The sequence below is a fragment of the Protopterus annectens genome, chromosome 16.part0 (genome assembly GCF_019279795.1).
Source record: "Protopterus annectens isolate FY-2018-M chromosome 16.part0, PAN1.0, whole genome shotgun sequence".
In the NCBI taxonomy this organism is placed as follows: Eukaryota; Metazoa; Chordata; order Ceratodontiformes; family Protopteridae; genus Protopterus; species Protopterus annectens.
In genome coordinates this window covers 292648781-292720869 of record NC_056750.1, presented here as the reverse complement: position 1 = coordinate 292720869, position 72089 = coordinate 292648781, and positions in this window count along the sequence as shown.

Here is a 72089-nt window from a genome sequence, read left to right as displayed (position 1 = left end):
ATTGGAGAGACCCCAAAAGTTCCTCACCAAAAGGATAAAGGGACTCCAAAATCTGTCATAAGCTGCCAGATTGAAGAAACTCCAGCTCTATTCAGTCGCATACAGTCTGCTCAGAGGTGACATGTGCCTGACATACAAGGCCATGTCCAACCCGGAATTAATGGACATGCTCCACCTCAAAAAATCCAAATCCACCAAAACCACTAGAGCAAGTGACTTAAACCTAAGCACGGATGTAAATAGGATGTGCTGGAGGGATAGATTTATCACTCAGAGACTCCCTTTGCTGTGGAATAAAATCCCGGTCCATGTGAGGCAGAGCACCTCGCTGGCTCTGATCAAGAGAAATCTTGACCTGTGGATGGGAGATCGTAGGTTTACCCCGGGAATCATCTCTGTGTCACTGCTGACAGAGGCACAACAAACTAATGGGTACAGTATTTTTTCATATAAGGGGTGGCGTAAGCCACAAAACTTTGGGGTAGGCTTATAAATGCCTTAGGGCAGATAGCCTAGTATAAACCTATGAACCTATGACATACACGTGTGTATATATATATATATATATATATATATATATATATTTATATATATATATATATTTATATATTTATATATATATATATATATATATATTTATATATATATATATATATATATATATATATATATATAAAAATGTATGTATACAATGTATAAAAATATATTTTTACTGTGTGTGTATATATATATATATATATATATATATATATACATATATATATAGTATGGGAAACGGTGTAGGTGACAGCTTTCCTTTCAACTCAATTTGGTCATTGGGGAAGGCTGATTGACATTTGTGTGAGAGTGCTGTAATAAATGGGTCAGGGGATAAGCCCTTTCCCCAGTATTGTGCAGTCTCATTGTTAGAATGTGTAATTTGCAGGGGCAGAGGGGGGAGCGTCCTCCACTTGAGGTTGCAGGGTGGTTTGCTCATGCAAAAACATTTGTTTTTTAGGTGCATGCTCAGAGGTTCTGTCTCGGAGCATACACTTTGTGCCGTTAATTTGTTTGATTATTTTGTTCTTGAATTTTAATCTTGGCCATTACGTGTGTGTGCGTGTGTGTGTGTGTGTGTTTAGGTCATATATGCATATTAGTGTGCCAGACTGTCTGGATGTTCTTCATGTTTCACTGTTGCAGTCATTACATTTGGGTTATCCGCTTGCAGATAGCCCTCAGTTGGCCTGATTAACAAAGTCTTGGGTCCTGTGTCGGTTGCTATCCCTTCTTCCATGACTTCAGGTCGTCAGGGTTATAAAACATGCAGCCGACACCATTACATCAGTCTTTCTTGCCGTGCGGTGCCCGAAGCAGAAGCAGTTCGCAAGTGCCGGTCGGCCGACTCCTGAAATTTTCGTTTTCCAGTTTCAGAACCAAAAGCACCCCCCGCACCCCTCCACACCAACTCTAAATTACATATACCAACTCCAAGATCGCACTACAGTGAGAAAAGGGTAAATTTCCTGATTCTCACTGTACCGTGATCTTCATTTAAAACTGCTGATGCAGATTGGTGTAGGTTGTAGTTAAAGGGAAATGTGTTCCTTTAAGTGAAGACCAGACTTCTGGTAAGGTTTACCGTTTGATGTTCCGGGTTTCGTTATTGTGAGGGTTCGATTAAACAGTTTCGAAGTTATGGTCTCCATGTTTTGGGATTCGAGTATCTGGGTCTCCTACCTTTTCGGGTAGGACCTCATATATGTGTGTATGTATATGTATGATATATGTGTGTGTGTGTGTGTGTGTGTGTATATATATATATATATATATATATATATATATATATATATATATATATATATATATATATATATATAAAACTAGCAAACACATGAGGAGTGCATGGACTAAACAAAAGGTGCACATTTTAAGAGTAAATTCCTCCAACAAAATCGACTACTACTCGAAGTTATAATTTAATGCAGTTTAATCACCATTCTTCCATAAACACAGCAACAAGCTAACAGTTTAATCACAAACCGCTTTCACCCATTGGTGTCATCATATTATTTAATATATTACCAAGGTTAATAATGGCATCAGTGAGTAAATGACCTTAATAAGATAATTTAATGGCATGTGACATCCTTTTTTAAATGTATACAAGAGCTGTTTTTTGGATGGTGGGTTAGATCACACTGATGACGCCAATGAGAGAAACCAGCTTGTGATCAGGGAGCTATGCTTATTGCTGTGCAACTGTATTAAATTATAACTTTGAGTTCTGGTCATTTTTGTTGGTGTGTGTGTGTGTGTGTGTGTGTGTGTGTATAATATATATTGCATTTTATTTTAGCGAAGCTCAGCTTATAGTAACACCTTTTATCTAAAGCAGAAAAACTTAAAAAAATAAAAATCAAATGTGTTTGCATCCCCCATGTTCCCCCTACTTCCCTTAACTTATATAAAATACCAAGGTCACGCTACAGTGGAAGAAAGGGGGTAAACACTAGAAGTGCAAAACCAGCTCTCACAGTCCAGCATGCTGTAATAAAGAAAACTGAAATATTACTTATAAATCTTTATTAAAACTCATTCTAGTGATCAACAATTTATTTTACAGTTTACAAAACCATTTGATATGTTTGTTTTGCTGGTTTAAATTGTTTCAATAAAATGACATACACGTGTATATATCTATCTATATATACATATATATATATATATATATATATATATATATATATATATATATATATATATATAAAAATGTATGTATACAATGTATAAAAATATATTTTTACTGTGTGTGTGTGTGTGTGTGTGTGTGTGTATATATATATATATATATATATATATATATATATATATATATATATATATATATATATATATATAGTATGGGAAACGGTGTAGGTGACAGCTTCCCTGTCAACTCAATTTGGTCATTGGGGAAGACTGATTGACATTTGTGTGAGAGTGCTGTAATAAATGAGTCGGGGGATAAGCCCTTTCCCCAGTATTGTGCAGTCTCATTGTTAGAATGTTTAATTTGCAGGGGCAGAGGGGGGAGCGTCCTCCACTTGAGGGTGCAGGGGGGTTTGCTCATGCAAAAACATTTGTTTTTTAGGTGCATGCTCTGAGGTTCTGTCTCAGAGCATACACTGTGTGCCGTTAATTTGTTTGATTATTTTGTTCTTGAATTTTAATCTTGGCCATTACGTGTGTGTGTGTGTGTGTGTGTGTGTGTGTGTGTGTTTAGGTCATATATGCATATTAGTGTGCCAGACTGTCTGGATGTTCTTCATGTTTCACTGTTGCAGTCATTACATTTGGGTTATCTGCTTGCAGATATCCCTCAGTTGGCCTAATTAACAAAGTCTTGGGTCCTGTGTTGGTTGCTATCCCTTCTTCCATGACTTCAGGTCGTCAGAGTTCTAAAACATGCAGCCGACACCATTACATCAGTCTTTCTTGCCGTGCGGTGCCCGAAGCAGAAGCAGTTCGCAAGTGCCGGTCGGCCGACTCCTGAAATTTTCATTTTCCAGTTTCAGAACCAAAGTTTTCAACTAAAGCCAAGTACCCTGTTGGGGAAACTTTTTCTTGCTCCTTACCGATGTCACTAAACGTTAATAATTGCATTACTTGTGGAAAACAAATACCTCGTAAAGATTTTCATTCGTACTGTATTCCTTGCCTAGGCCCTGACCACGATGTACCTTGCTGTCAGTTTTGTGCTTTATTTAATCAGCGCACTATCCGTCATCCGTTTATTTTCGCCTCTAAGCATTTCGGTTCTTGGTTTAATTATCCAGAAATGTTGTCGGTTAGCCATCCGACTACCGGGATTCAAAAAAAAATGCAAAGATAAAGACAGAGACAGGCCGCCAAGGTCCAAAACTGTTGACACTTCTCCTAAGCCAGTCGCCAGTTCGCTGGTACTCAGTGAGGCGCTTTCGCAGCCCCTGATACCTGCTACTTCTGATTCGCAGGCCTCTACTGAGACCCATTCAGAGTCCGGTATGCCATGATATGCTTCAACTATGTAACCCGCAAATGTCTCTACCTTGGATGGGTCCGGAGCTGCTGTTCAGGCACCGGCTTCTGAGGGTGTATTCAGGCCTACGGACTTGCATATTAAACCAACGCCTCCTTCTTTACTTAGACATAAATCTCGATCCACGCCTAAAAAACTGACGCCCAGGCCACATGCTCAGGTCTCTATGCCTAAAAAATAAATGATAAGAATGGCTGAAGATCTAATAATTCTAATCAGGGGTAGCCAACCCCCCCCCCCCCCTTCTAAAAGGCCTAGGACTGAAGTTGATTATGAATCTTCTGATCAGGATTCTGTTTGTTTTGATTATTCTGATGATCTGGATTTGCCCTTATCTACTTACGAAGATTCTGATGCAGAGGACTCCATTCCCTCTGCTTCCCCTCCTGAGGATTTTTCTTTTGGGGAAACCTTACATACTCTAAGGGAGCATTTCTACTGGGAAAGCCAGGATTTTTCTGATTCAAAAAAGAGGCTTTGGGATTTCCTTCTCCTACTTCAACATAGGCCTTTAGCTATTCCTCCTGTACTAGGCATTGTTGATGCTTTTTCGGAATCTAGTTTGGCCCCTGATTCCCTGCCTTTTCCTCCCAGAAAACCTGACAGATACTACAGGGTCCCTGAGTCCCACAAGTTCCTTTTTAAAAATCCTATTGCAGATCCAGAGACTATTTCACAGGGGCTCATGGGCATTAAGGATTATACTGCTAAACATCCTACCGCTTCTGATAGAGACTCCAGAGTGCTGGATAGATGGGGTAAGAAGGTTTACACTTCTGCAACCTTGGCCATTAGGGCTTTAAACTGACAGTTTCATATGTTAAAGTATCAGCAACATGTTATTGGACTGCTTAAACAGAAAATGATGTTGATTCCTGACTGTGTGGAAAATTTAAGAATTACAGGATTTAATGCATTCTGCTGAACAAGTTGGTAAACATACTTTGCAGTGTGGTTTTGATTCATTAGAGGCCTGTTGCAGGGCTGTTGTTACTGGGTCTGTGCTCAGATGGCATGCTTGGCTTAAGGAGCAGTCTTTGTGTGATCATGTTAAAGCTAAATTGTTGGATGCTTCTTTAAGTCAGGACCGCCTGTTTGGCAACAAGGCTGAGGACGTTCTTAAAAATATGGAAGATAAAGCTAAATCTATGCAAACTGTTAAAAGATTTTTTACAAGTTCAGCCTCCTAGGATTTAGTAGGCACTGGCCCTCTAAGAATTGGTCCTTTCCAGCCCCTTCCAGGTCTTCTCAAGCCAAACCCAATCACAACAAAAACCCCATATTTCAGTCCCAGGGGACACACAGAACTAAGCAGTGGGAGGCCTCCAATTCCATATCTGGGAATAATAAGACTCCCCCTATGGTAAACTGTCTCAGTGACTTCCTTTTAAAATTTTCAAGCACTTATCAACTGACTGCCCCTTTGGGGGGAAAGATTGCTCTTCATGCAAAGAATTGGGAACTCATTACCCAGGACAAATGGGTTTTAAATATAGTGTCCCAGAGATGCAGATTTCACTTCCACATGTTGCCAACACCAAGCTGGTGGCCGGACCTACCCCCAAATCAGTGGGCAGAGGCCCAAAAACAAGTACTTTCTCTCTTAAGCATGGGGGCTATTCATTTGGTACCAGAAGAGGAAAAGGGACAAGGTTTCTACTCAAGACTTTTCCTGATACCCAGAAAAGACAGTTTATGGCGTTCTGTTCTGGACCTGTCTACTCTAAACACTTTTTTGAAGATTCCAAAATTCAAGATGCTGACTCTTCACCAATTAATTCCTATGCTAGGCAAAGATGCATGGTTGGCAACACTAGATTTAAAAAAAGCATACCTGCACATCCCTATCAGGAAATCTTGTAGATGATACCTATGCTTCAAAGCAGGCTACACGCACTACCAGTTCTCTGCACTGCACTTTGGCTTATCTACTGCGCCCAGGGTATTCACAAAGTGTTTAGCTCCAGTTATTGCATTTTGCAGGCAAAGAAATATTCAAATATACCCATACCTGGACGATTGTGTAATTCAGACAGAAAGCCAGGACATACTTTTGAATCATCTGGCCTTTGTACAAAGGGTTCTAACTTGTCTGGGGTACACCATAAACAAAAAGAAATCACACCTGTTGCCCTGTCAACAAATTATATTCTTGGGAGGAAGCTTGAATATAACTTCCCAGATGGTTTACCTCACACCAGAGAAACAAATTCATTTGACAACCTACTTCAAACAAGTGTACACAAAAACCCTTCTGTCTGCAAGACAAATTCTGCAAGCCTTGGGGTTCATGGCCTCCTGCATTCTTCTAATTCCATATGCAAGACTGCATATGCGGAAACTACAGTGGTATCTAAAAAGCCTATGGTGTCAACATTCTCAGGACCTAGAAACAATGATTCCGATCATACCTTGCCTACGCCTAGAGTTCCTTTGGTGGGCAGAAGCCTGCCACCAAAACAAGGGACTACCTTTCACACCACCCCCTGCCACCCAAACCCTAACAACAGATGCATCAGACTATGCATGGGGGGCTCACCTGGCAGGGAAGTGCATTCAGGGCAAATGGAACCCAAGTCAAATGCACCTGCATATCAATCAAAAATAAATGTTAGCTGTACAGAATGCTCTGACAGCCTTCAAGGACCACATTCTTCCAGGACAACTAATGGTAAAGACGGACAACACCACTGTTATGTGGCACACGTTCTTACCCCCTCTGAAGACTAGCTATGCATTGTGGAACACAGCCTTGAGCTACCAAGTGCACCTACAAGCTCAATTCCTGCCAGGAAAATTAAATACACTGGCAGATGGACTAAGCAGAAACCTCATGGACTCACACGAGTGGAAACTGGAACCAAGGATTTTCAACATGTTGACAAACAAATGGGGGAGCCCAGATATAGACCTGTTTGCCTCTCCCCAGAACTACCAATAGGACAAATTTTGCACAAGGACTGCCCACAAACAAGCCTGGAAAGTGGATGCTCTGTTCTTCATCTGGAAAAACCTATCAGTCTATGCCCCCCCTTCTGCCTCTGCTCTCCAAAGTACTACTAAAAATCAAACAGGACAAACCAATGATGATTTTGATTGCTCCAGACTGGCCGCGCCAACACTGGTACCCCCTCCTGCGCAGTGTGCCATGGTTTTCTTCATGGCACTATCCTCAGACTCCTTCCCTGTTGTCTCAGCAGGAGAACCAGATTCTGCACCCTCAGCTTCTAACACTGAACCTTGCAGCCTGGCTAATTACTTAATCTCTCCTTTACCATCCCTCAGTAAACCTGTGATGGATATCATTTTAGAGGCAAGGAGGCCTAGTACTAGAAAATCTAAGCTGAAAAATGGAAAAGATTCTGTGCCTGGAACCAATCTCAAGGGATGAGCACAGCAGCGCCCAATTTACCTCAGATTTTACACTTAACTGAGATGCTTCACAATGGCCTGTCTTTTTTTCTCCATTAAAATCCACGCCTCAGCCATTTCAGCTCATTATAACACAGAACCTCCCCTCTTCTCTCATCAACTGCTCAAGCAGTTCCTCAGAGGGGCCAAAAATTTGAGACCACCCAGGAGAGCTCCAACCCCAGCCTGGGACCTTAACTTTATCTTGGGAAAACTCACTCTACCTCCTTTCGAGCCAGCTGCTACTGCAGACTTAAATTTTCTTTCTTGGAAAACCGCTTTCCTTTTAGCAATCACTTCAGCTGGAAGGGTATCTGAATTACAGGCCCTTATGGCAGTGGAGCCTTTCATCATCTTTCTTGCGGACAGGGTGTCCCTCATAACCATTCCATTCTTCATGCCCAAGGTGGTATCCAGTGTGTCTCTTAATCAGTCCATTCATTTTCCAACCTTCTTTCCCAATCCACAGAATAAAGGGGAACAGATACTGCATTCCTTAGATGTGCACAGACAATTTAGATTCTACTTGGACAGGACTAAACCTCAATGGAAATCTGAACAACTGCTGGTGGCATTTGCTGCAGGGCAAGAGGGGAATGCTATTTCAAAGCAAGCCATTTCTAAATAGATAAGCCATTGCATTCATTTCTGCAATAAGCACCATGGAAAACCTATCCCCCAGGGGATCAGACCTCACTCTACCAGGGCTGCATCTACCTCTACAGCCTTTCTCAGAGGCATCCCTACCAGGGACATCCTAGAAGCTGCTACCTGGAGTTCTGTACATACTTTCACCAAGCATTATCATTTGCCAATTTTCTCTAACTCCAGAGCTGGCTTCTCCACTGCAGTCTTGCAGGGCCTTATAGCTGGCCCTAATGCTATCTAAATTCCTCCTCCCAACCACAGCTTTGGGAATCTATCCAAATGTAATGACTGCAACAGTGAAGCACGAAGAACATAGTACAGTTGTGTACACTTACCATAAATGTAGATGTTCGAGTGTATTCACTGTTGCAGTCCTGGTTACCCTCCCTCCAGCCCCCTAACTTCTTTTGGCTGTACCTCTACTTTCCTTTACTATGCTTAAAAGCCTTTTTGGTGTATTTGCTTTTTTGTTGGAGGTATATCATTGTACTTTTATATTCAATTGCTTCCCATTAGGGGGGCACCTGACATCTGGGACAAGAAAAGCTGATGTAATGGTGCTGGCTGCATGTTTTATACCAATGACGGCCTGACATCATGGAAGAAGGGACAGCAACTGACGCAGGACCCAAGACTTTGTTAATCAGGCCGACTGAGGGCTACCTGCAAGCAGATAACCCAAATGTAATGACTGCAACAGTGAATACACTCAAACATCTACATTTATGGTAAGTGTACACAACTGTACTTTTCTGATCTTACATTTGCTTGTATACCTCTGCTTCCTGGAAATCATGCATGAGTTCAAAGGACTCTGAACAGATAAGCCTTCAGTTCTTCATGCATGCACACACACAAGCACACCTGAAACTGCAGGACATTTGTAGAGCATCAAAGATTCTGCCCATATGCTTCAAGTCTAGGATAGATGTAGTACATGTGAGCAGTAGGCTTCCATTGAACCTGCAAGACATTTAATTGTGTAAAGTAGTTTTTGTAGGGGACATCATCCCCTGCCTCTGCATAAACTACCTTTTGAGGTTGGTGATCCAAAGGGTATGGGGGAAAGTATATAAAAAAGTGCCACTTTTCTGCTTTTGATAAGTGGCAGTTATATGACTTAGATTTTTCTGCAGGACTGTGAGCAATAACTGAATGAAGCCTGTTCTGATCAAATGGAGCTGTCAGCATCTGGTTTTGAAAATTTTCTTTTGGGCTTTGACCTCCATGCTCCTGATGCAGTGGGGTTCTTCTGCACCATCTCTTTCCAACTAAGATTACCAAACGGTAGGGTAAGGTATAAGTATATAATTATAAAAACAGAATGGGTAAACACCCAACACTAGATTTTAAAAACAAGAAAAAAATCCAAAGTCCACTGTGCACACCTCTCAACTGTCCCCGATTTTGACACAAATATTAGCTATGTCCCTCTTAGTCCCTCCTAAAACTGGTGAATTGGAGACGTGGTGAGTTGCACTTAATAAATAATGACAGTAATTAGAGTTACAGGCTTCTTTTACTTTAGAAAATGTATATTAATTTGCATTTCCTTATTTTGTTAACAACTCAAGTTAGCAGCAGTGCTATTTTAAAAAGTGTCCCTGATTATTTCTAGATTTGTCCCTGATTCTGTTGAGATTTGTCCCTATTTAGTTCAGAGCTATGCCAATGTGTTGTTTCTTAAAACCAACACTTTTTATTACACGTACAAATCTCTACTCCTAAAATAATAAACAAAAATCATGACATCATCTAAAACGCATCTAGTAAAGTTCCTTCTTTAAAATTAGTTCCTTTACTTGATCTTCTGAGTTTTATCTTGTAGTTAGAGGCTGAGGAAGTCTGAATGTGAGCAGATGAAAGCACTCACTCTGTGTTTAACAGAGTTTAAGTGTTGGTTTGAAGGAACGACACAGTGGATTTCAAGTTTTCTATAATTCTAGAATTGTTGAAAGCACCACCATAGTCTTGCATGCTTTGATGTACTGAAATAGGCTGCCTATTGAAATGCAGAACTACTGGCGAAAAACACCAAATGTGCAGGAGAAAAGCCAATATCAAACACCAAATGCCTCCATTAAATTTTCTTTCTCCCCCTACAAAAAAAAAAAAAAAAAAAAAGAAAGCACTCCTGCAACCCCCAACTTTATTCTAACTCACAGATTGCATACCTCTGAGAAAAGGGAATAGTCCAAGGAATGGCCTTGTCAGACTTAATATAATTCAGTCCTGTTTTTGTTCATTCAATCTCAGAATTATGTGACTCACTAAAGCAGGTGCCAACATTTCAAAATGGTTTCCACTGAAATACACTCTGTAAACACTGGAGTAAAACATTTGGTTGAGAGGAGTATCATAGATCGTAACTTAATGCTCAGATGAAATAAGAGCATTGCCAGCAGCATCTAAGGATACTCACCAATAGGTGATGCACTAAATAATGCTTGCAGCTTGTTATAGTTTTGTCCTTAATGTTGGTTAGGAAAAGCATTCACACATTGTTTTGCTTTAGAAGATAAATGAATTGCCTAATATGGAGCTGGTTGCACTGCATATATTGGTAGGGAAATGGTTCCCTTTAAGAGAAGTACAGAGTTTTCCCCTGGATATGTGGTAGATCTGAGACCTAGTTAGAGAATGGGCATTCTCATTTTGAGACTTGTAAAAACAATATGTTAATTAAGATCTATGTCACAAGTGAACACCTCAGTAAGTAAAAGTTAACCAACTAGACCACTCCCTTGTCAGTGGTGCCTCCCTCTAACTGATATTTTTCACGGCTCTTTGCTGGGGCCAGTACTATTTTTGGTGGTCAGTAATTTTGTTACCAGCCTTATCAGGTTGCAGGCTGCATTCTGTGTTAATGACCTGGGTATATTGCGTATTAATACCTCTTGTACTAATTATATAAGCTTGAAATACAGTTATGAACAGTCACTATATCTTTTTAAATATGATATACTGACTGCAGAGCATCATTTTTTTTGTCCTCATCACAGTATCTTCATTACACTATATATGTTTACTGATAAAATTTATAACAAAATAGATAGAGGTCTGATGACTGGTGCAGTATTTCTTGATCTTAAAAGAGCCTTTGAAATGGTCAATCACAAGTAATTACCACATAAGCTTATGGACTGCAGCTTCTCTCCAGAGGTGGTACAGTGGTTTCACAACTACCTGTCCAGTTAGCCTACAGTATATATGGAGCTTGCAATTCCTCAGTAAACAGAAAACAATTGTACAAATCCCACAACAGTCCATTCTCAGACCACTTCTATTCTCATAATTTATTAATATCCATTGAGAACTCCCAACAGTTGACTATAGAATGTATGCAGATGATGTAGTGTTCACATGGCATGATAACTCAACTCATGAATCTCTCCAAAACTGCAGTTTCATTTTTGAAGTACTTTGGAAGTGGTTACTAACAAGAAACTTAGAAATACCAGCAAGACTGCTGTTATGCTGTTTGGCACAGCTCAAAAGATTAAATGTGCCCCTTGCTTGTTGTCACTTATCCCTCTTTTTTAACATTTTGCCTATAACCATCTCTCAAAGATACTTAGAAATTGTTAGATGCTTCTCTCTGTTTTACTCTTCATGTAGAAACCCAGGTTAACAAAGTACTTGGACAACTTAAAGCAACCTATGCATTACATACCCATTAATGTTCTCATTCCGTGGATCAAATATGGATTGCCTGTTATTGTTGCAAACACCACTGCTAATGCCAAATTATTATAAATCACTGAGAATAAAATACTGCTTTATCAACCTAGCTAACAATAGAAAGCACCACTGCATTACAATAAAGAATGTTAGATGGATTACAGATTCAGCAATAAATGAGTTGCTGCTTAATGCCCTTATGTACAAGTTCCTTAATACCGAATACTCCATCTTTAAAGGCCAGACTCTTTAATAGGTATTTTAGTTATACAGATGGGAACTCAGTTAGGCAGACCCTATTATAAATTAGATACCACTGAAAAAGTCTTGTCTAAAAATGAAAAAGCCCAGAAGAAATAAAATAACTGAATGAACTTAATAGCTTCAAACTACAACTAAACAAAAAATATATATCTGATAAACAACATGCCTGTTCATTTCTTCAAAGATGTGGGCTAGAAAGCACCTGCAAGCAAGGATCTATTTTGTCTTCCATCTGCTGGCCTAGTACTGATTTGGCTCTTACCATATTCATTGAAATGCTTATTTGGAATTGAACTGTAAGGTAATTTGCTCTGTCGGTAATAAATTCTACCTGCCTGTAAATTCAAAGTGGTCTGTTCCTAAATGAAAGTTTAGTACTATGCTATATCTACCACTTTGTCACTGTCAATGCCTATGTAAATTTTTGTGTAAATAGTTCTACATCTGTTGCTTGATTAGTTGTATTTTCTGTCATTTGGCCTGGGTTGAGACTGAAAAAGGTCCTTGGACCAGTTCATCTACCTGGTTAATCAATGTTAAATAAATAAAATAAAAAGAATGTTTTAAGCTGCAAGTCCTCGTATTGTTTGAGAGAAATGATAAGTTATGGAATTTTAGCTGTTTGTGTATAAGTGAAGGCAGTAGTTTAAACAGACTGAATTTGGAGAAATTTTTACTCTAATGAACTAGTTGTCTTTATGGTAAAACATGAACAACAATCATCATAATGAAAACGCTGCAAAACAAACAGAATCCAAGCAAGTGTTTTATTCAAGAGGCAAGTCCCAAACCATGAAGGGGCTCTGCCTCCGTCCCACGTCTCTGACGCTTATTTTAAGATAGCATAAACTTGGGAGAAACACTTGGTTTTTCATCAAAACTGAAAATTTCCATTTCCTCAAACATTATCTCTATTCATAGTTAGAGGTGGAGTTGCTTATCTGCACAAATATGGGGCCCAAGTCCAAAAGATTTACTCTTGGTGTAACTGTGATAAGTGACTTACTGCAGTGTAAGTGTGCTTTATAGATAGGCCTTAAACTGGAGTACACCCTTACACCCAGGGCAAGACGTTTGGAATCTGGCTTTTGATTAAGTTACTTTTTATTTAGTTAAGAAATTTTAGAGTTAACTTCATGTACACTTTGTAAGCATTTATATTTATCATTCCGCAGTTCATTAGTATGCTGATTTGCAGTGCTTTCATTTGTCTTTTTGCATTCAGTAAAATTTTGGTACAGTGAAGCATATTTGTTTTTTCTTTGCATGAGTTGAATAATTTCTGATCAAAATCTCTTTGACTGGTTGTAGTGACGATTTCTGTTTTATCCAGGAGAAATTATAATTTACCTTTTTTCCTCAGTTATGCTGTCTTTTTTTGAGAAATGCAAATTGTTCGTACCTAAATAAAGCTGATAACTTTCCATAAATGCTGTTTTCTGCCATGTGGCTTGTCTAGCTTTTGAGAGGGTTATATATCCAAAACATTTATCACATTGATTTTCTGTGTTACGTCAATGGAAAGTACTTTTTCTGTAACTGCACCAATTAAACTGCTTCAAAAGGGAAACGGTGATGACTGTGCTGTGTATTAATGGATTTCAGTCCGACAGATCTTTTATAAAAGGAAGCAGCTTACATCATTAGACAAAAAACGTTTTATTATAATAGGAGGAGGTTTGGCCAAGCTGCTGACTATAAAGACATAATGGGGCAGAGTTCGACATAGAATTAGTGAGAACCTGTCCTGTTTAAGAAGCATAATATGACCCGCCTGTTCATACACGAACATGGACAATTGGGGAATGTCATTTAGTTGGGGCCAACTGTATGTATGAGGGATTTTGATATGGTATACTGCATTGCTTGTCCGAGCTGAATTAAAATTTCCAGTCAGAATGAAGTATGTTAATGTTGCTTTGTCTAGGGTAGTCAACAGTGTAAAATTTCTGTCTAGATGTTGTCTTCTGATTGCAGGTTACATACTCATAAGGGACTAAGACTGATTGCCAAGTTCTCAGGTGAAGCTTGGACATCATATTTCCGCAACAGGAGTAAGCCACCTCTGTTTCTTTACCTGACTTAGTCCTTCTGAAGTAGCAGTAGTTTCCTGTTGGAGAGTAGGGGGTGAGAATGAATGATTTGAGCCAGGTTGGCAGTTGCTGTGATGTATAGGTGACACTGAATAATTTAAGCATTTGTTTCGTTACTCTTATTATTTGTGCTGCCTATATTCATGTGAGTAGTAGAGAAGTCATGTGGCATGAGTGTGTATAGTAGGCTTGTTGAGGTTAAGGCACAATGAGGTTTGAGTTACTGTTAGGTTTTTCAAGTAAGAGCTAGTAAATGGAGCAAGGGGGGATATTAAGTATCAGGAAGCCGAACTACCTTTTGAGCAGGCTGAACTGCAGCAGTGTTGTGCTCTATAAAACCATGCTGACTGGCAAGTGATATATGAACTGATAGTGGTTAATGATGTGTAAGTCCTAGAAGGAAGTTCATGCAGTGATGAAATACTTTGTCCAAATTGAGAAAGATAAAGGTAATAAAGGATATAAGGTGGAAACCACTGTAGGGGCAGTTGTTTCATGACTGCTTTACCAAGTCAGGAAAGGAAAGGGCTAGGTTGAGACTGCTTGTAATGTCAGATATGGGGAGGCAGGGAGGATGGTAAAAAGCAGAACAATGTTAAACGTATAGATGTGATATAAGATAGGTTGGTGTGAGGAGCAGAGGTTTGAAGGAAAGTACCAGATAGATTTTTAGTATGTGATGGTAATAAGCTGAAAAGAATGGAAATAGGATGGAAGTGATTTCATACAGGATCTTATTAAAAGTGATGATCTTCTTCTTTCAGCATTTCCCAGTTAGGGGTCTCCACAGAGGATCACCTGTCCGCTTATGATTGGCAGTGGAGTTTTACGGTGTCGAGTTGCCAGCCCGGCACCCAACCTTCCACAGAAGGAACACACTCACACCTAGGGCCAATTTAGAGTGTCCAATCCACCTATAGCACGTCTTTGGGATGTGGGGGGAAACCAGAGCACCAGGAGGAAACCCACGCGACCACAGGGAGGATCTGCAGACTCCGCACAGAAGGTACCCCAGCTGAGGATTGAACCGGAGAACCTCTTGCTGTGAGGCGGCAACACTAATCGCTGTACCACCGCGGCCACCCTATCTTACTAAAAGTGATACTGGAAGTTTATTAAGTAGGCTGAGAGGGGTCTGAGATAATAAGGGAAGCAATATCAGAAAGGAATGTACTGTAGGAGAAGATCGTGGTTAGGGATGTGGCAATGCAAGGCACCATAATTTTGTGTTGCACAGTCAGGAAAGACAAAGTAAACATACCTGTTGGAGGCACCGCTTTTACCAGGCTTTGAGCTGACTTAAAGGTTTAAAATGTAAGAGAAATTTCCTTAGTAGTTTCAGAGTACCCCTTCCCACTCCTTTTTATGTGACCTCTCACTCTGACCTCCTGACAGCAGATAGATTCAGTAGCACAGTACAGTGGGTACATTAGGCCGTCTTTTTTTATGCTTTAGTGAAAGCTACCAAGTGCTTAAGCAGAGATTTCCTTGCTCCATTTCTTAGTAATATTTATTGTGAGTCACAAATCCTCATTGCTAGTGTTTTTTTGTCGGCCTGTATATTGCTTAATATGTACACCTACCTTCAGACTGCCTCAGAGACAAATGATTGATGAAACAAGCTTGGCAACTTCCAGAAAACATAGCAATATGCATCTTACAACTCAATTCACAGAAATATACCTGTGGAACATAAAATTTAGGTGACATACTGGACATCATAGGGATGGTGTCTAATCATAGGATGTATATTTTTAAGGGTGATGAGCTAGCTACAATAATTTGTGTCTCATGTGGTGCACTCTTCTAGAAGCTTCAGTCTGAATACATACCTCCTTTTGGTTAAACCACATTTTCCCTGTATCGGTCTCATTTATTGGCCATCCAGGCAGTACATGGCATCAAACGAAAAGAAGCATTTGGAGAAGTAATAGATATGTCTGCAGAACTAAAGAAGCATGATTTTCATTTTTGTAAAACATAACTGATGATCTGTTATTGCAGGTTGAAACTGAAGTGCTTGATAAGACTGATGCAACTGCTAAATAGATTGATTCAGGAATATTTCCAAAGTTAAATTAGTGCGAAATGTAAAATGAGTGGCAAGTGTGAAGACTCATTGTGCCTGTTCTTCAAGTGCCTTAGTTCTCATTTAAGCGCTTGAGCTTCAGGCCAGTTATTTTGCATTAAGAAGGTTTGTGGTCTATACTCTTGTAGGGTGGCCATGGTGGTGCAGTGGTTAGCGTTGCCGCCTCACAGCAAGAGGTTCTCTGGTTCGATCCTTGACTGGGGTGCCTTCTGTGCAGAGTCTGCATGTCCTCCCTGTGGTTGTGTGGGTTTCCTCCGGGTGCTCCGGTTTCCTCCCACATCCCAAAGACATGCTGCAGGTGGATTGGACACTGCAAATTGGCCCTAGGTGTGTGTGTGCGTGAGTGTGCGTGAGTGTGCGTGAGTGTGTGTGCGTGAGTGTGTGTGCGTGAGTGTGTGTGCGTGAGTGTGTGTGCGTGAGTGTGTGTGCGCGTGCGTGCGTGAGTGCGTGTGCGTGAGTGCGTGTGCATGAGTGCGTGTGCGTGAGTGCGTGTGCGTGAGTGTGTGTGCGTGTGTGTGTGCATGAGTGAGTGTGTGCTTGAGTGTGTGCGTGAGTGAGTGTGTGCTTGAGTGTGTGCGTGAGTGAGTGTGCTTGAGTGTGTGTGCGAGAGTGCGTGAGTGTGTGTGCGAGAGTGCGTGAGTGTGTGTGTGCGAGAGTGCGTGAGTGTGTGTGTGCGAGAGTGCGTGAGTGTGTGCGAGAGTGCGCGAGTGTGTGCGAGAGTGCGCGAGTGTGTGCGAGAGTGCGTGAGTGTGCGCGTGCGTGAGTGTGTGCGTGAGTGAGTGTGTGTGCGCGCGTGAGTGTGTGTGCGCGTGTGTGTCTTCTGTGGAAGATTGGGTGCTGGGCTGGCACCTTGGCACTCCACTGCCAATCATGAGTGGACAGGTAATCCACTGTGGTGACCCCTAACTGGGTAAAAGCCGAAAGAAGAAGTGGTCTATACTCTTGTGGGTGGAGAGGGTATCTTCTGCCCTTCGGAGCTAGGAATTGCTGGTCAAGGCTTATTGTGGCTGTTATTCTAAGTGTCTTAGTTCTGGTTTAAGCACTTTGGCACCAAACCAATTATTTTACATTAGGAAGATTTATGGTCTACACAGTTTACCAGACAGAGCTGCTCAGAGTTTGGTGTTCTTCGCCAGAGGTCTGGAGTGCATCTGATTAGAAATCCACTGAAATCTTCTGAAAATAAGCATAATTTAAGCCTGTATTGCACTTCGTGAACTGTATTTTATTGAACTGCTGCTTCATTATTACTGTTTTTTGCTAATGTGACTACTTCATTGTGCACTTTGTATAATTGCTACTTCTGCCTTAAATAGCATAGGCTAGATTCAGACTTGCTGAATGTAGACTATTTGGTATCACTTGAGCACTAAAACTAGCCATCTTACATTGAGGGCCTTCCTGCACCATTTTGACAGAAGTGTGTAGCTCAGGACTCACCTGAGTTGAGGATTGCTGGAATAAGGCTCTATGTGGGGCTTTCCTATTGGTAGTTTGTTTAAAACTGTTTAAATTCGCACGTATTTAAGCCTCGTGTTTGCATGGAGTTGCTTACTGTGCAAGGGGGGGGGGGGTTACCATTGCCTGTATAGATGCAAATGCCTAGATTCAACTATTTCCCCAGAGAACAGTCAGTGGAACCGTCCCAGGCTTCCCCGCTGCACTGCAGACAACTCAGCTGAGCACTGAGCAGCATTGCCACACTTTTCTATCCCTGATCCTTAATAGAATAAGTCCTTTTGCTAACCACTGAGCAAAAGCTGATCTAACTTGCCCACCCACTAACAGTACTTATGGTTTAACCTGCTACAGAGGACAGCGAGTTCTCAACATTTCTCCAACCAACCTGATTGACATGGGCATCCTGAGGCAATGTAGTAATTTCCTCATGTATACTGACAACCATTTGCTTCTACAGCAAAGTATGTGACAGATGTAACTATACTATAAAACTAGAATCAATTCCCACACGTCACAATAAACGACATCAGACACGTTGTCAGCACATACCTCTCCTCTCGCACAAGATAGACACTGCACATAAATCCACATAATGCAGAGGTATTCACTTAAGAACCTACCAAAAGACTGGAGACCTCCCATGCGCAAACAACTCACACATACTAGAGCACAATCAAAATCTACTGTACATAACAACACACATACCATTGTTTCAGCGAATAACCCCCTAAGGCAGAACACCTCAAAACCATATGTCCTGGTCATAGGAGATTCCCTAGTGAGACACATACATGTCCCCCTCACCAGGCTGGACCAGGAGAAGTTCACAGTAAGCTGCCTGTCAGATGCCAGGATTCATCAGATCACACACACACACACACACACACACACACACACACACACACACACACACACACTGAAGTCGCTCAACAACAATTATCGTTATGACTCTGTCATAGTGCATGTTGGGGTGAATGACTTGAGACGTACCTCCCTGGACTTTATGAAGAGAGACATGATTGAACTCTGAGATTGTGTCCCAGTCCTAAGCAGCATTCTACCTTCACCCAGGATGATGCCACAATATAAACAAAAAAAATGATTGACTTCAACAGTTGTCTTATCGTCTGGTGTCAATCCAGGGGGATCCAGTATCTTTCAGCCTGGGAAGACTTAGTCTACAGACTACATTGCTTTGCCAGAGATGGTCTTCACCTGTCTTCTGTAGGCTTTCGAATACTGGCAAAGATGATTGCCTCCCTGATGGTACCTTTTTTAGGCAATACCAAAACAAACAAAACTTTCGATGTAAAAAAATCCACTGTAGACAGACTGAAGCATCTGAAGTAGTTAACTTTATTTATCTGCAACCTGTGGGTATTTGGATCCATATCGGATCTGAGCCAGCAACTTTTCCAAGCATCTGCTCTAAGCTCTTCCCCTTACCCATAATCCCTCACATTTCCTACCTTCCCCCAGATCTCGTTTGCTACTTCATGCATAAGCATCGTGATCTCTTTACCTCCAAGTTGGATATAGTAAGTGATAGTTTTTTCTTGTATTTAGTGAGTGTGTATGATCGTTAGTTAACCCTTTCCTCCCCTTCATTGTTCGTCGTTTTTTTTTGTGTAAAAAAAAAAAATAAAAGTTAAAGTTAGTAAGGTAGTGTAGTAGGCCTACCCGACTTTAGTTTGTGTGTGGTAGTTTTGGCTTAAGTTGTGGCTGAGTGGGTTTTTACTATGGCTAGGCAGCCAAAACCTACTTTTAAAAAATGCACAGTGTGTGGCCACAAGCTTTCACCAGCTGATGGCCACACACTATGTGTTATTTGTCTGGGTGTTCCCCATCTTTTTTTGCCATGTAGTATGTGTGCGGGGGTTCAACCCTAGGGCCCTAAAAGAAAGGAAGGCAAAGCTGGTAGCTAAGGGCCTTCTACCAGTTTCTGCCTTGGACACGGCGACCTCGACCTCGGCTCTTCCTGTAGCTGATCAACCCCCCCCCCCCCAGGCTGGGACTCAACCTCCCACTAAGCCTACTGAAGTGGGAACTAAAGGAAAAGAGAAGTAAGACAAGGACAAGAGAGGGGATAGGCACTGCAAGCGGTCTCCAGAACAGGAGCCCTTCCATAGCCCGCCTTCCAAAGTGACTAGGACTACTAACTCTCCTCGGTTCCACTCCTCGAGGTTCTCCCCGGAGCCGACAGAGCCCTCAGACCCGAGGCCTTCATCGAGGTCGTCACACCGACCAGCTAGATCCGAGTTGGTTGCCTCCTCATGCTCGACTCGGTGTCTGTCAGAGCTAGATATTGACAGGATGATGAGGAGGTTCATTCGGACCCAAATCCAAATGGGAGTCTTGCCAGGCCCCTCCCCAGCCGGAGAGGGGACCTCCATGCCCTGCTTACATCCAATTTCTCCTTCTCTGATCTGACCTACGGTTTTGGGGTTTATGGATCCGAGGATCCTCTGAGCTGGGGGTTCAGTGCCAACGGTTCTTCCAGCCTCGACGCCGGAGATTACCTTGAGTTCCTTGGATCAGACCTGTTCGGATCCGAGCAACTCTTGGGCCTGAGAATGGGGAGTCAGATCCGAGGGAATGGAGGTGTCTTTGGCTCCAACATTGTCAGATCTGTGCCATTCCTTCGGAACCCAGGCTACCTCGGCCTCTGCCCCGATCCTCATGGCGGAGCCGGGGAGAGCTTCCTCCTTGTTGGTTGCTAAGGAGGTGTGCTCTCCATCGACATTCGACATGGTGGAGAGGGTTCTCTCCCAAGGATCGAGACCCCAGCATATTTCCTAGGACTCCACCCAGACTCCCCTGGATTTGGTCATGACTCCCTTCAGCTTGTCCCAGGGACAGCCTGTGCTAGAGGACCTCCAGGTGGATCCCATTGTGGAACCTCCTGTGACTCACGAGCCCTCTTCAGACAGTCCCACTGAAGAGGGTCCCCGTAAGCACTCATGTAAAAGGAAGCACACGGACTCCCCTGAGTCCCTCACAGAAGATACTGACTTAGATTAAGGTGAAGGTTCCCCCAGGTCACCTCCTGAGGATGTCTCCTTTGGAGAGATCATGGAGGTCCTCCGCCAGAGGGGAGGTTGGTCAGCCCCAAAACCCTCTACGGATGAGCCAGTATTCCCGGAGGCCTTTGGCATGGGCCCGTCTACATCCTGGTTGTCCCCTCCTGCAGATCCCTTAGTGGATCTTATTACCACGTGGGCATTGAAGGAGCCTGACACCATACAGCCAATACCTAAACACCCGGACAGGATCCTCTCTCCTCCCTCAGACAGGCCTGGTACAAGGGATCCCCGTGGATGCTATGGTGTTTGCAGATGCCACCAAGAGGGAACTGGCACAGGACAAGGAGTCTAGGTTGGTGGATCGGTTTGGGAAGCAAGTTTTTTCTTCAGCGCCATTTTCTATTTGAGCGCTGAATTGTTTGGCACACGTCATATGACTTCAGTGAAACCTAGTCATAGAGTTCGCTGTGTCGCCCCCAGAATCTGTCGCCTGAGGACAAGTGATTGTTCTCCACGAAAATGTCGACTCTCAAATCTGTATCGAACACGTCCATGCGTCTTCTTTCCCATGCCACGGAAGGAGTGGCTAGGGTGGCTGGGACCAACGTAGCTATGAGGCAACATGCTTGGCTCATACTGTGTCAATTCACAGACCCCTTCAAGGCGTCATTCACAAATGCTCCCTTTGATGGTTCTTCCCTGTTAGGGAAGACAGTACATGACACTCTGGTCCAGAGAGATAAGGATGGGAAGACTCTGTCTGCCATCGGAGTCTGCTTCTCTAGCCCTCAAAGATCCTTTTCTAGGAATCAGAGAGGGCAAAAGAAAATGTGGTTCAAAAATCTCAGTTTTCCTGGGACTCTCAGGACAACTCATCCCCTAGAGGCAGAGGGGGACAAGACAGACACTGCCCTAGAGGCAGAGGGGGGCCAAGGAACTTTTGGTCTAGGGAGACCTTCTCGGACAGACCCACACAGCAGCCCTGAGGGGTTGCCTGACTGTCCTACTCTGGAAACAGTCTGGGGAAGATTATCATTGCACCTGATGGCTTGGGAGTCCATTACTGCTAACCATTGGGTGTTTCAAATAATATCCAGAGGATACTGCATCCCGTTCGTTGCCCCACCCGTCCAACCAAAGTGCCTCCCGGATGTTCCACCTGCTCAAAGGGAGGCGGCAGCACAAGAGATTTCAATTTTGCTTCGCAATCGAGCCATCGAACTGGTCCCCCCAGATCAGTCTGGATTAGGAGTTTACTCCAGGTTCTTTTTAGTGCCAAAACAGACAGGGGACCTCAGGCTCATATTGGACCTGTTAACTCTGAACCTGACCATTTCCAAGCAGAAATTCCGGATGGTCACCATGCAGTCCATTCTACCTTACCTCCGAGAATGCGACTGGATGTGCTCGATTGACCTCCAGGACGCGTACTACCATATCAAGATTCCTTCGCTTCAGGTTGGGAGCCAATCATTTCCAGTTCAGAGCCCTACCCTTCAGTCTTACCACAGCCCCCAGGGTGTTCAAGGTTATGGCAGTCGTAGCAGCTCACCTGAGGCTTCAGAGAATTCAGGTGTTTCCATACCTAGACGATTGGCTCCTTGCTGCTGCCACCAAGCATCTTCTTTTCATGGCCAGAGACTCCTTCCTGCATCTTGCAGTCAACCTAGGGATTACCATCAATGTCTCCAAGTCCCGCTTGAACCCGGTACAGACCTTGGAATTTATAGGGGCATTGCTGGACACCATGCAATTGAAAGTCTTTGTAACTCGAGACAGGGTCCAGAGCCTACAGGCCCACGTATCAATGATCCTTGGCCCCAGGCTGCCAATGGCGAGAGATGTTCTCCAAGCCCTAGGCTCCATGGCCGCAGCAATCTCAGTCCTTCCCTATGCATGCCTTCACATGCGGGTGCTTCAGTGGACCCTTGCAGTACAGTGGTCTTGGCTAGACCTCCTCATGGACTATCCAATTCGAATCAGCAGAGCCTGCAAGGTGTCTCTTCTCTGGTGGCACCAATCTCTGGAAATCTTGGCAGGACGACCCTTCATAGCACCCACAGCCCAAGCCACAGTGACCATGGATATCTCCCAGCTTGGGTGAGGGGGCACTATTTGGGGAGGATGGTCCAAGGCACATGGTCCCAGACTGAGACCGGATTACATATCAGTGTTCTGGAGATGAGGGCATTGCTTTTAGCGTTGCAAGCCTTTCACGCTGTTCTTCCCTAGAGGACGATTGCAGTTCAGTCAAACATGTCTGTTGTCTGGTACATCAACAAACAAGGGGGAACCAGATCTTACCCTCTCTGTCGTGAGGCTATGAGAGTGTGGGAGTGGCGAGCTCCACCAGTCTGTTTCTGATTACAACACACATCCCGGGACGCTCCAACATTTTAGCGGACAGATTGAGTCAGGCTATTCTAATGCCATACGAGTGGTCTCTGAAACAGTCGATAGCGGAGATCTTCCTTGCGTGTAGTCAGCCTTGCTGTGATCTCTTCACATCTCCTTCCAACGCAAAGTGCAGCGAGTTCTTCTCTCTGATCCCCTCACCAGGGGAATTCCCTAGAGATGCTCTCATCCATGCTTGGCCTCCCGGGTTACTGTATGCTTTCCCCCCATTACCTCTCATTCCGAAGTTTCTTCAGAAAGCTTGTTAACTGGGGTGCAAAGTGATCCTCATTGCCCCTTTCTGGCCTCGTCAGGTGTGGTTCCCCTTCCTCTGATCTCATGTTCTAACTCCTCCTCAAATTCTGGATCCTTGCCCGGATCTCATCTCTCATCCCTTGGGCATCTGTCTGCCTGACGTGGACAGCCTTAAGCTGATGGCTTGGTTGCTCCAGTTCCTCTGATTGCTAGGATTCCCGGTCTGTCCTCTTTGGTAAAGACTATTCTGGTGGCATCCCACAAAGCTTCCACTAGGAAGATTTATTGCAGCAAATGGAAACGCTTCTCTATTTGGACTTCTCAGAGGAACCTAGATCCCTTTACAGCCCCAATTCCTGCAGTGTTGGAGTTTTTGGCCAATATTTTCCAACAAGGGGCTAGTTCCTCCATGGTAAAAGTGCAACTGGCGGCCATCTCTAATTTTCATGTTGGCGAAAATATGAATGCTCTGGCCTCTTTGAGACTGTGTAAAGCTTTTCTGAAAGGCACCTTTCTTTTATGCCCTTTGTTCAAGGACTCAGTCCCTCCTTGGGGCCTTACCCTAGTTCTGCAGGCGTTAGTTGCTCCCCCCCTTCGAACCTGCAGCATCAGTAGATTTTAACTTCTTATCCTGGAAGACAGCTTTCCTAGTGGCTATTACTTCGGCCAGGAGAGTTTCTGAGATTCAAGCTTTGTTTGCCGTGCCCCCTTACTTGATCTTTCATAAAGACAGGGTCTTGTTTCACATGAACCCCTCCTTCTTACCGAAAGTTGCCTCTGAATCAAATATTAATCAGACAATTAACCTGCCTGTTTTCTTTCCAAATTTTCAGAACAAGGGTGAATATAAACTGCATTTGCTAGATGTTTATAGACAACTTTGTTTCTATTTACATAGAACTAAACCCTTTTGTAAGTCTGACCAGTTATTCGTGTCCTTTTCTAGACCCTTTTTGGGCAAAGCCATATATCCAGGGTCTCCTTAGCTAGATGGATTAATGCAAGTCTGTAAGGACAAAGGTCTGTCCCCACCTGGTCCTGTTAAAGCTCATTCTACCAGATCTATGACAACTTCTGCTGCTTTTTGGTCTAGGGTTTCACCGGATGATATCTGTGCAGCAGCAACCTGGGCAAGGTCACATACATTCATTTCTCATTATAAGTTGGATTTGATCTCTAGAGGGAGAGCATCCTTTGGCTCTGCGGTGCTCAGGAATATCCTTCCATGAGGGCCTCCCAGGAGTTTTGGTAGCTGGGGACTCTGTCCCACAGGTTGTAGATAAATGAAGTTAACTACTTCAGATAAAGAAGTTATGTACTCACCATAACGTTCCATCTGAGTAGTTATACTTCATTTTCTGCAACCGTCCCGCCCTCCTTCCCTCGAACATGTTCTAGGTTAGTGATGTTATTGAGTTACTGATAGTTTGGATAGTGGCAAACTCGATCTGAGAGAAGGTAGGAGATATGAGGGATTATGGGTAATGGGAGGAGCCTGGTGCTTGGAGCTTGGAGCAGATGCTTGGAAAAAGTTGCCGGCTCAGATCCGATATGGATCCGAATACCCAAAGGTTGCAGAAAACGAAGTATAACTATTCAGGTGGAACGTTATGGTGAGTACATAACGTTTTTTATGCTGCTTAATGCTAAGAATCTAAACAGGAAATTGCACTCCCTAAAAACTCTACTCACCTTGGAAGATGCCGATGTCTGTGTAGTCACTGAGACTTGGTTCAAGGCCAGAGAGACCACCCTGGCCGTGCAAGGCTACAATGCCTTCCACACATTCAGACTTCAAAACGAGTTTGAAAGAAGCAAAGATGGAGGTGTAGCCATCTTCATTAAATCCAAATACACTTGAAGACTGGTTAAATAGTACGACTCACTTGAGCTTCTCCAGTTCCAAATAACTACAGGTAAAACATCCTACCATGCAATTGCTAGCTACAGGTCCCCAACCATGAGAAGCACACCGCCTACTGAGTCACTCACTGTACAGCTAAACACCTTGGTCAAGGGAGATTTCAACTGTCCTTCTACTGAGTGGGTGATGTACATGAGCACAAACTTGATCACACTGAGGTTCCAGGACTTTGTTAGTGCAGATGTTCTGGAACAGTTAGTCTGCACCCCCACAAGGTGCTCAAATGTTCTGCACTTAGTACTCACCAGTATGGGGGGGGGGGTCACTGCACTACCCCTTGTGTTCTGCCCTCCCTAGTAAGGTCAGACCATAAATATGTCTCGTTCAGAGTAACAATTAGATCTCACACTTCCACAGGAGCAATACAAATGAGAAACTTCTCCAAAACAAAGTATAGCCTACTAAGCAATGGTTTTGAAAAGTTTCAACTCCCCCTGCTAACACAGCCAACAATGACTCCTATGCAGAAGAGTACACAGATGCCCTATATAAACACTTAAACAACTGTATTGACTCTACCATACCTCATAGGATCAAAACGAAGTCCTGTTAAAAACAAGCCACCATGGTGCACCTAGAGTATAAACAGGTTACATAACAAAAGGAAGAAACTGATATCTAAGAACAAGAGGGAATTTAGCGGAGAGAGAATATCCTCCACAGCTTGAACAAGCAAATCAGATATGTGATAAAGCTGGTTATGAGGCTAAATTAGCTTCCCTAGCTAAAGACAATCATAATTCATTCTTTAGCTATGTCCAAAATCTAAAAGGGAATACCCAGCTATGTGCCTAATAGTACCACTCAGTGACCCTGAGGCAATTGCCAACCTGTTAGCTGACATATTTGGCACAAACTTCAAGCCCCTGTCCCCTCCAGCCATGCCCCAAAGCATACCTGACATCTGTCCTCTCCCAGTATCTCCATTGCGCAAGTCATATCCATATTGTCCAAGGCCAAAAACACGGCCTCTATGGGACCAGATAACATCCCAGGCTGCTTACAAAACAACCTAAAACATGACCAAGCAGATCCACTTGGCACTCTCTTTAACCATGGCCTGAACACTGGCTTTATTCCAGCAGAGTGGAGAACAGCAACTGTAATCCCCTTGCACAAAGGGGTCCATCACCTGACCCTGGGAACTATAGACCCATAAGCCTAACCAGCCTTATCTGCAAGGCTGTGGAAAGAATAATAATTTTCCTTTTTAACAAGGACATAGGCAACCTTCAAACTTTTGACTCGACCCAGTTTGGCTTTGTTATCTTGACTTAGCCAAGGCTTTCAATACAAGCCCCCACTCTGGTATCATTGATAAACTTCTCAGCTGGTTATTATGAAAATGATGGTCTACATCACATGGGATCACCCATTACCAACAATTCAAAAGATAGATGCGAGAAAACCAGATATAGTGGTCCATGAAAAGAGGACAAAAGTAGCATTGATCATTGAAATCGCTACACCCAGTCACTACAGTGTCTTGCATACAGAGAGACACAAAGTCATAAAATATCAGGATTTGCAGGCAGAAATGAGAGCACTGTGGAAGAAAGATACTCAGACAGTTCCAATAGTAGTAGGAGCAACAGGTCTTATAAAAAAAGAATCTACAGTCATATTTAGATATGTTACTGATACATGTAACTCCATATGAATTGCAGAAGGAGTCATTACTGGGCACATTGCGGGTGCTATGAAGAGCACTTCTGGCTGACATCAAAGACTGAAACAATACTAATTTCATGAACTTTAATCCTACTTTGAGTTAGGAATGGGGTCCATTTCATCACAATATTACCCAAAAGATCTGGAAAAACAAAAAACTGGGGATTAACCCATATGTAACTAGAAGGGTAGCAAGCTGACTCACTGACAGAACCCATACTGTCAAAGTTGGGGATTCTAACTTCACCATTAGAACAGTTACCAGTGGGGTACCACAAGGTTCTTTGCTGGGCCCTCTACTGTTTGGAATCTATTTCTCGGAAGACCAGGTAAAGGTAGATTGCCTGTGGCTTACCAAGTTCGCAGATGACTGCACATTGGGAAGAATCACTGTGTCCCCTAAAGATATTAGCATATTACAGGAGGGGTTAACGTAGACAAATGATTGGTGCCAAAGCCACAGTCTAAAACTAAATGCAAAAAAGTGCATCGTTGCCCCTTTGGCAAAGAGGTAGCCTCTGCAAATGTAAAATACAGACGGTATCCACCTAAGCTCGAACCCACTGGTGTGTGACTTGGAAACACAAGTTGATAGCAGTCTAAATTTCGATTACCATGTGTCCATAGTGGTAAGGAAAGCTTTTTATGTTGCATACCTCATAAGTAAGGGCATCACATCCAAGACCAAGGATGTTAGAGCTCCTCTGTACTCCATCATCATCAGACCACTAACAGAATACAATGATCCCTTTTAGGTGTACCTCATCAGACACCTGCAGCGGGTGGAGAGACCACATAGGTTCCTAACCAACAGAACTCAGGACTCCAAAACATAATCTGCATGGAAAGACTGAAAGCCCTGCCAGTGTACTCTGTGTCCTATAGTCTGCTGAGAGGCGACCTGTGCCTGGCCTATAGAGCAGTATTTGACCCTGCCTAATGGAAATGCTGCACATTCACAAATCAAATGAGACAAGAGTCACTCACTCCAGAGATCTCAACCTAGCCTGTGACTTAAAACTTGCTGGAGAGACCAATATGTCTCCCAGAGACTGCCGCTCCCGTGGAATAAACTCCCAATTCATGTTAAGCAGAGTTCCTCGATGACCCTGGGGTGGCACCTATGTCCCTCATAGACAAGGGCACTGGGTGCTGATCATAGATTCACTCTGCAAACAGTCAAACCATCTAACAATGGTCAATTGGGGAACACTGGTATTACATGGCTAAGCTTGTAAAGGCTCCAGGGCCATTAGCCTAGTAACCTCGAATGAACCTGTAGTATCTGGGTGGCCCATAACAAAGTTTCATCATAGACTGCTGTGTACATGTAACTGTAGGAAGTCCCTAGACATGTTACATTATTATATTTGATGCTTATTTCTTTTATGCTCAATATGCTTAATATGTATGTAGTTTTCATGTGTGTCCTCAATCTATAAAATCTCGAATCACTTTCTCATATTGGAATGAGATTTATCTGAGATTGCTGTGTACTGTTTTCAGGACTTTCTCCCTTCCCCAGTGTTGTGTGATCTGCAGTTAATATTCAAGTTAGAAAGGAGATGTGACAGTGTAACCCCCCCCCCCCAAAAAAAATAAATAAATAAATAAGTTGTGCCATGACTTTGAATTTAATTAGCAGCTTTCGAGTTTCTAGGACTGGATACTTAACAATGCAAGGCATTCTGTTCTGATCTGTCATAGTAAAGGATTAATATGTTAGTAATGTTCATTAAGGCATGTCTGAGTTTGATTTTGCAGCATGTTTTCGTCTTTTTGTGATAAATGAATTGTTGTACTTGCTCCTTACATAACACTTTGACCTCTTGCTCCTTTTGACTTTGTGTTACTGAAGTTCTTAACTAATCAATAAGCACATTCCCCTTATAACCTGCTTAACATCCCTCTTTACTACTTAACCCATCTTTTCCTCACTTGCCCCACTCCCCTACACCCTTTCTTTGCCCCTCTTTTCTTTCCTAGGTTAACTTCTTTCATAGGTTCATACTAGGCTATCTGCCCTAGGGCATTTATAAGCCTAGCCAGAGTTGTGTGGCTTTCACCACCCCTTAGGTTGAAGAATACTATACCCATTAGTTTGCCATGCCTCTGTCCAGCAGTGATACAGAGATGATCCCCAGGGTAAACCTACGATCTCCCATCCACTGGTCAAGATTTCTCTTGAACCCAGCCAGCGAGGTGCTCTGTCTCACATGGACCGAGATTCTGATCCACAGCATAGGGAGTCTCTGGGTGATGAATCTGTCCCTCCAGCACGTCCTATTTATATCCGTGTTGAGGTTTAAGTCTCTTGCTCTTGTGGCTCTGGTGGATTTGGATTTTTTGAGGTGGAGCATGTCCATTAATTCCGGGTTGGACATGGCCTTGTATGTCAGGCACAGGTCACCTCTGAGCAGACGGTATGCGACTGAATAGAGCTGGAGTTTCTTCAGTCGGGCAGCATATGGCATATTTTTGAGCCCCTTTATCCTTTTGGTGAGGAACTTTTGGGGTCTTTCCAATTGCTGCAGGTGTCGGGTAAGATACATTCCGAATGGGGCATTGTACTCGGTCATTGGTCTGATAAGTGAAGAGTACAGGGGAACAATGACCTCCCTTGATCTGGATGTGAATCCCTTCATAATCAGGTGGGCAATGTAGAAGGTCCTCCTAACCACTTTGGCAATGTGAGTGTCAAAAGAAAGGTTACTGTCAACTTGGGTCCCCAGGTCCCTGATAACCTCTTCTGTGATTAATGGATTGCCACCTATGTGGTAACTTGGGGTTACCTTGTTTTTACCAAAGGGTATGACTATACATTTTTTGGCGTTTAGCTTAAGGCCATGGCTTTGGCACCAGTTATCTGTTTCTATGAGACCTCTCTGAGGGATATCTGTGTCTGATGGATTTTCAACTATGGCGCCCAGTTTGCAGTCATCTGCAAACTTTGTCAGCCACAATCCTCCTATGTTTGCCTACACTTCTGAAAAGTAGATGCCGAACAAGAGGGGGCCCAGGACTGAGCCCTGTGGGACATCGCTTGTGACCGGCTTGGAGTCTGACATGGCACCAGCAACTCTAACCCTGTGGGTTCTGTCCTTGAGCCAGTTTGCAACCCATCTTGTGACATATGGGTTTACATTTAAGCTGGTGAGCTTTTCTATGATACCCGAGTGGTGTATTGTGTCGAAAGCTTTTGCAAGGTCAAGGTAGGCTGTGTGAACTGCCTTACCCTCATCAATGGCCTTGGTGACTGTTTCAAAAAAGTCGACCAAGTTCAAGAGGCATGATCTGCCCTTGACAAAGCCGAATTGGGTAGGATCCAATGTCTGTAGGTCCCCAATGTCTTTATTTATGAGTTCCATTATGATCCTCTCCATAGCTTTGCAGACCAGGCTTGTTAAGCTTATGGGGCGGTTCGTAGAAGCACTGCCTTTGTGGAGTGGGACCACAGTTGCCGTACGCCACTCTTTGGGTACGTATCCTGTGGTAAGGCTAAGATTAAACAGCAGCCTTATGTGTGGGTTTAGTTCCTCACTGAGCTCATGTAGCAAACAGCCGGGGACACCATCCGGTCCCATTGATGCTGTGTTTTTAGCTTTAGAGAGAGCAGCTCTCACCTGGGCATTTGAGATGATTGGGAGGCTACACTCTGCTGGGATAGATATTTCTCCTTTTGGAGGGGAGAAATTTTCACTGAACCTGTCTGCCAGTATGTTTGCAATGTCTGTGGGTTCAGTGATTTTTGTATCATTTTGGACTAATTCTGAGCATATCTGGGAGTTTCCACCCAGATTTCTAACATAGCTAAAGAAGGCCTTATGATTGTCTTTTGAGTCCTTGGCGATTTTTCTCTCAAAGTTGGCCTTGGATGATTTTATGAGTGATCGTAGTTTTTTACTAGTATTGATCAGAGATGTCTTCCCTTTTAGGGATTTTGCTCTATGTTGTAGTAGCTTTCTCCTCTTGTTGTAAAGTTTGTTTATGGCTGGGGTCCACCAGATCGGGCGCTTGCCTTTGGTGGAAAGGGTCTTGATTTTATTTGGGATTGCTTGATCCATGCTATCCTGGAGGTGCTCGTAGAAAGCATTTGTAAGGGATTCAGCAGCGTGGGTTGTGGTTTCCAATGGCTCAGGGGCCTTGAAGGATACCACACCAGTCTTAAGAAGTGTGAAGTTGGCTTTTGAGAAGTTCTTCACTGTGGTCTTTTTTGTTGGGGGTGGGGGCGGGATGTCCTAGGTTAACTTCACATGCTGTACTGATAATCTTATTGTTAGTTGTAAATGTATATGTAATATGCAGTGATCACGTGTGATATAATCTTTCCTCTAACATAAGCCTAATTGCTACACTTCATTAACTTTCATGTGCTATACAACATATAATGTTCTGTAGTCCTATCTCGCCTTCATTCTTACACTTGGGTTTGGAGCCGAACCTCGGCTCCGACTCGGCAATTCTCTAGCTCAAAGTCTTCTGGTTGGCTCGTGGCAAGGAGGTATCCCATCATGCACCGCTGACATATCCCAGATCTCATTTGCCACTCGATGAGTTCAGAAGTGCTTCTTCTTGGCCGTGGCTAAGTGGAATATTTTTTTCTTATTATTACTCAATTTATAGTGTTTAAAAAAAGTTGTATTCAGCTTATTTAGTATTCGTTTATAGTCTGGTGTCTGTTGAAGACCTTGTGTGGCATTGTTTGCTGTGTTTCTACTGTTCTTTATTGGCCGTTCTTCCCTAGGCCTGTTTTTTGTGTATCCCTGCTCTCGCTGTTGGTTTTGTTTGCTATTTAGGCTTTGCCTAAATGTTTTCTCTTTCAAAGCTATTTTCACCAAGGGCTAGGCCCATTTAAGTTAGAGGACCTAGTCCTCGGTCTATCGCTTGTGTTCTTTTCCTTCCCATGGCTAGGCCCGCTTACTTTAGAGGACCTAGTCCTCTGTCTGTTGTGTGTTTCTTTCTCTAGGGCTAGGCCCATGTAAGTTAGAGGACCTAGTCTTCTGTCTAACTTTCTGTTGTTTCCTCAGGGCTAACCATTTAATTCAGAGGTAGTTCCTGTTTCTGGCACTAGTAACTGTGACTTGTTTTTTTTCTGTTTGTCTTAGACATCTGTTTTTGTTTCAGATATGTCTAAAGACCTGAAAGACCACAAACCTTCTGGGTTTAAAAAATGTACCAAGTGCACCCAAATAATGTCCCTGACAGATGGGCATACTATTTGCTGTACTGCTTAGGTGCTATTCACCTTCAAGAATCTTGCTCCTTTTGCCTTGATTTTAGCCCTCTAGTCCTTCAAGAGAGAAAGAACAAACTTGTATAGAAAGGTCTCTTAAAGCATTTTTTTTAGGAAGAATTGGCTTCTTCTTCCTCCTCAGTTCCAAGTCACTCTCATTTATAAAAGACAAAGTTAAACCTACAAAAAGGTGGTCTCCCATTCACTCGGTGTCGTCGGAGCCACCAGAGAAAATTTCAAAATCGACTACTTCCTCTTCGGCTCCACTGGTTTTGGTACCGATAGAGGTTATTGATGTGGAGCAATCGGTTTCGGTTCCAAAGATTACGGAGCCGATAACCGAATCTGTGTTTCGGAGCCGGTCAGCTGAGCTTCGTCCAGTTTCTCAGACACTCTGATCGCCAATTTTCAGTGGTCTAGGTCCCCCACTTTATCCTCCAGGTCCTCTAGCAGCCTTTCTGATGAGGACGTTGAGAGAGTAGTGCACAGACTCCTGGAGACATCGGCACTGGCAAATTTACTTTTGGCTCTGTTGCAGTCAACTCTGGAGCCTACTGAGTCTGTACACCCTATCACCATTCCTCCTCTGAGCCACTCCGAGGCTTCGGAGCCAGAGATGTCGGTGCCGCTTGCTGTGGAAAGGTCGGTTCCAGCTACCTCGGTGGGTCTCTCGGTTCTGATATCTGCTCTGACTCCTTCTTTACCGTCTGTGGGGTCTAGGGTTCTAAGCTCTCTGGTCGGGCGCGAGGGGGATGCTTGAACCCAAACTTCTTCGGTTCCGAGCTTACCTCTCGGTGCTTCAGTTCGGGTGAGTTCGGACCCCACGTCTGTCTCGGAGCCTATCTCCTCAGTACCAAGGACTGCCTCTGCTTCTTTGGAACAAGGGGCATCCTTGGAGTTGAGGGGGTCGGCCTTCGAGCTGATGAGGAGTGTTCTGTCCAAGTCTTCAGTTCCAACTAGGGGCATCGACGCTATTCCCCCTAAAGCGCCGACCTCAGTCTCAGCACCTTCTCTCATCCAACATAGTGGAGACTCGCAGCCTCAGGAACCCTCCATGAGCGGTCCCCAGTCTTCCAAGACTTCCCCAGAATATCCTGCTGAGGAGCCCCCTTGGAAGAAAACTTGTAAGAGTAAGTATGTTGACTCCCCCGATAAGTCTATTACATCAGACACTGACCTTGAGGAGTCAGAAGGGTCCCCCAAGTCATCCTCTGATGATATCTCTTTCACAGATATCCTTGAGATCCTCAAACAGAGAGGTGGCTGGCCCACCACCTCCCCTTCTGATGAGGAGTCAGTGTACCTGAAGGCTTTCGGGTCTCAACCCTCCGCCTCTTGGGTATCTCCACCTTTCGATGAACTTTTTGATCTAGTGAGTCAAAAGGTGTGGGAATCTCCTGATACTGTGGAACCAGTTCCTAGAAGACCAAATAAATTTTTATCAGCACCTCAGGACAAAGATTTTCTCCCCAAAGGCATGCCAGTAGATGCCATGGTGCCACCAAAAAGGAATTTGCTGAAACTTCCTCCACCGTCCATCCACCGAACAAGTACTCTCGAATGATGGATAGCATGTTTTTTCTTCAGCGGCTTTTACATTCAGTTCACTGAACTACCTTTCTCATTTCACTATGCTCCAGAGTGATCTCCCGAAAGAGCTGGGAGATACTCTCCAAGGTAACGTATCTGAAGCGGTACCTGATGAGCTTAATGCACAGATGTCTACCTTAAATTCTATTGTTAACTCCTCCATGAGGCTGATATCTTATGCAGCAGATGGAGAGAGTAGGGCAGCGGGTTCAGGAGTTTCTCTTATAAGGCACTCCTGGATATGCCTGTGTAATTTTGCGGAGGCCTTTAAGTCTACATTTACCAACGCCCCCTTTGGATCCTTGTTGTTTGGACCTAAGGTAAAGGACACACTCACCAGGTGCAAACAGGAAGGGACAACCCTGTCTGCTGTGAGAGTCCATTTTTCTGTTCCTTCTAGACCCTATCCCAAAGGGCAGAGGGGCAGAAAGATGTGGTTCAAGAAGTCTCGGAGGTTTTTCCAGGGTGCACAGGGTGATCTTCTCCAGAGGCAGAGGAGGAGGAAATAACTGTAGACGTTGCCCTAGAGGCAGAGGAGGCCCGCAGAATCAGGGAGACCATGATTCCTTTCATGGTCATCCCTACCAGCACCCCTGAAAGGAGGCCCGACTGTGCGTCTCTGGAGCCAGTCGGGGGACGTATATCTTTGTACCCAGAAGCCTGGTGCAAAGGATAATTACCAGAGGATACTGTATTCCCTTCTCTTTCACTCCTCCTCGGACCAGAAAAATCCCAGATGTTCCACCCAATCACAGGGATTCAGCAACTGTAGAAATCCAAAAGTTGCTCGAAAAGAGAGTAATCCAACCCATCCCTGCAGACTAAATAGTATTAGGGACTTACTTCAGATCCTTTTTGGTGCCCAAACAAACAGGGAACTTGAGACCCATCTTGGATCTCAGCAAGTTGAACGAATCAGTAAAGAAGTCTAAGTTCCGAATGGTCACATTACAGTCGATACTCCCGCTGTTAGGGAAAGACAGTTGGATGTGCTCCATAGATCTCCAAGATGCGTACTACCACATCAAAATGGACAGAGCATCAAGGAGTTACTTACGCTTTCGGCTGGGGGCCAGTCATTACCAATTCTGCGCCCTGTCCTTTGGTCTAACCACAGCCCCCAGGATGTTCACCAAATGCATGGCAGTGGTAAAGGCTCACTTGAGACACCTTGGATTCCAAGTGTTTCCATACCTGTACGACTGGCTCCTGACTGCCACCACCAGGCATCTACTATTACAGGACAGGGACATCACCATTATAACTTGCTTGCAGCTAGGAATTACAATAAACTGGCAGAAATCTGCATTGTTGCCCTCTCAGCATGTGAATTTTATTGGTGCAGAAATAAATACCATCACAATGAGGGCTTACCTCCCCATAGAGAGAGTCCAGACTCTCGGGCAACAAATTTGGAGTCTACTTCCACAGCAAAAAGCAAAGTCGGTACTCAAATTGTTAGGGACGATGGCCTCCACAATGACATTAGTCCCATTAGCCAGACTGCACATGAGGGTTCTTGCAGTGGTTACTTTTCACCCAGTGGTCTTTGCATCAACTACCTCTTTCTCACCCCATCCTGATAACAGAATCATGCAAACAGGATCTTTGCTGGTTTACCCAGTCCAGCCATCTGACCACAGGCGGACCGTTTGTTCCATCTCCCCCTGTCGCCACCATGACCACGGATGCTTCCCAGATAGGGTGGTGGGGGACATTATCTAGGGAGAACAGTCCAAGGCACATGGCAGGAACACGAGGCTCATTTACATATCAATGTCCTGGAGATGAGAGCAGTACTTCTGGCGTTGCAAGCACTTTACAGCTTTCTTCCTTTAGGGACGATTGTGATTCACTCGGACAATATGTCAGTGGTATGGTACATAAACAAGGAGGGACCAAATCTTACCCACCCTATGCAGAGAGGCCCTTCGAGTGTGGGAGTGGGCAGTGTCTTCCCGTTTTCTGGTCGCAACCCACATTCCGGGGAAAACCAAAGTGATAGCCAGCAGGCTCAGCAGGGCGATTCTTATGTCTTATGAGTGATCTCTGAATCTGCACATTGCGGAACAGATTTTTCGTAGACGGGATCAGCCTTGCTACGATCTCTTCACCACCCTTCTGAATGCCAAATGCAGCAACTACTTCACCCTGTTCCCCCCAAAGGGGGAGACGCCCAGAGATGCACTCATTCATGATTTGGCCCTCAAGACTTCTCTGTGCCTTCCCACCTTTTCCTATGATATCAAAGGTCATTCAGAAAGCAAAATCCTTGGGAAGCAAGATGATCCTCATTGCTGTCAGATTTGGTTCCCCTTTCTCAGGCCTCACCTAATGGATGAACCTTGGATTCTGGACCTGGTGCCAGATTTACTGATGCACATGTCAGGGGTGTTCCATCCCTCTCTCCACACTCTCAATTTGACAGCGTGGCTGCTCCGATTCCATCCTTAGTCAGGCTTCATGACTTTTCTCCTGATGTACATATTCTGACATCTTCTCACAAACCTTCAACTAGAAAGATTTACGCCAATAAGTGGAAAAGGTTTTCCTTTTGGGTTCGCTATAGAAACCTCAATCCTTATACAGCCCCCATCTCTGTGATTTTGGAGTTTCTTACACAACTGTTCCATCAATGTTCAGCCACTGCCACTATTAAAGTTCTACTGGCAGCTATTTCTGCCTTCCATTTGGCTAATGATCCTAACCTTATGGTGCATAGATTGTGCAGAGCTTTTCTTAAGGGGGCCATATTATTGAGATTCCCCCCCTCATGGACCCTGTGGCAACCTGAGATTTGAATTTTGTCCTTCAAAAACTTACTTTGCCTCCCTTTGAACCATCAGCAACTTGCGATCTCAAATTCCTTTCATGGAAAATCATATTGTTAGTGGCCATTGCATCTGCAAGGAGGGTCTCAGAACTTCAAGCCCTCTCTATTAGGCCGCCTTATTTGGTATTTCACAGAGACAGGGTTTCTTCACGGACCAACCCTTCATTTGTTCCTAAGGTCTGTTCTCAGGCTAATATTAATCAATCCATTGATGAACTACCTGTCTTTTTTCCAGTTTTTTCTGATAAGGCAGAGTACAAATTTCACCAGCTTGATCTTCATAGGCAACTGCGATTCTGTCTTCATAGAACCAAGAGTTTCAGAAGGTCACAGCAATTGTTTATTTCCTTTTCAGATTCAAGAAAGGGTTTATCAGTCTCAAAACCTACTTTATCACACTGGATTTCAAGCTGCATTTCATTCATTTATATGTCCAGTGGCAAAGATCTCCCTTTTAAGGTGAAAGCCCACTCTACCAGATCTGTTTCTACATCGGTGGCCTTCCAAGCAAAAATTCCAGTGGATAACATTTGTGCAGCAGCAACATGGGCTACACCTCATGCATTCATAACTCATTACAAGTTGGATGTGGTTTCCAGGAATAGATTTTCCTTTGGTTCCACAGTACTTAGAAGTATTTTCCCATGAGACACCCAAGATAAAGGTGCTAGGGACGCTGTCCCAAGTGTAGGAATGAAGGCGAGATAGGACTACAGAACATAAAGAAGTTATGTACTCACCATAACGTTCCATGTTTGTAGTCCATCTCGTCCTACATTCTTATTATCCCACCCTCCTGCCCCCTCCTTTGAGGACCTGGGGGAATTTAAACAATTACTTTCTCTCTATGTTTTGAGACCTTTCTCCATGGTTTGTTCTTTTTTCTCTATAGTTCTGCTACTAGCAGCAAACAAGATCTGGAATATGTCAGTGGTGCATGATGGGATACTTCCTTGCCACGTGCCAACCAGAAGAGTTTGAGCTAGAGAATTGCTGAGTCGGAGCCGAGGTTTGGCTCCGAACCCAAGTGTAAGAATGAAGGACGAGATGGACTACAAACATGGAACACTGTGGTGAGTACATGACTTCTTTTTTTGTAGTCTTTTCATCTTTTTTCTGTTTGTCTTACTTGGCTGAGCCTGAAAATGTCCCAAGGAGTTTAGTGCTCCACCATGTTTAACACATTAAAAAGCTGATGAGAAGATTATAATTTAATTATGAGGCTAATGGAACAGTAGTGATTAATGCTAATTATTTGCAGTAGGGACTGGGCATCATGTACCCTTCTTAAGATTTTGTTTCAAAATTTTTTACTAAGGTTTTCATGATGAGACACACATGCATGCTTTTTTACTATAGAAAACATGTAATCATTTCTTATTTTAATGTTTTTTTTTTCTTTAATCTGGTGTCATTAACTTTTATTTCAGAAGAAAACAAGGGTACTTACTAAGAAAAAAAGGCAAGGGAGAGGGAAAGTTATTTTGCTTCCGTAGTAGTTTTCTTAATAAATAAAAACACAGGGGATGGGGGACAATTAGAGGCATAGTAATCTATTGCCAAGTGTGAGCGAGTATTTGTTTTCTTATTCAAAAGTACTTAATTTACAGTCTGTGTGTCTTGTAGAAGACAAGAGAAAATAGTTCATGTAAAAAATCCCAGAAAAAGTGCATATTTATGCCTTTCATTTGACCTTCTGTTTGAGCGTAATAGTTTCATATTCGGTAAGTGATTAAATAAATCTTACTGTAAATTCCCCAGGCTAGGTGGCTGTCATTGCTTTCCATTACTTGATTGCTTTCAGAGAAAATCAAATATCGGCTGTCTAAGGCAATGCTTAAACTGTGAATCAAACTGTATAGGCTAATACTAGTACAGTATGCTTTGGGTTGTTTTAAGGTGCCAGCATGGGGCAGCACATGCATTAATTTATATTCACAGCATGATTTGTCTGTGTCTGAATGTCTATTGTATGTAGTGTTGTAGTACTAATGCTTCATAATTGTTGAAGGTGAACACACATTGTTAATGCATAAGGGATTTCCTTTGCTACAATAGTATATATGAAACTCAGCATTATTAGTGTGACTTCCTTTTGATCAAAGTAATTCACATTACCTCCCCCTTCCCCCAGAAAACCTGAAGTTCTTTGTAGCCATATTCTTTAAAGATAATTGCAGAAACTGTCTTATGGGGAAAACCAAATATGTCATTACCTATACAACTGCATATGTAGTTATAGCGGTCTCTATTGATTTATCAGTAGTTGTTTTTCTTCAAGAGCAACTATAAAGGAACAGTATGGTTAAATGCCTGCTTTGTCCATACCAAGCAACTCTGTTTGAATTAGCTTTCAAAAGATATACTGGGCATTTGTGCCAGTACACAGAGTTTTTGTGTACAAGAAACACTCCTTGATTTTCAGAACATTTCAAAATGTTCAGGACTCGAGATTTTTTATAGAAAATATGTGCAATGCAAACTATACCATTTATTTTTAGAAAGGTTACATGAATCTTCAAAGAAAATTGTTAATGCCATTTTTATAACTTAATTAACAGCTTATATAAGCCAGGAAACCGCATAAGATTTTTTGTAACATGACTTTACCACTGATAGTATACTGAGTAGATCTGAGTTACACCTGGACAAAACAGTAGAGCAGTGGTTAGTATTGTTGCCTCATATCACTTGGTTTCCATTTTGGTTCCCAGCTGTAGTAGATCTGTGCCGACTCTGAATATCCTTTTTTTCACATGGGTTTTTCCCAGGGACTGAAGTTACCCTTCACTTCATAAAAGATGTCAGCTGATAAAATGACCACATTGTCTATAGGCATATATGTAATGTGAGCTTGTGTATGAGAATCCTGCATGGGACTTTAGTCCCACTGAGGGTTGTTTCTTGTCTTACCCCTGTTTACTAGTATAAGTTCTTGTTCCTCATGACCCTGTACTAGATAAAGCAGGTATTGAAAATAAATGAATAAATTCATGAATAAGTTTAGTTCCTCTGTAGCCAGAGTGGTGTGACACTCTGGAGGGTTCTGAACCATCTGTATTGAGGGGACTGAAAAATTGTTTTAGCTTTCCATACGAGTAGTTTATTTTTAGATTTCATTGCTGTAAATATTGTATGCTGTTTCTTAGTACAAAACTACATAAACAGCAAGCAAAAATCATACTTCATACAGACAAAGTTATGAGCATTGCACGTACTTGTACTGTAGATGGTGGTGAATGAATAATTTTACATAGGTTATAGTCTCTAAAATTTGCTTTATTTTTCTTGTTTACAGACCTTCATGGGAATGCATTCTGAAATTAACCACTTGAAGATTACAGGTGCTATACATTTACTCGCATGGCATTATGTTTTTACAACCTCTCCAGATGGAAAAAAATAATTATGCATTGTTTATGTGCTTTGAGGGACTGAGAGTGCTAAGCTATGTGGATGAAAACTAGTTTGTTTAGTACATTAAAAGTTTTAACTAGCTTCACCACTCTGACATTAACATGCATTAATTACGTTATGCATTAGGAACTGTGGATAATTGCCTGCCGACCAAATCGGCATTTGTCGGCTTTACTAAACCCTTTGCAAGTTATTCACTACTTTCACAATTTAGCGGACATTGTAATATCTTATTTTACTTGGAAAAAAAAAACTACAGTACCAGAATATGATCTTCTCTACATGAAGGGTCTCTGTTCACATGGCTTGTTGCTCATCTGCCCCCACAGTCAAAGCAGCGCTCGCACATTGCAAACTCTGCACATAGCTCAGTCCACACAGGCTGTTACTTGCTTTTTAAAAAATGTATGTCATAACCGCTACACAGAAGCAAACTCATAATGGGCTACTTACGCTGCAGGAGGTTGTAGAACTGAAAATGTTAGTTATTTATGTGCCTTTGTTTTCCCTCCTGTACATTGATCACACAATGAATTAAGTATTGTCAGAACAGAAATTTTTTTTTTTGGTACACTGTGATTTTATACTGCATGCTTACATATACTGGTACATTTTTCTTTCTTTGTCCTGGGCAGCATTGAAAATGTGCTCACTGTGTCATTATATACTTACCTGTGTACCTAATCAGTCCTTTTATTTTGTTAATTTCTTCTTGATGCACATATTAAGAAACTGGATGAGGCTTTTTACCCACTTAGGATTTCACATTTTCATCCCTTAATACAGAGTTTGTTAGGTTAAATAAATGTCATGCCCACGTTCTTAGAAAGTGCATGACAGAAATATGACAAAACTAGAGCATGAACAAAGGGCAAATATGTTTGTGTTTATATGACTTTTGATATTACAGGACCTCAAAGAATTCCTTACTCCACAGTACAGTGATCTCCAGTGTCAAGTAGTGTATGAATGGGGATTCAGAGGGGGACGCCCCTCTGGGGGAAAAATACATTTAATAGTGCTGCACTGATTTCTGTTTTGCTGTGTTGGGTATAATTCACCAATTAGTGTTACCACTTGTGTTCACACTTTTGATTGTTAAACATTGATGAGGCAAACTTCTGCTATGCAGTTATTTTTGGCCTAGTAGTCTTTCACAAAATATACATATACAAAATATACATATACAAGAAAGCAGAACAAAATTTGTAAAATATGGGGATATTAAATTATCTATATTTTTATCTGTTTTTCTGCAGGCTTCAGTTACACATGGGGGTCATGCCACTTCTGGTGGCCAACCAACCCTATCTTTTTAGCAGAGGTATAGTACTTACCCAAGAAAGTATTGCATGCAGTTACAGTATCTGGTGGCAAGAGTTTACTGCTGTATAAATGCAAGCAGCCTTGACAGATTCTGCTTTCAGTGCCGTCTTTTACATTTTTTGCCCTTGGTTGAGTGCATTCTTGCTGACTCTCTGCCAATTTCTGTTTCCTTTAATCATATTCTTAATGTCCCTTGTACTATACCCCAGGGCTGGAACTGCATCAGGCATAGGCAGGTTAGAAAGGGAATAGAGAGACACTGAGCTCTGCCTTTTTTTTTTTTTTTGAATGTCCTAATTGGGCAGATATGCTAATGTCATGTGCATCTTTATATATAATGCCAGTTGCCTCTAGACCTACCTTTTAGTGCTGAATTCTTTATTGTAGTCTGTTTTGCAATCGCAGCAGGCCAATCTCATTACTAGGTGAGTGCCTATCCTCTCCTTCCCAAAATGGGAAACCAGGTAAAATACCACAACTTCCCACCCAAACCTACCTGTCTCAGTGGTGTCTTCAATGTACTCCTTTCTCTTGCTTTTAATGTTTTGTAATAGATCTGTGCCTCTTCCAGGCATTTCAGAGTGATGACTACATTACAGCTGCTCTTTCATTTCTTAACTATAGCAATATTTTTGATCTTTTAGTGTAAAAATCCTCTGAAGGTATGGTTCATCTCAGACTTTTTGGCAATGTTTACTTTGCTTTAATTGTTTATATTTCTAATGTACTATTGATGCAGTGCATAGAGCTGAAGCAACTGGATCCGTGATGCACAGATCTGCATGTTTAAGTACCCAGAATTTACCAGAAGATGTTAAATCTGAACTCTCTATTGCTCCCTTTGATAAAATGAATTTATCTGGGACTCCATCTCCTGCTGATAAGACATTTGATGAAATGGGTGACTGATCCAAGTGGTAAAGCACAATGTTCAATCCCTTATACCTAAATATAGCAGAAATTACCCTTCTAGCAGGGGGCCATTTTATAGAAAACCCATTTAAACAACCCTAACAAAAGTCAGAAAAGCAACAATTCAAAAAGCAATATCAGTGCACCTTAGGCCCAGTCTTAATCCAGGAAAATGACTATTCCCCCTTTCCCTCCCCAGCTGGGCAACTATTTAAACCTGTAGAACAATCTTTTTCCCTGTAACTCCCTGTGTGGTATCTGGTTACAAAAGATTCTTGAGAATTTGAAATCATTCACAATAGGAGCACATGGCAATGAGATTTCTTCCTTTCAAACCTAGGAATTTCTCCACATACTCAAAATCTAACCCACCTCTTTCATCCAGTCGTTTCTCATATAATATCTCAAGGCATAATATAATCTGTGACCAGAAGATGGAAAAAAAAGAAAGGGGTTCTATTTAAAAATGTTTCTAGTGCCCAAAGAAGGTAGTACTTGGATGTTTGTTCTGGACTTGACCTTTTTAAATCTTCACATCAAGGTTCCAAAGTTCAAAAATGCTTACCCTGCAGACACTGTTCCTGCTACCTCCTCTAAGTTACCTGGTAACTCTAAACCTAAAATATTTATATCACCATATTCATATTTATAGACATTTCACACTTTCTTTAAAGTTTTCTGATTCTCGGTTCTCTTATTTACCACTTGGTCTATCCACAGCCCCAAGGGTATTCATGAAGTGTTGAGAACTAGTGATTACAGTTTCCCTACTTAGGGTATTTTCCAGACCTTATTCAAAACTGCCAAATCTTTCGTCTTTGTCAAAAATCTATTTCGAAGCCTAGGTCTTCACCTTAATCTGTACAAATCATCTGTCATTCCTCCTCACACAGTAAGCTTTCTGGGTTGCCTGCTGAACACTTCTCAAATTATGGCTTTCCTGCCTCAGGAAAATTAACATTTTACCAAGAGCAGTTCCTTCAGTTTTGTCAGCAGTTTCTAATTACATTTAAGGAATACCTCAGGAGTCATGCCCTCCAATATTACCATGATTCTTTTAGGCAGGTTACATATGAGAAAATTAAATGGTTTTTCAAAGCTATCTGGATCCATCACCAACACCGTGTGTCATTTCAAATACCTGTGCTGAATTTTGTCAGGCATGAGCTTCACTGGTGGATAGACCAATTGCTTCTAAATCCAGGTCTCCTAATGTCCCACCTCAATTCTTACGCATTTTGTAACAGTGAATGCCTCAGACTTTGCATGAGGGACTGTGTCCAAGGGATTCAAGCTACTGAGTATTTAGGACCATAATTTCAGAAAGAAGCGCACACAACTCAAATAAAAGTGATGGCGTTGATAAAAGCCTTGACAATTCTGAATCATTTGTGGATTTCAGGACTTCTTTTGGTAATTGTAGACAATGCCACTTTAATGTAGTACAGAAACAAGCAAGGAGGACTAGATCAAATGAATCTCCCTATGCAGACTAGCTATGATAACCAGGGATCTTGCAATTCAGCATAATCTATCTCTGCAAACTACTTGCCTTCTATCAGAGCAGAATATTGTGGCAAGCACTGTGAGCAGATCCAGGTCATATCCCCATGAATAAAAATTGTACACAGTGGTCTAACAGGACATAACCCACCAGTGGAGATCTCCTCAAGTAGTTCTGTTTTCCTGCATTCACAATGGACAGTTAGAAAAATTCTGCTCTAGGACTCCTTGCAGATGCCTTTTCCCCTTTGATGGGGATGTTTCTATATGCATTTCTTCCATTGTCCTTATAACCAGACTTCTTTTAAAGATCCAGAACAATTTTCACAAATAGTTTCAGTAGCTTTCTTTTGGCCCACACAAGTAGTGTTTCCTCCTCTCTTGCAAATCGCCAAGGGCAACTGTCGCAAACTTCCCACAGGACGGACTTGCTTATACAGGATGAGAGATCTTGAATTCACACCAACCTTCAAATTCTTCATCTGATGGCCTTGATGATAGATTTTTAATCTCTGTAGGGCACCTTTTTACTTTAGGGCATGCAAAAGGTTTTAAAGGAGGCTAAGAAATCTGCTACTTCAAAATCTTATTTGGCTAAATGGAAGAGATTTTCTAGTTGGTGCCATAAAAAGAGCAGCAACAAAGTGGACCAGCACTGAGGTAAACCGCTAATGGAGAAGTAGGAAATCCAAAATCAAGAACAAAAAACTTCAGCCACTGGAAACGCTGAGCAGATCTATAGTAGTTTATTCAAAAAACAGTAAAACCACAAAGCTTTCAGGCTAATGCCCTTCTTCAGTGTGTGATTGTATTAGCTGTTACTTGCATCTCCATTAAAACAGATTCAAACTAAAACCATGTGACACAGCCCCACTCAAAAAAATAGAAGCAATTAATTATTTAAATATGATAAAAATAAGGGAATCAGCATCTAAAAGTACCATAAAAACATTTCAGATAACCTAAAACATAACAGCACAGTGGTGTAGTGGTCAGCATTGTTGCTTCACAGCAAGAGGTTCTCTGGTTCAATTCCCAGGTTCAACAGATGTTAAAAAAAATTATTAAATAAAAAAATTAGAGCTTGACTAAATACAACACATTAAAATATTTAAAATGCAATAGCGGGGTGGAGAGATTTGTTTTCTTGTTGATTGTTTCAATCTGTACAATGATTTATTCAGTTTACAAACCAATTTTTCATCATTATTTGATTTCTTTTCAAAACCTTCAGGTTGCTTCATATACACCTCACAGTCAGTAGGAACATGTAAATAGGGCGTTTGTACATCCATCTGGTACAATTCTAAATTGTACTTAGATGCCATCTGCATTAGACTTCGTACAGATGTCATACTTGCAGTTGGTGCAAATGTTTCATTATAGTCTATACCAGTGACTTGACTGTAGCCTTTAGCCACATATCTGGCTTTTTAAGTCTCAGTATTATCTGCATTGTCTTTTACAGTGAAAACCCATCTACCCCCCACTGCATTTTTATCTTCTGACAGTGTGGTGAGTGTAAATGTGTTGCTTTCCTTTAAAGACTTAAGTTCCTCCTCCATAGCTTTGACCCACTTCTCCAAGTTAGACAAAGTCATGGCCTCTTTAAAGCTCTGCGGTGTGTTGCATATTAGTCTGTAACAATAGTCTACATTAACTGTCAAATAATTGTCGTTTTCAACTTTACACTCATAGTCCTTCAAGTATGCAGGTGGTTTTCTCTCTCTTAGAGTAGTGTGTATCCTGCCTTTCCTCTTCTTGTCTTATTTTTGTGTCTCCATCATTTATTATAGATTCAGTGTGATTCACTTGTATTTCTTTTGTGATTTGACTGCCAGCTTTTGATTCTGACTTAACATGCACACTTCTGGTATTAAGGTCTTCATCCATCACTTCTGGGTCTGTCTGAATCTGGCATTCAGCTGCATTCTTAGTAATGAACTTGACTACCTGTGTCTAAGGACCCTTCCTGTGTCAGGATAATAGACCAGATATGATGGGCTGTTTTTATCATATCCCACAAAAATCCCCTTATCACATCTTGGGTCTAACTTCTTTTTATCTTGTCTGTACGCATAGCACACTGATCCAAATTCTCTCATCCTAGAAAGATCAGGTTTCTTTCCTGTTAGCATGAAGAATGGGGTCTGCCCCACACGCTTGTTGTAACATCTGTTGTGAATAAAAGTAGCAGTCATTACTGCATATGTCCACAACTCTTTAGGTAAGTCACTCTCTATTAACATACACCTTGCCATTTCGAACAGTGTTCTCCAGTTTCTCTCTGCTGTCCCATTCTGATAGGGTGAGTAAGGTGCTGATGTTTCGTGTCTTATAACATTTTTACTCAATAGTGACAAAGTCTTTCTACATGAACTCAGTGCCATTATCTGATCTGATACACTTTATCTTCCCATAAGGGGCTGAATCTGCAATAAACTTTTCATTCGCCTTGACTGTATCACTCTTGGCTTTCAGAAGACAAATATTACACCTGAGTAGTCATCAGTAAATGCTAAAGTGTAGTTAAAGCCATCTTTTGCTACTGGTTTAATTGGGCCTGCCAAATCAGTATGGACTAGTTCAAACACAGCTTTTTGCTCTTGCATCTGATTCTCTGTTTCTGCTCTGGACAAATTTCCCTTGCTTACCAGTTTCACAATCTAGGTTAGGTTTCTCAACTTTACCTTAAATTTTCATTCCTTTTACCACTTTTTCTAATTTTGACACATCTTCAGAATTACAGTGACCAAGCATTTTATGCCATGCTTGAATGTCTTAACAGTTCTGAAATGCATCCTAATGTATCTCACTATCGTTTTCTTCATCATATGTGTCTAAATAATAGTCTGTCATACTCAATTATGTCAAACCTGGTGCCGTTTTTATAGATGAGTTGGTCCCGGTCTTGTTTAAAGTTGATTGAGGCCCCTTTGGACGTTGCTGCCTTAACAGAAAAAATGCTCTGTGGATACGTTGGGATATACAGCGCCCGAGTCATCATCCCCTTTACTTTGCGCCCCTCTGTGTTTAGCAGCCATACCTCTGCATTACCACTCTTCTGTGCGACCCCACAGGTTCTCGTCCCATCAGCTAATTCCACAGTGTGTTCCTCCGGTTGGAAAGTTGCATCAAAGTATTTAAACTTTTTCAGGTCATTAATTATGTGTGACATGGCGCCAGTGTCCCTTCTGTTTTAATTCAAGAATCCGATGCTCATTTATTCTGAAGACAAATGTGTAATCATCCGTGTCAGTTGCTTGTTTCACATTATCTTTCTTCTTTCATCTACAGGTACTGTCCCTGTGGCTAGAGTTTTTACACAAACTGCACTACTGTCTCTGCCCTTTATATTCTGTCCGGCATTCTCGTGCGTTGTGCCCCTTTTGGCCACAGCTATAGCATATAATCTCTGCTTTTACTCTTTCCCCAAGGTCACTCACTTTCATCACATTATCATTACTTACGTTGGCATTAAATTTCTCAGTATGTTCATAGCTTCTCAACCTTGTTTTGAACTCCCCAAAGCTCAACTTATCTTGCGTGATGTGGACTGCAAATGGTTTAAAAGTAATATAAATATTGGAAGAGCGTTGTACCACAAGTATTAGTATTTCATCTGAGTATTCAAAACTTGCTAAAAAAACAAAATGGCGAAAAGACAGCTTCAAAACAACAGCTTCAGTAACAGGCTTTTACCATATTGAATCCGCAATATATGAAATATAGAGCTTTGTAAAAGCCAAGTGGCATTGTAATTCCACAACTTAAAAACATGTGGATGTCATAAAAACAGAAAAAACTAACATAAAAGTGAAGAACCCTTCTGATGCAAACAATGGACAAGTGCTTTCAGCTTTTTCAAGCCTTCTTCAGATCCAAGTAGGTAAGCTGGGTTCAGTGTTTAAAAGTTGGTATCATCCAATGAAACAACCTACAGTGAATGGTGAATGTTAACCAATCAAGTTAGTCCATTGGTACACACCTCCATAGCTTGAAGTTAAAACTCTTTATTTAAAACTCTTTGTTTAAAACAACATGACAGTTTGACATTTCTAAGACAGACTCCGACATATTTTCAGAAGGAATATTAGTAAAATCTTTTCAGTAGGTTCTAGTTTAAAAGGACACGCTCTGCATAAAAGCCAAGATTTGAGAGAAAAAGGTGAAAAAATAAAAATAAAGATGGTCATTTAGGACGCTTCTTTTTATTTCATTTCAACAATTTCTTTGGGACATCAGAGCCTAAGTCAGTATACCTAAGGTTTCTGGCACTGAAAACAGGTCATAAGTGAGCGTAGCTCATTGCTAGTCTATTTTTAAGAAAAGGTTTTAAGGGAACACAGCCATTAAGGCCAGGGGGGTTATCTGCCCTCAGCCGCATTATCCATTTGGCTTCCTCTCTCTGTCAGATTGGTCAGGTCTCCTTCTCTGGAAGTAAAATGCATCTTTGAAATGACCATGAAAACAAAGCTATGTCCCTCATGCTCACGTAAATGAAGGAAAAGAGAATTTGTTTCCTTTCTGTTACGTATATCAGATTGATGTTTGATAATTCTTTCCTTTAGCTTCATATTAGTTTTTCCAACATAAAATCCTATGCAGGAAGTGCAGGTAGCTATGTAAACAATATTGCTGGTTAGGCAATTAGCTAATCCATGAAAAACAAATGTCTGTTTAGTAACAGGATGCTTAAATGTGTTGCTACAATTAATTACATTGCAGACCTTGCAGAAGCCACATTTCTTTGTTCCTGATGAATTATTATGTACGTAGTTGTTACATATCCCATCATTTGAGCATAAAATCCTTTTGAGATTCTTTATATTTTTGAAAAGGAAACTTGGGTTATCTCCAACAATCTCTTTTAACTTTTTATCTGAAGTTAGAATCGGCCAGAACTTTCTGATCACCTGGCATACGTTATCATGGTCCATAGTGTAAGTCAATTTGACCCTTAAGTTAGATGTTCTTTTAGGTATAGCTAGGAATGGTGTACTTTCGCCTTCTCTGACCTTAGAGGAATAAAAAGGTTTGCTTTTTCCTTTACGTATGTCATTAATTCTGGTCTTGTTTAGTGCTAAACTTCTCTTTCCATAGCCTCGTTGGCTGAAATTATTAATAAACCTCTCTTTTTCCTGGAGAAAGGTTGCCTGTTCTGTACATAGCTTTGAAATCCTTGCAATTTGATTTTCAGTGTGGGATGCATACTGGAAAAATGGAGCATGTGGTTTCGCCACATATCTTTCCTATAGAAGCAAGTGTCTATTCCCTTCCCCGGATCAAGAGATAATCTCACATCCAGAAAGTCAGTCATCTCTCTAGATGTTTTTACATCAAATTTCAGGAAAGTAGTGGTCTGTGACAGGAAGTTAAGAAAGCTTCTTAAATCTTCTTCTTTGCCCTTCCATACAATGAAGGTGTCATCCACAAACCGGTTGTACTTCACTTCCATACCAAATAATTATGGCATTGAAGCAGTAAGAGAATTTCTAACTGAAGAGAAGGTAGAATCACGTTTGATATGTGATCTTTTGGAAATTGTGGTGGAGTACAGTGTGTTTACCTATGACAACAGCTACTATTGGCAGAGATGGGGGGTTGCCATGGGCACGCCCTGTGCCAATAGTTATGCAAACTTGGTTTTAGCCAACTGGGAGAGAGCTTGGTCCAAGGATGCTAATAACATTTGGAATGACCATATAATCCTGTACAATAACTTTCAGAATTATAGTAAATGCAACACTAAAAAATTCTGGACAGCCATAAAAGAAATCTTGCATCCTGACCATAAATTCAACCCTAATCCTTCTCCCAATAACTCATCACTTGAAAACCACAATGCAATTCATCTCTTTATTTCATACATAGTATAGCATCTGTAACCATAGATTCCCAAAACATCTAATCCTAAGCCTGATGAGCAGCCATGTATCACCACATCCACTTTAATCTTCAAACCTGTGCCCACATCCTGTATAAAACTACTCTTAGACTCAAACCATGCTCTACTTCAGCTAATGACCTTCAAGTGAATACCTTAAAATAGCAGATGATAACATTGCCCACCCTGTCTCAATCCTTATAAGTAGGTCAATTCAGGAATCTCACTTTCCCTCTCTCTCTCTCGAAAAAGTCACACATTACCCCTTTGCACAAAGGAGGAAATTCAACAGATGAGACATCACTAACCAACAGATGAGACATCACTAACTTTAGACCTATAGCAATCTTATTCCCATTGTATTCAAAAACAATTGATAAACAATCTTCTGGAGGGAGAACTCCTACCCCACATACAACATGGCTTCCGTCCCTACCATAGTACTAACACTGCACTTCTGACATACTGATACTGTCAGTAATGCTAGAGATAACAGCAAACTAGTCTTCTTATTTCTAGATTTGTCTAAAGCCTTTGACATAGTTTGTCAGAGCAAAGTTCTATTTCAAATGTTCATAGGTTCATAAGTATGTACTAGGCTAATGGCCCTGGGGCCTTTACAAGCCTAGCCATAGGATTACCCTGGCATAGTGCCACCCGACTTTAGTTCTCAGTGCCTTTGTCGAGTAGAGCCACTGGTGTTATCCCCGGCATGAATTTTCTGTTTCCCATCCACTCATAAAGATTTCTCTTGAAGAGGGTCAGCGAGGTGCTCTGCTTGACATGTATGGGAAGCCTGTTCCATAGCATGGGCAGTCTCTGAGTTATGAACCGGTCACTCCAGCATGTTCTGTTAATTGTGGTAATGAGGTTGAGGTCTCTGGAGCATGTGGTGCGAAGGATTGGGATTTCTTTAGATGTAGCATTTCTAACCGAGCTGGGTCAGACATGGCTTTGTAAGTCAAGCAGAGATCACCTCTAAGTAGGTGATATGAGATGAGCGATATGTCCTCATTAGGTCTCTCTCAGCCCACCCTTCTGTGGTTCAAAGGTTACTGGTCCAACAGGTATCAGTCAGTAAAGTGGCACTCCACTCTCTCTTCATATTACCTAGTCACTGCTGGTGTACCACAAGGCTCTATCCTTTGTCCTCTTCTCATTAACGTAACATTCTTACCAACACATCCACACAACAGGCCTCCCTATTATAGTATGAAGACGACTCCACACTCATTTGGACATCTGACAACATGACACACACAATAACTGAAAAGTGGCTTTATAACTCACAGCTCATGCTCAACCTTAAAAAAACTACTACTATTTCCCCAAATCCCTCTCCCATGAAAAAAATAAAATGTATAGACCTCTCGCTTGATAATATAACCACTGAAGTCACTTCTTATAGTAAATTTTTAGGGAGGATAGTGGCTGGTGATCTTAAATTTAACCTGCATGTATAAAACTGCATAAGAAAAACTCATCAAAAACTAGGGATGTTTTTACAGCCAAAAGCTTTTTCACTGACGCAACTAAAGCTCCACTTACCACTACTTATCTGCTCCCCACACTTCTTTAGGCATCACAAAAATCAAAACCTGATCAATGCTATAAGAAAGTTGCTAAATTTACAGCAAATACCTCTTTCAGAACCCACCACTGTATATCACTGAAAAGTCTAAATTGGTTAGAACTACCCAAGCAACTAACATATACACAGCTTCTTTCCAACTGTAAAATATGCTTGTCTGTCACTAAATAACATTCACACAGTTATGTTCCTAGTCAGTCATTCTGATCCAGTGGCCAAAAACTCCTGTGTGTCCACAAACCTTTCAAATCTGCTGGATATTGTCTGTACTTGTATCATATTGCTAAGGTCTGGAACTCCTTATCTCTATCCATCAGGTCAGTATCCCCCCTCCCATCCTTCAACTCCATTCTGAAAGACTTCCTAGCCAAAAACAGTCTCTGTTCTTGCTCAACACCCGGGTAAACGATACCCTAAATGTGGAGAAATAACTTCATACCTTGCATCTCTTTATTTTTCCTTCTTCACGCACTTCCTTACTTCTGTCAATTTATCTCCCCTGGCTTTCTCTCCAAGTATACCATAAGCCTGCTTTTCTTTCACTTCATATTGCAATTCCTGTTTATAGAGAAATTAAAGGTAAGTTAGTATAATACAAACAGGCTAAAATTTCTCTGTTAAATCATTGTCATATAACTTGTATCTATGCTTGACCAATATTTTTATATTATGAATAATTTGGTATAATTATTTAAACTGTATTTGTGTTTTGTATTATTTTAATAACTGTGTAATTATTATTCTTGGAGCTTTTCTTCCTGGGCCTCTGCTGAAAATGGGCTCCAATCCAGTCGGACTTTCCCAGTAAACAAATGACAATAAATAAATTAAATACCTACTGCACCACTGTGTTATGGCTACTATAGGACTCATTTTCTGTGGGACAGTCCCAGTTTCAGATGTTAGTCTTCCCTCCTGTATCTTGCACAACAGGGAATAGTAAATGTCCCACTTTGCAAATGTTTTGAACTTTGTTGCGGTGCTTCAGTGCTCTGCTCACCTTTTGTAACTGTGCTTGTTTCTGCGGAGACACTAATATATTTCCGTTTGTGAAATAAATGTAGCAGCACTATCAACATAAGAGAGGTTTTCAACCTAATTTGGAAAGGAGATATTTGAGAGAGCGATAATTATGCACAAATTAATAATTGGCTGTTTTGTCATGCTTTTGTTGTTCTTGAGAGTACTGTGACTTGAACTAACACACATTCAAATAATCTATTTGAAGATTGTCATGCTGATTAAATGGCTATGATTCTGAGAAGGGAGGTGGGCAATTTTCTTGGTTTCGTCATGGCGCTTATTTCAAAAGTTTAAAACAGGAAGAGAAGAATTTGATTTGATGTCTGTTTTCTATATCTTTGACTTCTTACAGCTTTGGTAACAACATAAGGGGCTGAATTCATTATACCCTACATCGCTCGTTAAAACCATGTGCATATCATGGTGCGATGCACAAACTGTACTGCACCAATTTTGTATTCAGTAAGTGGCAGTAAACCATGTGTAGAGCTGTGCAAACTCTGTAAACATTGTGGTGTGCTAATTACAGCATAAGCAGCTGAACTGTATGCTAATCAACCAATCCAAGATGGAGGAGCTATTCAACAAGCTGTAAAGCAATCGTGTACTTTCAGTGTAGGTTTTGCCTGCAAATTCCAAAACCTATTGGAATGCAGCCACAGAAACTACACTGAAGGAAAAGAATGTTAGGGTCTGCTACTGCTCTTCTGCCTGTGTATGTGCAACGGGCTCAAGTCTATGCTGCTGCTACTAGACCTTGGCCAAGAAGGAGTGGGGTGTTTAGAACCAGATTAACTTTTCATGGTCTGCATGAGGTGGAAATAGTAGACTGCTACAGGGTGGACACACAACAGGAACTCTGCAAACTCTGTCATCCTCAACTAAGAGCAAGGGCAAATTGAGGGAGAACCAATATCTGTGGAAACCAAGGTATGTGTAACACTTAGAATTTTAGCTACAGGGACCTTCCAGAGACCCACTAGGGACATGCTGAGGGTTTCACAGGCATCCAGCATCCAGGATCCTACATCAGTTCCTGAATGCTATACTATAGCATGCCAGTGACTACATATATGTTCCATACCCCTGAGGACAGAGCTGCAACAATGCAGGATATGTACACCATAGCACACTTCCCTGAAGTCTAGGGTACTATAGACTGCATACATGAGATCAAAGCACCACATGGGAGAACTGGAAAGGGTCTAGGGTACCATAGACTGCTTGCACATTGAGATCAAAGCACCACCTGGGAGAACTGGAAAGGGTCTACACAACCAGAAAGGGCTTGTACTCCACTAACTGCCAGGTTGTATGTAATACTAAGGGAATCATCCTGAATGTGTGTGCTGGCAATCCTGGCAGTTACTAAAACTCCCATATCTGGCACATTTCTCAGCTCTACCAGAGATTTTTGGGGAGGTGGGGTGATATCCCCCAAAGCCATTTACTGGGTGAAGCAGAGTATGCACTCGAACTACGGCTGATGATGCCCATCAGAAATGCATGCACTGTCATGGAGGAATGCTATAGTGAGGCACACGCTCAAACAAGACATATCATAGAGCATGTGTTTGGGCTGCTGAAGTCACGGTTTTGGTGCCTGGATACATGGGGGGCTGCAGTACAATTCTAGTACTTGTGCTGAAATTTTCACTGTCTGTGCTATCCTATACAATATTATCCTGGGAAAACAGCTGCAATACAAACACCAAGGGGAAGGGGCATGCACTCTTATCACCACTGGCAGGGTCGCTACAGCCACACATAGGTAAGAACTCTGAGGGGGAATCACTAGCTGCTGTGGGTATAGGTAGACATAGATGTGCACAATATGCCCTCATCCTGTACAAGAGGCAATGGATAGCCTACATGCTCAACACTTGAGTACAATTTTCATCCTATTCACATACCTACAGTAAAATTTATGCTGGGCAATGCTCACAACCTTTGCTTACTCATATAATGGCTGTATACTGCTAGCATCACATAAAGTGAGCCCCGATTAAAACAGTTTTAACTGCAGGACTATCAGTGTAAGTGCTGAACTTGGAACAGATAAATGGGTAAGGATGCAAATGAATGGCAGATACTTGCATGCTGTTACTTGCAAATATGCCTAAGTAGAAGGTGTGTGAGTTGTCCACCAATGACCTCAATATGTGACAGCACTGACTTATGTCAGTAGATTTATGGTGTTTATCAGCTAATAGGCCAACTGCTGTGGCTCAGTGTACTAGCCCTCCACCAGCTGCTGTATTAACTCTGGCACTTCTGGGACGCAACCAGGCAGTAGTACCTCTGCAGCCCCCTACAATATCTAGGTCATTAAAATCAGGTAGCATTGCCCTGGCAGCCTGTGCAGTAGTATCTTCCAGGAGTATTGGTGGAGGTGAGGATTGTCACCCACAAGGAGCTGCTAGGGCTGGTGAATGATGTCTTAGAATGTAGCACTGGTGCATGCCTCAGCCATCTGGAGAAGTTGCTTGTGGGAATGCAGGAAAAAAACAAATGTCAAGCAATCCATCTGAAAGCTGAAGAAGGGGGTCAGTCATGACAGTTCTGAGGATGAGGATTAGATTCTCACTGTCCCCATACTTGACAAGCATGTGCCTCCACTGTCCCCTATCACCAATCATGGTGTCCTCTCAACCTTTTGTGCCCATCCCCATCCCTGGGCCTGTCTTGCCTGTCCTGTTTGTCTGCATCTGCTTCCTTACCTACCCAACCAACCTGACCCCGACATTCTTACATGCCTTCTCTGACATTCCTACATGCCTTTCCCAGTATTCCTCTTTTTTGAAATTCAAAAAGAAAAAAAATGGGCACCTGTCCCACCAAAAAAATGTCCAATACATAGCTCTCCACTTCACATGTGTGTCTTCTCAACACACTTGATTCAGTCCAATTGGCTGTACAACATGATTGTATTGTTGTCATCCATCTGTGTTATGCTGGCAGTCCAAATTCATCCAATTTTCTATCCTTGTTCATATTACACTGCTAAATAAGTGAATAGCTATGGTTCTTTCCTAATTTCCTCCTGCAGATTCCTATATTGTTTCCCCTTTGTTCTTCCCCCTGCTTGCTCCTCATTTCACCACTTTCCTATCTCCCCCATTTTCACACTTTTAATCTGTTCAAAATAGAATCACACACCACGCACATGGTATGGCAGAAATGCCCTCTAATAAAGCCTTCACTTTTTGTCCTCTGCATTTATGCAAAGTTTGGCATTGTGCACCAGTGCCAAGTGACAGTGAATGGCTGTTCATGTCCTATGGCAAAAGCTGGTGAGATTTTGCCATTGGATGTACTTGTCCAGTTATTTCTGTGCAGTGTTTAAACTCACTGCACTAAAGAAACACAAAGTTAAACCATAATAAGGGCAGTACCTTGAAGCATTTACTCTGACAATTATTAGAATGCTGAATGTGGAAAAATGCAAATTCCTGTATGGAGTGTTGACCTACATCACTTGACCAATTTTGTTATATAGTACTTCTCACATTTGCAGGAATTATCACATTTACTTATGTAATGCCATCCTGACACCATATGTAAAAAATTGAGCTGGATTCAAACCCTGTGTTATTTGTGCTCTGAACATGAGCTCACTGCTCTGACACCTGTTGCCACAGAGAAAGCTAGGCAGTAGGTGTAGCTTTTTTTTATAATCTGTACTGTCCAAAGTGCTGACAGCCATACTTCACCACATACCCTGTTTATGCAAAGGAAGGCAAACCTATACAAATATTACTATTTTCCCATTTAAGCTGAGAACCATGTTTGCTTGTCGCTTAACTCCACCCAAATAGGGAAAGCAATAGCAACAGTTCTTAATGTCATAAAAGTTATGACACAACATTTACAATATAAACTACAGTATGAACACCATAGTATCTGTCAGCTGTTTTTCCCATGGCACATATGCATAACTACTACTCGAGTTGTATTCATTTAATGTGACTCTCTCATGTACAAACAATTTGCCATCATTTTCACAAATCGTTTTCTCAGTGATGTGCTATATAAAGAGTTGTTTGGCATGTATTACTATGTTTATTGCCCAGTTAGTCTTCATCCCATGAAAAGGCATTTTAAAACACAACAAAAAGGAATGTACTTGTTAGTCACTGAACACATATTTACTCAGACTCATGTGTGCCTTGCACCCATGCACTTGAAAATGGATATGTCAGTAATAGATCTAATGTCATCTACAACACAGAAATAAAAGAGCATAACTTCATTGTTAAAATTGTTAAAGCTTTATACTGGCACTATTCATTGAAATTGTCTGATACATGTATTACTGTGGACATTAATTCATAACAATATGAGCGCATACTTCAATTGCATTCATGCTGTTTTCAAAATGTGTGTGTTATTTACATAACATTGGTATCTACTTCTCTGAAATACAGAAGGCCTTTGGCTAATGAAGTTCGCAGATGACTGCAAACTAGGAGCCATAGTTGAGTCCCCAGATGATGTGGACATCCTACAGAAGGGCCTCACAGAGACAGATGCCTGGTGTCAGAGCCATGGCCTCAAGCTCAGTGCCAAAAGTGCATTGTCATCCCCTTTGGTAAAAACTCTGTACCCATGAACTACCACATAGGCTGCAGTCTACATAATGCCACATGTGTGATAAGAGACCTGGGGACCCAGGTGGACAGTAGTCTCTCCTTTGATAATCACATCCCCACAGTAGTCAGGAAATCCTTCTACATAGCATACCTCATCACAAAAGGGTTCTCATCTAGGAAAAAAGAGATCATTGTTCCCCTCTACTCTACACTCATTAGACACATTATAGAGTACAACGCCCCTTTTGGAATGTACCTCACAAGACATCTGCAGCATCTGGAAAGGCCACAGAAGTACCTCACAAAGAGGATTACTGGCCTCAAATAGATGCCCTACACTGATAGTCTCAAAAAACTCCAGCTTTACTCCGTAGCATATCGCCTACTCCGAGGTGATCTCTGCCTAACATATATAAAGCTATGTCAAACCCAGAGCCATTGGACATGCTACACCTAAAGAAATCCCAATCCCTAACCTTGTCACCACAATAAACAGGACAAGCTGGAGAGAGAGAGATTCCTGTCCCAGAGACTTCCCATACTCTGGAACAAGCTACCCATCTATGTCAAGCAAAGTTCCTCATTAGCACTCTTCAAGAAAAATCTTGATATGTGGATGGGAAATAGGAAATGCACCCTGGGATCACTTCTGTGGCTCTGCTCGACAGGGGCACAGGAAACTAACTTTCTTGGGTGGCGTAAGCCAGGGAACCTTGTTGGCTAGGCTTAATTAGGTCCTTGGGCTGATAGCCTAGTACTTACCCACAGACCTATGAACCTATATTGAGAAACAGGTACAGTATGTCTCAGTTCTGCAACATGCATTTATGACAGCTTATTGCATAAAGGTTCAGAAGCAGTCTTTTGAAGTATTTGTGTACATTGCAAGCACACAAGCAAATCAAAAATCCAGACTTTGCACAGCAGTAGCAGTAACGGTATGTTACCTGCATCATAAAATGATTGTCAGCCTCCATAAAGACCACTACGACAAGGAAAAAAACATACTTCATTGATGGTGCAAATGTTAACTACTGTGTTATTTAGCTGGAATAATAGATAGGGGTTTCAAATTGCACAACAGAAAAAATGTGTGTGTGCTTGTATGTTCAACTGTGTATGTGTGTAGTCAGAAAAGCATGACTCCATGTCCTACTGTTGTCACTCAAGTCTCATGAAGAACACAGTTTTACAGATGTTCATGACTACACAGCAAGTTCATACAGCCCTCCCAACATCATCTTTCCAAAGTGCACTGATAATCCCATCTGTTATAAAGTGTTCTGTGACAGTAAAAAAAATTAAGACTTGTGCTGTGGTGCTTGCATTAAGTGTTCTCCAGCTTGTGCAACTAATTAGGCAGTTGTTCTAATTTCACTGCAGTCACTGTGTGTGTGCAATGTCAGAAGAGCTTGAGTCTGTGTCCTACTGTCATCACTCAGGTCTCACCGAGAAAAAAAAGGTTTTACAGTCATACTTGACTAACAGTAAGTTCATACAGCCCTCCCAACATCTACTTCCCAATGTATGATGATGATGCCATCAGCTATAAAGTGTTTTGTGATCATAAAAAAGTCAGACTTGTGCTGTTGCTCTTGTGTTAAGCACTGTGTTCTGTAGCTAGTGTAGATAGCTAGGTAGGGATTCCGATCTCACTGTGTGTGTGTGTGTGTGTGTGTGTGTGTGTTCAGTTAGCTCTCATTCTGGAGACCATTTTAGAGCAGCATGTGAGACACTCCCACTAACAACATCATCTCACCAGACACTGATGATGTAATCTGCTATAAAGTGTTGTCTGACAGTATGAGAGTCAGACTTCAGCTGTGGCGCCTGCATTTGTAGCTAGTTTAGAGAGCTGGGGGGGTGTTCTAATCTCACTTGTATGTGTATGTTCATTCTGTCAGTCTAAATATGATTTTAACACCACTTGTGAGACTACAGCTATGCCATGCACTCCTGTCCACTTCTTATCAATATACACTTATTATGTGATCCCCTTTTAAGTTCACTCTGACAGTATTACACTCTATCTGTGTTGGCACGAGCTTTAACGAATGTGTTCTCTGGCTTATGTAGGTAGATATTTTGTGGTTCTTATCTCACAACAAACTACATGCGTGTGTGTGTGTGTGTGTGTGTGTGTGTGTGTGCGTGTGTGTGTGTGTGCGTGTGTGTGTGTGTGTGTCTGTGTGCTCATTCAAATAAGAGTGGGCGATAATTTTATACCAAGACATGAATCCTTATTTATGTGACACACTTCACCCAATGTCATCTTCTCAGCATACACTGATGCTGTAATCCTCTAATAAAGTGGACTGTCACAAGGTGAAGTCAGACATCTGTGGTGGTGCTACTCTTGCATCTAATTTGTATACCTACACAGGCCTAATGTTCAGATCTGACCTCATTCAACTATGTGTGTGTGTGTGTGTGGTTGGTGATATATTGCTGCCAGTATATGATCTTTTGAATCTATTTTCATTTGTATCCCACTCGAGAATGTTTAACATAGCCCCATGAATCCAGTATACCGTAATTCCCTCTGCCAACATGACATGCTTCCTGCAGAAATGTGGATGATATCATCATCTCATAGATGCAAACATACATCACGAAGCTCAGGCCTACTGGATGTGTGATTTCTAATTCTGTCATGGGGCGGTGCACATGTCACATTTGGACACAGGCAGTATGTAACACAATCCCACACATGCACCCAGATGCACGTAACCTCACAATCTACCATCATATAGATATGGGGATTTTGGTTTTAAATGTTATAACAAAGGCTAGAATTTTATGTGAGGTTTGTTAGTCTAGTAATGTCCTATGAACCTATGAAGATAGCACGTCAGTGTTGCAGTCATCCACATGTGCTGTGTTGAACTGTGGATGTACAGTAGCCCTACAACAGTGTATTCCAATCTGTGATTTAAGGTAATGTTTTGATGGACACTGCTGCCATTTTATTACACATTCCCTCCATAGCAGCTGAGAACTGTTGACATGGGATGATGCTATATGTATTGTTGCCTTAGTAACATGTGTTCTTGTAGTGGAGTATATTAACATTCTGCATATTTCTCATTCAACCAGCATAGTGACATTTACAGTATGATGTGTGCATGTGTATACCCACCTTCATGAAATGTATGTGACATATAGCAATATTATATCATACTGATTACATGGACAAGTACACTTTGTTTCATCCATATATTGTAATGTTGTTATATGTGCAAACATATAATCAGGTCAGATTCAATTGCAACGTTGGGGAATTCATTGTATGCACAACTGTGTTGCTATTCACAAGGATTATTAGGGTGTTCAGCAGCATTGTGTGACTTGTCAATATTTGTGTCATTAACCACATTCACCTAATTTGTAGTGTTCCCATACATGGTATCAGAGTCCTCACACACACCTTTCCAGTGAATAATGTATAGGCATATGATGTGCAACTGATGTAATGACATGAAATAGGTAGAGTTGTACAACTGTTAGCAGTTCCACTGCATGTCATCTGATGCATACCCAAGGTTGTATTTGGCGGTGTTGTCACAAATTTTTTAAGTACAACATTTTAAGGGGAATAAACAGCTATGAACACACATGGGTGTGGATGGCACTACCAGTACTCAACTGGAGGCAATAGACAACCTGCTAGCTGACAGATTTGGATCAAACTTCACCCCCCTGACCCAACTGCTCATTACCCAGTGTATACATACAAACATTTCTCAGCATATTTTCTCAAGAGAGTAGCTCATTTGTGCACTTTTTAAGGCTAAAATGTGGCATCAATGAGTCCTAACCACATCCTTTTATTTAGTGTCTTACTGCTGTTTTTCTGCTATGGTAAACATAGAGTGTTTTCTGCCTAAAATAGTGTAGCTAGTAGCTGTAGCATAGTCCAGACTCAGGGTTGCTTTTTCTGGGCCTAGTTGTTTCTGTAGTGGCTGTTTGTTCTGAGTACATTTTCCAGGCCATCTTGGATTAGAAAGATCCCTTCTGGGCTCTAGTGAGAGGATTGTGGTGATTGGTCCCGGGCTGGTAAAGGTTGGCTGGTCTAGAGCTTGGAGTAAGCACCTCACTGATTCTTTTGAGCTTTTTGAAAGTTGTTTTAGGTTTTAACCTTCTGGTATTTAACTCCCACCCTTGAGTGGGTTTCTGCTTGTTTGGTCATCTAGCAGCACTGTGGACTGCCGCGCAATTGTGAGCCATAGCCCGACAGATAATTTCAACAGTTTTTCCCTTGGATACAGCTGTATCCCAACAGTGTAGTTCATCTTTAGCACATTTCTGGGCAGAGAGGCAGTACTAGTGAAGCTGTGTAAGCACTCTATTGTTAAATAATGGCCTCAAGAGTTTTTCTGAGGCCCCACTCTACGTACTAGTGTAGCATTAAGCCTAGTCTCTGAGGTATTAACACAACTCACCCAGTATTGTCAGGCTCTGGATTGCATTGCATAAGTGGAAATTCCTTAAGATTCCAAGAGCAGGCTAAGTTATTCCTTACACTTATTTCACTGAGTTGCACTTCTGAAACACTTATAATTGTGCTATACAGTTGATCTACTATATTTTTGCACTGTTATAAAGCTTTTTTATTGTTTCATTGCATTTATGTACTGTTTTAAACTGTTTTAACATTACTTAACTGTAAACTGCTTTTTCATACTGAGAGTTGTATTTTCTGTTTGTGAGTGCTCTATCCGAACTTTTCTGTGCATTTTTGTCTGTTAAAAGCATTCTCGAGTGTGCTCCTTGATCTGTTTAAAACTTTCATTTAGTGGCTACAGCTAGGAACTGTAATTTTTTCCCACCCACCTTAGTGTTGTGTGTTCTTATACTTGGTGGCTTTGCAGTTGCCCACCTATACTGTATATTTGTTCTGTGACACCCCTCCCAGTCTAGTGACATTAGTTCACTCAATCTAATAGAGAACATTTGTGAAGGCTAACCCACTCAGATTCTTAATATTGAATTAACTTCTGTTCCAGCTTTCTCCATTTCCACTTTACTGGAAAAAAAATTCTAAGCTTGCTTCCCCCTTTCCTGTGGCAGGTCAGATATGGATTTGCTGTGTCCAGGACTGTTTGTGAGCTCCTAAGCCCCCCCCCCCCACTTAACTGTGGTTAAACTATTCCTGGCGCCATAAAGTCTGTTTTTCAAAATTTCCCTTGCAACTAGCCAGCTTTTTAGTTTTAGCACTCATCTGTTTCTTTGATCTCAGCACTTGTTCAGAACTCATTGTAAGCACTAAATAAGTTACAAATTACTACAGCACTCAACTTTCCTCACTTGTCTAGAGGAAAACAGTTTTTAGTACTTAATAAATATGCACATATTCAGGCATGTCTAAAGGTCAGCTCCCGGTGTTTTCTCCTGTCTACCTGATGAATCTGGGCATCTTGGGACAATGCAGCAATTGCCTCATGTACACTGACAACCCTCTCCTCCTACCACCCAACACTACGACCTGTGAGAGATGCACTTATATAGCCAAACTGGAAGCAAAGCTCTCTTTACCAAAGACTGGCCTAGACAGTCAAGAGGAGAAGGTAAGCACTTGCACCGCACCACACTCATCACATAGTCCCTCAAAACACACACACAGAATCACAAAACACACACCTACATTCGCGGAGGCTCTCAGTACTAATCTGCCCAAACAACAGAGACCTCCAAAGCAGAAATGCAATCAACTTCCACCCCCCAACACAACCCAAATGACACATAGCCCACATACTCAGTGTGCCACTTAACTACAGCCCATAAGGCATAATGTACCCAACACACTAGTCATAGGTGACTCTATAGTCAGGCACACTGATGTTCCACTCACCAGGCTAAACAAGTAGAAAGTTACTGTCAGCTGCCTGTCAGGTGCCAGGATCCGCCACATAACGCACGCACTCAGGTCACTCCACAACAAGTACAAATATGACTCTGACATTGTCCATGTTGGTGTGAATGACCTGAGACTTACCTCCCTAGACTACATGAAAAGAGACATGGAGGAGCTCTCTGATCTTGTAGCCCAGGCTGGTATGACCCTAGCCCTGAGTAGCATCCTGCCATCACCCAGAATGACACCACAGTACAAGGACAAAATGATTGACTTTAACAATTGGCTAAGCTTCTGGTGTCATTCTAAGGGAATCCAGTATCTGTCTGCCTGGGATGACATGATCGACAGGCCACGCTGCTTTGCCAGAGATGGCCTGCACCTGTCACCCTTGGGATTCCGGATACTGGCAAAGGCTCTTGCCACCCCTATAGTGCCTTTTTTAGGCAAGGTTCAAATGACAAATTCACCACCGTAACAGGTACAAGCAAGCAAAATCTGAGGGTAATGCTACTCAGTGCTAGAAGTCTAAACCTCAAAATGCACTCACTTGAGGCACTCCTTAAAATGGAGAACATTGACATCTGTGCAGTGACAGAGACCTGGTTCAAAGCTCCAGAGAGCACCCCTGCATTACCAGGCTATAATTCACACCAAATCTTTTGGCCACCAAACCCGGACCGAAACACTAAAGGTGGAGGCGTGTCCATATTCATTAAGGATATCCACACCTCCAGGCTAGTTGCTCAGCATAATGCATCCGAGATTATCCAAGTTCAACTAACTCTAGGCAAAACCGCAATCCAGATTGTAGCTTGCTACAGACCCCCCACCATGCCCCAGGATTCCCACTCCTCTTTTCTTGATACATTGGAAAATATTAAGGTACAACCCAACACTCTAATAATGGGTGATTTCAACTACCCCACCATTAACTGGGAAAACTACTCATGTACCAACTCTTTTGCTCAACGTTTTCTGGAAATCATCAATTCCAGCGCTTTGGATCAACTTATCCACACCCTCACCAGAGGCAGCAATATCCTAGACCTGATCATCACCAACATGGGTGACGGGTGTTCCACACCAGAGGTCAGCTCCTCGTTGGTCAGATCCGACCACAAGCTAATCACCCTAGACATCCACATCCCGCTGCCACCCCCCATTAGGAAAACAACCGTAAAAAATTTCTCCAAAGCCAACTTCACGCTTCTTAAGACAGAAGTGGCAAACTTCATGACACACATGCAGATGGACAATAGAGGTACGACTGCTGAATCCTACACAAATGCACTTTATAAGCACTTATACGAGTGCGTGGATCGTGCTATCCCTAATAGAACCAAGATGCTATCCTCCAAAAAAAGGAAGCCAATCTGGTGGTGGTCTGCCATAAACAAACTCTACAACAGAAGAAAGAAACTGTTGCAAAAAAGAGTAAAATCCCACGATTGGAGGAACTCCCTGGTCAGCCTCAGTAAGAAGCTGAGATCCCTCATAAAATCCTCCAAAGCTAGTTATGAAAACAAAATTGCCACTGATTCTAAAGACAACCACAAAGCTTTCTATAGCTATGTCAAATCTCAATGGCAACACTCAGATCTGCTCTGAGTTACAGCACAATGACACTAAATATACAGAACCAACTGATATTGCCAACATCCTGGCAGATAGGTTTAGTGCTAACTTTACCCCCCTCTCACCTTCTAAAGAGCCCATCTTTATACCGGAAGAATGCAAAGTTCCTGTAATCATGGCTGCACAGGTAAAAACTTCACTCTCCAAAGTCAAGAACACAGCATCCATGGGACCTGACAACATCCCAGGCTGCCTTCTACATGAACTATAGAATGAACTGGCACCCCACCTCAGTACCATGTTCAATCATAGCCTCACCTCAGGCTTTGTGCCCATTGAATGGCACACCGTGACAGTTATCCCACTCCACAAGGGGGGGGGGGCCACAACAGACCCTGGGAACTACCACCCCATTAGTCTGACAAGCCTCATCTGCAAGGCCATGGAACGTATCATCATGGAACTCATAAACAAAGACATTGGAGATCTCCAAACCCTGGACCCCACACAGTTTGGGTTTGTAAAAGGCAGATCATGTATCCTAAACCTGATAGACGTCTTTGAAGTAGTCACCAAAGCCACAGATGAGGGTAAGGTGGTTCACACAGCCTATCTAGATCTCGCCAAGATGTTCGACACCATCCCCCACTCTGGAATTATAGATAAACTCACTAAACTAGGTATAAATCCCTATGTCACAAGATGGGTTGCCAACTGGCTTACTGAAAGAACCCACACTGTGAAAGTAGCAGACTCCAAATCAGACTTCAGACCAGTGACAAGTGGAGTACCACAGGGTTCAGTCCTGGGTCCTCTCCTGTTTGGTATCTACTTCTCTGAAGTACAGGCTAACACAGAAGGTCTTTGGCTAACTAAATTTGCAGATGACTGCAAACTAGGAGCCATAATTGAAATTCCTAATGATGTGGACATCCTACAAAAGGGCCTCACTGAGATAGATGCCTGGTGTCAAAGACATGGTCTCAAGCTCAATGCCAAAAAGTGCATTGTCATCCCCTTTGGTAAAAATTCTGTACCCATGAACTACCACATAGGCGGTAGTCTACTTAACACTGAAAGTGTGATGAGACCTTGGGACACAGGTGGACAGTAGTCTCTCCTTTGATAATCACATCGCCAAAGTGGTCAGGAAATCCTTCTACGTGGCACACTTCATCACAAAAGGTTTCTCATCCAGAAATAGAGGTCATTGTTCCTGTCTACTCATCACTCATTAGACCCATTATAGAGTACAACACCCCTTTTGGTATGTACCTCACCTATTCAAGTCATTGCCAGCTACAGAGCCCTCCATGAATCAGGGCACCCACTCTGCCTATTTGTATCAACAACAACTGAAAAGGCCACAAGAATACCTCACAAAGAGGATTACTGGCCTCAAACAGATGCCTTATGCAGACTGTCTAAAAAAACTCCAGCTTTACTCCGTCGCATATCGCCTACTCAGAGGCGATCCCTGCCTAACATACAAAGTTATGTCAAACCCCGAGCTGTTGGACATGCTCTACTTAAAGAAATCCCAGTCCCTCCGAGCTACATGCTCTAGGGACCTAAACCTTGTCACCACAATAAACAGAACATGCTGGAGGGATAGATTCCTGTCCCAGAGACTTCCCATACTCTGGAACAGACTACCTATCTATGTCAAACAGAGCTCCTCATTAGCACTCTTCAAGAAAAATCTTGATGATTGGATGGGTAGTAGGAAATTCACCCTGGGGATCACTTATGTGGTTCTGCTTGACAGGGGCACAGGAAAATAATTTTCTTGGGTGGCGAAAGCCAGGGTACATTTTTGGCTAGGCTTGTATAGGCCCTAGGGCCAATAGCCTAGTACCTACCTATGAACTAGTTATTCCTACATGCCACCTCTTTCCCACCATATTCCTGTTTCTCACCATATAAATTCACCTAACACTGTTAACGGGCAATTTTTTAGAGTTTCTCTGGCCAGCTTGGTTGACATGGACATCCTGAGACAGTGTAGCGACTGCTTCACGTGCACAGACAACCCTCTACTTCTAGTCCACACAAACTCAACATGTGAGAGATGCAACTATATTAAAAGTCTTGAATCAATGCTCTCACATGCCAGTCAATACATCTGACACTGAGCGGGTTGTCAGCATGCAAACCTCACCACCTACTCCACCCAAACCCACATCACACATACCTACATATGTGGTGGTCCTCACCACAAACTTACCTAAACACCAGAGACCTTCAAACACAAGCACGCTACACATAATACTTCCTTTGCCGAATACACACAATAGCTCTTGAACCAATATCTCACCTGTCAAGCCCATAAGGCTAAACAGTAAACCCAACATATTAGTCATAGTAGACTCCATTGTGAAACACACACAAGTCCCTCTTACCAGGCTGGATAAGGAGAAGTTCACAGTCAGCTGTCTGTCAGGTGCCAGGATCCGCCATATCACACATGCACTCAAGTCTGTCAGTAGCATGTACCGTTATGACTAGTCCATGATGGTGTGAATGACTTGAAACATACCTCCCTGGACTATATGAAGAGAGATGTGAGTGAGCTCTCAGACTGTGTGTCTCATGCAGGTATGTCCTTAGCTTAAGCAGCATTTTACCTTCACCTAGAATGATGCCTCAATACAAACAGAAAATAATTGACTTCAATAATTGGCTTAGTTTCTGGTGTCATTCTAAGGGGATCCAGTATCTCTCAGCCTGGGATGACATGACTGACCTCGATGCTTTGGCAGAGATGGTCTTCATATGTCCCCCCTGGGATTTTGGCTACTGGCTAAGGCTTTTTCTACCCCATAGTGCCTTTTTTTAGGCAGTGTCACAAGGACAAAACTCCCAGCTTAAAAATACCATCCAAAAACAACTTCAAGGTCATGTTGCTAAATGCTAGGAATCTTAACATGAAACTGCACTCACTGGAAGCAGTCCTCACCCTGGAGGAGCCAGACATTTGTGCAGTCAGGGAGACCTGGCTCAACGCTGTGGAGAGTACCGCAGCCATACCGAGTTACACAACCTTCCACACGTTCAGACCATAAACTGAAGGCAAGAAAACTAAAGGAGGCAGTGTATCAATATTCATCAAGGATAAATACGCCTCCAGATTGGTCAAACAGTATGACACCCTAGAGATACTTCAGGTGCAATTAACTGTTGGTAGGACACCTATTCAAGTCATTGCCAGCTACAGAGCCCCCTCCATGAATCAGGCACCCACTCTGCCTATTTGTATCAACTTGAGTCTATCAAGATACATCTTAACACCATAGTTTTGGACTACTTTAACTACCATAGCATTCACTGAATGAATTACTCATGCTCAAACTCACCTGACCAAAGGTTCTTCAACTTTGTCCCCTCCAGTACTCTGGACCAGCTGATTGACACCCCTGCCAGGGAAGCTAACATCCTGGACCTGGTGCTTACAGATATGGGAGACCACTGTACCTCTCACACTGTGAGTTCATCCCTGGAGAGCTCTGACCACAAATCAGTCTCATTTGAAATAACTATCACACCTGATCCTCCCCTAGCAGCAACTAGACTAAAAAACTTCTACAAAGCAGATTATAACCTCTTCTGGGATGGTATACATAGCTTCATTGCACCTCCCCCCTCAGATGGAACTGGTAACTATGCTGAGCTCTACACCAATGCCCTATACAAGCACCTGTATAACTGCATTGACTCGGCAGTACCTGCTAGGACCAAAACAAGCTCAAGGAAAAGCAAACTTGCCTGGTGAATAACCACCATTAACAGGCTTTACAATAAAAGGAAGAAACTGCTATTCAAGAGTAAGAAGGGATGAGCTCTGAAATGGACATATTCCTTCCTCATCTGAAATAAGCAAATATGATTTCTTGTGAAGTCCTTCAAGGCAAACTATAAATCCAAGTTAGCTTCAACCCAAGACAACCATAAGGCATTCTTTAGTTACATCCATAACCTAAATGGTAAGGCACAGATTTGCGCCAAACTGGTAGATGTCCTTCTATTCACACGTTGCAGTATTCACAACAGTAGGGAGTTGCTGCCAGCAGTGCCACCTTCTGACCAGTATACCAAAGTCTTTGTTTCTGAAGGGTACATGTGACGTCCCTTGTCAGGGCCATAAACTGACGTAGAGTATAAAGGTGATATCTGCACACACCCTCCTCAGAATTTTCCTGCCGCAGTGAACACCGCACTCCTGTTCGCCAGTTCCGAAAACAGATCACGTTTCAGATGACCGTTTCATCCTATCGATGCAGATAAGTGCCCTTTGGGGTTTTCATTGTCTTTGATTCTTGTTATGTCAGCTAGAAAGGGGAAGTGTGCTTGTGGGAGACAAATTCCTCACAAGGACGCACACGAGAAGTGCGTTTTTTGCTTAGGCGAGGCCCATGACCATACATCTTGCCCCATTTGCAAATCTTTCATTTCGAAAACCCTTTGCAGCTGCCTTGCTGCAGTAAAATTGTATTTAGAAAATCAGAGACTCAGACATCTTGCGCCCTGTATGGAGGGGTAAGTAGGCCCGTCCAAAGAACCACTGAGGAAGAAGGCCAAGAAAGTTAGGCCGGAATCCCACGCTGCGCCTCAGGCATCCGAGAAGGATCTTGAGACCGATGAAAGCCCGGCATCTTCCCAGACATCAGTTTCCAAGCCAGGCCTGGGAACCACTATGGAAGCTGGAGTGGCGGAAACTTTTAGTACGTCCACTAAGGCTACTCAGCCATCAGATCCGGATGGCGGAGGGGAACCACAACTCAGTCTATTGGAGGGCCTAGCTCCTTCTCTTCCACCCAAACAGATGTCCGCTCCAATTCTGTCTCCACTGGCTACTCATTTAAATAAAAAAACATAAAATTAAACACACTGAAACCCAACCAGTTCCTGGATGGGAAGTGTTTTCTCAGAGACTTTTTAAGGTCTTTCAGGCCTTACAGACTCAGCAGACCCCACCAGCCCCCACTACTTGACCTACTTTACAGGTTTCAGAGGAACAGTACTCCTCTTCAGATGAATCCTTTTCATATGAATCCCAAATAGAGTCCCCAAAGGATTTCATCACCCCAGAGGAGGAAGACTCCATTACTCCTGAATCTCTAGGCGAAGAAATTACCGTTGGAGATGCAATCTCCCTCATGAGGGACCAATTCAAATGGCAAGCATCTGAAGTTTCTGATACCAAGAAAAGATACTTCGATCTTTTGCAAATGGAGCAACCCTCTCTTTCAGCAGTGGCTCCCTTGCTACCTGCCTTTCAGGATACCTTACTGGCTGCTTCACATTCACCTGACTCCCAACCACCCGCTTCTCAATGTCCAGACCGTTTTTTTACAAGGTCCCTCAGGATACCCAATACCTCATTAGGTACCCTCTGGCAGACTTAGCAGTTATTGGTGTCTCTGCTGATAAATCATCCAGGCAATTACCTTCACCTGCTCTTTATCCCACAGACAAAGACAGCAAATTCATGGACAGACTAGGGAAGAAAGTCTATACCTCCTCTACTGTGGCTATTAGAGCTCTCAACTACCAAACACATATGGCTAGATATGTGCTAGATACCATTTCCAAGGCCTTCACATTACTATCTGAGGCACCAGATTCTCCCATTAAAGCTCAAATACCCTTCTTTCCACTGCATCCCAAGTAACTAGGCACTCGATAAACTGCAGTTATGATGCTGTGGAAGCCTTATCTAAGTCTGCTGCATCTGGATCAGTCGTGAGGCGATATTCTTGGGTGAGACTACAACCCCTACCCATGGATGTGCAAACAAAATTGTTGGATACACCCCTGGGTAATAAAGCCCTGTTTAGCCAAGCCTCAAGAGAACTCCTTAAATCCCTTCAAGAAAAGGGTATGGAACTTCAAAATCTTAAACACCTTCTGGTGTCTCCTATACCCAGATATCACAGGAATTATCCATAGAAACCTTCCCTTGTTAGAAGGCAGTCAGCATGCACTGCTCCACAGTCTAAAGGACGTAGACAAACCAGGAAAAACTCTACTCCTAGGTTTCCTACAAGTTCTTCCAATACGCCCTTTCGAGGCCAGTCCAGACTGCCTCCTCTGTGACTACTCTCCCTTGCACCAAAACACCCCACTTTCCCTCTGTCTCACCCTCTCCCTTCCCTCCTGGTGGATTATTACATCAGAACAATGGGTTCTTTCCATCATTCAGTCGGGCTACTTCATGACTTGGTGGATGATACCACCCTTCCGTAGCATCCCCCAACTATATGCAAGCCAAACCTACCTTTTCCCTCATGTCATTCAGCAGCTTCTAGTTCAAGGCACCATAGAATAGGTACCACGCCAGTAAAGAAGCAGGGGTTTTTACTCCAGAATGTTTCTGGGACTAAGGAGGACGGTTCATGGAGGCCAATCCTAGACTTATCCTATCTAAACCTATTTCTCAAAGTTCCCAGTTTCAAAATGATTACCTTACTCCTCCTCTTACTACTCATTCCAGCTCAGAATTTCATGGTAGCCCTGGACTTAAAGGATGCCTACCTACACATCCCTATTCACCTAGATTACAGGAAATACCTCATATTTGCAATAGGCTCTTGCCATTTGCAATTCTCAGCCTTGCCCTTTGGACTCTTTACTGCACCCAGAGTATTCACAAAATGCCTGGCCCCCGTCATTGCCCACTGCAGGACTCTGGGTATTCAGATATACCCATACCTGGACGGCCTGCTCATTCTTCATAAAGACCGCCAAGCCCTCCTGTTACATGCACAACAGGTAATCTCCACCCTATCTCTGTTAGGGTTCACTATAAATCACAAAAAATCTCACCTGATCCCTTCTCAAGACCTGGTTTTCCTGAGTTGCAGGATCAGAATAGACGTAATGAAAGCCTTCATTCCAGATCAAAGAATCCTAGACCTTTGTCTATAGTTTCAAAGAATCCTCTCCCACACCTCCTTGCCAGCTCGAGACATTTTAAGAATTCTGTGCCACATGGCATCACTCATACCCATGCTGCCTCTGGCAAAACTCCATATGAGAAAAATCCAGAGGGTCCTGAAAAGCTTATGGAATCTACACTCCCAGCCCCTGGACACCCCCTCCCCTTACTTCAGTGTCTGAAGAAGGAACTCCAGTGCTGGATCTCAGCTCTTCACCTCAACCAAGGGATCCACCTTCAGATCCCAGCCCCCCTACAACAGGTCTCCATAGATGCCGCCAACTTGGAGTGGGGGGCAGTGCTACTTACAAGCCAAAAACACTCTCGGTGCAAGGCACATGGTCCAGCTGAAGACTAAAGGACCATATCAGCATCAAAGAAATGAGGGCTTTACACTTGGCTCTGCTAAACTTCAAATCAGTCATTCACCCAACAACTCTGAAAGTAATCACAGACAATGTAACAGTCCTGTGGTACATCAACAAGCAGCGGGGAACAAAGTCTTACCCTCTGTGCAGCCTAGCAATCCAGATCTGGAACCTAGCAGTATCTCTCCACAGTCATCTGCTAGCTGTCTATGTCCTTTCCACAGAGAATGTCATGGCAGACTACCTGAGCAGAACTTTAGCTCCAACTCACGAATGGATGCTTCACAGGGAAGTATTTCTAGACATAATCCACAGGTGGGGTATTCCACAAGCAGATTTTTTTGCCTCCGTCCAGAGCAGACAGATGCACAAATTCTGCACAAGGAATCCGCATCCACAAGCGTGGAAAGTGGATGCCTTCTCCTTCTCTTGGGGGGGGGGTGTACCTCTATGCCTTCCCCCCATTCACCTTAATTAAGAAAGTCCTTCTGA